At 36.5% G+C, this 62791-nt stretch overlaps 4 protein-coding genes across 5 annotated transcripts; 1 reads left to right on the top strand and 3 right to left on the bottom strand.

Moving 5' to 3' along the window:
- Window positions 1–20882: 20882 nt before the first annotated feature.
- On the top strand, window positions 20883–27114 carry LOC110801599 (uncharacterized). Its single transcript, XM_022006958.2, has 5 exons — window positions 20883–22003; window positions 23151–23187; window positions 24052–24288; window positions 24407–24454; window positions 26377–27114. The coding sequence occupies exons 1-5, from the start codon at window positions 21696–21698 to the stop codon at window positions 26839–26841; spliced, it is 1095 nt and encodes a 364-aa protein (XP_021862650.1). The 5' UTR covers window positions 20883–21695; the 3' UTR covers window positions 26842–27114.
- Window positions 27115–27294: 180 nt separating this feature from the next.
- On the bottom strand, window positions 27295–32362 carry LOC110801606 (chloroplastic group IIA intron splicing facilitator CRS1, chloroplastic). Of its 2 annotated transcripts, XM_022006972.2 has the most exons (8): window positions 31096–32362; window positions 30320–30833; window positions 29539–29669; window positions 28639–28989; window positions 28399–28555; window positions 28000–28289; window positions 27845–27904; window positions 27295–27746 (listed from the first exon to the last, which is right to left on the bottom strand). In XM_022006972.2, the coding sequence occupies exons 1-8, from the start codon at window positions 31978–31980 to the stop codon at window positions 27711–27713; spliced, it is 2424 nt and encodes an 807-aa protein (XP_021862664.2). In that variant the 5' UTR covers window positions 31981–32362; the 3' UTR covers window positions 27295–27710. The 2 variants fall into 2 exon arrangements, with proteins under 2 accessions (XP_021862664.2, XP_056696854.1); XM_056840876.1 differs by lacking the exon at window positions 27845–27904 and having other exon boundaries at window positions 31096–32272.
- Window positions 32363–34021: 1659 nt separating this feature from the next.
- Window positions 34022–40625, bottom strand: LOC110801644 (delta(7)-sterol-C5(6)-desaturase). Its single transcript, XM_022007018.2, has 3 exons — window positions 40192–40625; window positions 35172–35477; window positions 34022–34665 (listed from the first exon to the last, which is right to left on the bottom strand). The coding sequence occupies exons 1-3, from the start codon at window positions 40424–40426 to the stop codon at window positions 34337–34339; spliced, it is 870 nt and encodes a 289-aa protein (XP_021862710.2). The 5' UTR covers window positions 40427–40625; the 3' UTR covers window positions 34022–34336.
- Window positions 40626–61408: 20783 nt separating this feature from the next.
- Window positions 61409–62687, bottom strand: LOC130466147 (uncharacterized). Its single transcript, XM_056834851.1, has 3 exons — window positions 62382–62687; window positions 62095–62285; window positions 61409–62019 (listed from the first exon to the last, which is right to left on the bottom strand). The coding sequence occupies exons 1-3, from the start codon at window positions 62500–62502 to the stop codon at window positions 61426–61428; spliced, it is 906 nt and encodes a 301-aa protein (XP_056690829.1). The 5' UTR covers window positions 62503–62687; the 3' UTR covers window positions 61409–61425.
- Between the last annotated feature and the right edge of the window lie 104 nt (window positions 62688–62791).

Below are 62791 nucleotides of genomic sequence, written 5' to 3'. Positions count from 1 at the left end.
ATTACTTTCCTTCTAAAATCACCCTTAGTGTATCTTTCAGCCTTTCTGAGAAGGGGGAACATGCCTAGATCCCCACCAGGAATGCCAACCCAAGTGAGCACAGCCTTCTTACAGTCATCACTAAAACAGCAATCAAAGAACAGATGAATGCTTGACTCAGTTTCTCTACCACAGATGGAACACAAATCATCAGTTCCTATTCCATATTGATGCAGTCTATCCTTTGTTTTCAGTTTGCCTTGGATAGCTAACCACATGATGAACCTGTGTTTTGGGACAGTTAACCTGTTCCAAATATAATGAGACCATTGGACCTTCATACCCCCCTCAATCATTCTGGTGTACATACCTCTGATGGTATAGGCAGTATCAAAAAGCCATTGCTCACTGAATTTGTCATTGCACCATTTTTTGACATGACAGATATACTTCACCACCCAGCTTGCTGTAGAAGTGGGGGTGAAATCAGACCAGTTCTTTCTCTTCACATAAACTGCATGGATCCATCTTACCCATAAGTTATCCTGTTTTTGAGCCACAGCCCATGCCAATTTTCCAATAGCAGCCCTGTTCCAAAGAAGCAGATTCCTAAAACCCAACCCTCCCTGTGTTTTAGGCCAACAAAGTTTGTCCCAAGCTACAGAACCAGGCATGCAATCATCATAAGAACCATGCCACAAATAAGATCTGCAAACAGCATTTATTTTCCTCAAGACATCTTTGGGGAAAACAAACATTTGAGCCCAATAAACACAGATGCTCATGAGCACTGAGTTTATGAGTTGAATTCTTCCAGCAAAAGAGATGTTTCTAGAGCTCCAAACTTTTATTCTGAGAGTCATCTTTTCAACCAAAGCTTCACAGTCACTACTTTTCAGCTTACCAGTACTGATTGGGACACCTAAATACTTGAAAGGGAGAGACCCAAATCTGAAACCAGAAAGGTGCCCAATAGTGTTCATATCCTCCTGATTTATACCACAGCAATAGATGGAGGACTTGTGAGCATTAACCTTAAGCCTTGTGGTTTCAGAGAACAAGTTGAAACCTTCCAACATAATGTTCACCACTTTGGGGTCCCCCTTACAGAACATTAAGAAGTCATCAGCAAAGCACATATGATTCAAAGCTAGTAGTTTGCATCTAGAGTGAAATCTGAATTGAGGGTGTTGACCAATTGCTTTCATAGTTCTGGAAAAATATTCCATACAGAGAGTGAACAGAAGAGGGGAGAGAGGGTCCCCTTGTCTCAGGCCTCTAGATGGCTGAATTAACTCAGTGGGCACCCCATTGATCAATATTGAGTATTGAGTGGTGGTGAGACAGGTCATAACAAGCTTGGTGAAATGGGAGGGGAAACCCAAATTGACCATAGCTTCCTCTAAGAAGCTCCATTCCACTGTATCATAGGCCTTTTGTAAATCAAGTTTCATCATGCAACAAGGTACTTTCTGGCTATTTCTGTACATCTTCACTATGTCTTGACAAACAAGCACATTGTGAAGGATAGATCTCCCAGCTACAAATGCTCCTTGGTTGTGGGAGATAATATCTGGAAGAACTGAATTGAGTTTCTCACACATAAGCTTAGAGATACACTTGTAAATGACAGAACAGCAGGCTATGGGTCTAAAATCCCCCACTGAAGAGGGCACTTTCACCTTAGGCACCAGAGTGATAGAAGTGATGTTCACTTCTTTTAGAATTTTTCCTGTTTCAAAAAAATCTTTGATTGCACTGTGGATATCCCCTTTGATGGTATCCCAAGTAGTTCTGAAGAAATGACTGTTAAAGCCATCCATCCCAGGAGCTTTAGAACTAGGGATTGCATCTAACACCCTCTTAATGTCCTCCACTGTAACAGAACAAACTAATCTTCCTCTGTGAGTGTCATTCAGTCTAGGTCCCATATCCATGACTGCATCAAGTAATGGTGCTTTATTCTCCATAGTGGTACAGAAAAGATTTTTGTAAAACTGCACAAAAGCCATTTGAACTTCTGTATCAGTTTGAACCCATTTTCCTTCCCCATTATGAATGGCATAAATTCTGTTTTGTTTTCTCCTTTGTCTAATACTTTGGTGGAAAGCTTTTGTGTTTTCATCACCATTCTGAAGCCATTGCACTTTTGTTGTTTGCTGCAGGTAAGAAAAGGTAGTTCTCTCTAGCTCTTCTATACTCATCTGATGCTACTTTATCCCTTGAAGCTAGCCCCTGATCACCAGGAGTAGAATGAAGAAGATTCTGCACTTCAAGCAAGGCTTTGTGTCTTTTGATCTGTTCAGCTTCAACATTGTTGTAACCCTCTTGATTCAAAACTTTTAGGTCCATTTTTATCCACTTCAGTTTCTGCATCACCCTATACATGGGACACCCATACACATACTTTTTCCAGTTCTCCTCAACAATGGTGTTGAACCTAGGGGAAGTGGTCCACATATTGAAAAAACGAAAGGGTCTTTTTTGAGGTGCTCTTTGATAGCAATTGAGAAGCATGGGACTATGATCATAATGACCTTCTGGCATGAAGTTTGCCTCAGCAGTATCAAACAAATCATTCCACTCTGAGTTAGCCAACACCCTATCAATCCTAGAGAAAACTCTATCCTCTCCATCTTGCTTGTTGTTCCAAGTATAGAGTCTCCCTACTGTTTTAACTTCAGTTAGCTTACAATGGAGCATACAGTTCCTCATTGGCTGCACTTCAGAAAGTCTAACTATGGATCCTATCCTATCATCTAGATCCATCATGGAGTTGAAATCCCCCATCACTATCCAAGCATCAGAACATGAGTCTGCAATTATTTTAAGGGAATGCCACAAAGGCTCCCTGGTGGCCCTCTCATGGAGACCATACACAAAAGTGCACCAAAATCCAATATCAGCTCCTCTAGGAGTGACATAACAATGCATAAACTGAGTGTCAATGAGTTTTATATCCACAGTGAAAGAATCAGGGTCCCAAGCAATAACTATTCTACCATTTTTATGGCAACAAAGATTAGTAGAAAAACACCAATTGGGGCACACATTCAAGTACAAATCCCCCATTCTAGGGGCTTTCACCCTAGTTTCAAGAAGGCTGAAAAGTTTGACATTATGAGAGGCAATAAACCTTCTCACTTCATTTTGCTTATCCTTCCTATTCAGCCCTCTAACATTCCAACACAGAATGCTATCCATTGGGAGAAGGGGATGTCACCCCCTGACCCAATGGACTCTCCATATCATCTTCTACCCTAATATCATCATCATCATCTAAAGCCAAGAAAGAGTTACCAGTTTGGATTGGTTTCAGTTGACTGCTTCTGTGTTTATTAAATCTTGTGGCAAGAACAAACCCATCAGCATCTGGTTCCTGCATCTTTGGTTGGACCACTGTAACTGTGTTGGTGGGTTGTACCCTTTTAGGTGCCCATATCTTCTTCCCTTTGTTGACCCTCTTATGGCACTTCTCCATGGTGTGCCCCATTCCCTTACAGATTGAGCAAGAAATAGGCAGCCAGTCATACTCCACTCTTTGATCAATGATCACACCCTTCTCATCCAGAAACGGTATCAGTTCAGGAAACTCCTGATCAATCCTAACCTCCACCAGAACTTTTGCAAACAACAGTTTATCCCTGTGTTGTGTGGCTTGATCCACTTTGATCACTGCGCCCACTAACCCTGCAATCTTCTTCAAACTCTTTTCCCCCCAGTATTTAACCTCTAACCCATGTAATTTGATCCATATTGGGACCAACTTCACAGGATCTTTGGTGAAATTGGAATCAGCTGTCCATGGCTTAACTATGACTGGTTTTGAATCAAAGAACTGAGCAGGTCCACTCAGAACTTTGTGGCAATTTTCCATAGTGGTAAACCGAATCAGGAATACCCCCTTCCCCACCAATGAGACTTTATCAATCCCAAATTTCCCCCAAACTCGATTCACAAATCCTGCCATCACATTTTGGGGTGGGTTTGCCCCTAAAATGTAGCAAATGATCGAGGATTGCCAAAACGCAATCTCATCCTCAATATCCTCCTCTTCAATCTGAATCATCATTGTTTTAATCGGACTTACCGCATTGTTAATCGGAACTTCATCTGCAACTAATTGATCATCAGTTACTCTGTTTTCCGAGTTTCCTAACTCTCGCCCTGATTGAAAATGCGTAGACAGCGTCTTACCCGCACTTAAACCATTGATCCAAGCATTAAACTCCGTTCGAACCTGAGATTGTCTCTGCAAATCCTTCAGTGCAGTTGAAGGGGAGAGAATTTGTTCCGCCAAGAGGGTTTCAATGTCTGGGTTTGTTTTCGGGCTTTCAGAAATCTCATCAACGTCCTCCAATGGAGAACTAGGTTGTTGTGCTCGTGTTACTGGTTTCGTCACTATCACATTATCCTTCTGCTTCGCGCCATTACTGGATTTGCTTGCTTGTTTGCGAGGTCTTCCCATGGTGTCGAAGAGGTCGCCTCTTCGAAACCTCCCAAACGCAGCAAACTAAACAATTAATCTCTCATACTTTTCCATAAAGACATTAACTATTTCTCATTTTCCCATATCAGAATTTTGATAAGAGTGAAAACATTATAAATAAACGTAATTTTTCTCGTTTACATGAAAAACTTAGAAGAATCTCAATGCACATTAATTAGTCGTTAAAACGCGTGTAAAATACCAAACGTAAAAAACAAAAAGAGACGGAGGGAGTAGTTAAGATAAATTATTTAATTTACGTTCAGTAACTTCCAAAAATAACACGAATCAATACCTAGTATTTAAAAAGGATAACCATATATGAATAGTTGACACTTGTCACCCTACCATATATGATTAGTTGACACGTATCACCCTACCATATATGATTAGTTGACACGTGTCACCCTCATATATCTTTCATCCATAATTTTTTTTTTTTTTGAATTTTTCATTTTGTTGTTTGTAATACGAAATATTTTACAGCTTCAACACCTATTTCACTTCATCTTCCTCATTAAACATCAATTCACAATTTAATTCATATATATTCATTCAATCGCTTTCACTTGGTCACTCCATCTCCCTCTATAACACGTACTCAAATTAATTCACCATCTAATTTTTTTTTCCAACTTTCACCTCTATATGAATCATCTATTCCCACTAAAGTGCAAGCCCTTGATAAAATAAGTACTTTAAAAGACGGCTTAACAAGCATTGTATAATTGTCCGTTCAATGAACGGGCTCAAAAGCTAGTTATAGTAATACTTAGTATGAAAAATGATTTTGATGATTTCAGAAAGAGATAAATGATTTTGAAAGTGTGTCAAAATATAGCAAAATTGGTCTCTATTTATAGATCTTGAAATTTTATGACCGTCGGTATTATTTTTATTTTTTATTAATTATTTTCGGCTAAATTAGCCGTTAACAAAAATATAGGCGTTTTAAAAAAAACAAATAATTTCTGATTGGTTAATAAAAGGAGCTGACATGTGGCAAGGCGTGATTGGGCCAACCTTCCCCTATGTTTTTTTTTTTTTTGACAGCTGAAACAACAAAAACAACACTTTAATGGCTTTTTCTCTCTTGTTGCGCAAGAGAATGAGCCTTTGCTACCTGGTTTCTTCCTACATTAATACACACAAAATAATTAAGAGATCTCGCAAGCTTCCTAATATCAGCAACGATGTTGGCGATATTGGTGCTAGCTTTCCTTGGGTCTTGGAGAGCTAATACTACTTCCCTGCAATCAGATTTTATTAGTACATTTCCAGAAATTTGGGAGGCATGGTATAGACCCCACCATACAACATAACATTCAGCCTGCAGGGGGTCTTGAGCAAAGAGCTTCATCGCTCCCTTGATCCTTGGTGACTGGTGTGTGTCTTCCTCCCAGCCAACCACAACAATCCAGTGTTTCTTCGAGGTCTGGTTGTGTTTCTTCCACGCAGCATCAACCACAATAGCAATTAAACTCGTTGATTGACAACTTCCCATCTTGAACACGCATGGCCTTTGGCTCACAGGCGCGTCGTGTACCTCCTGCAGAGACTGAGAGGTTGCCTCTTTGAACACGTACCTTCATGTGTTCCCATCTTTGTACGTGTACCTGTGCAGCTTTGAGAACATTCTCTGGGTTAACACTCACGCCTCGAAACAAGATATCATTTCTATGCAGCCATAGTGACCACAAAATTGAAGTAAAATGAATCAATCTCCCCTCATCTCTTCCATCTTGGCTGAATAAGTAGGAGAGGAAGTTCATGAGCCAATCTTCCATACTAACATTTGTTGTATTCGACGAGATGATACCTAGAGAGGACCCCTTCCAGACCATTTGAGCTACTGGGCATTCTCTAAAGATATGGGATTGGGTTTCAACCCCACACCTACACATCACACACTCCTCACTAACAACAACCCCCCCTTTTTCTAAGATTTTGCTTTGATGGAAGAGCTCTATGCATTATCCTCCATAGAAAGTATTTCCATCTAGAGAATAAGGTAGATTTTCATAAGAGCTTCCAACTCTTCGACACACTTGACGGCCTATGATTATCAATATTAGCCATAAACCAGTAACCTGATTTGAAAGAGTACTTCCCATTTTTTGAACCAGACCAGCAAATGATATCCTCCGTATCCTCCATTGGAATATGAGTAGCAAGTATATCCCTAGCATCACTTGGTTGAAACGATTTCCAGACTAGGCTTGAGTTCCAAGCCCTTTGATTGGTCATTAAATCTGCAACAAGTGCTTGTTGGGGTAGCCATTCACTAGCTTCGGCCTTGGGGTGCACCGTAGCATTCCCTACCTAAATATCTTGCAAGGCTCTGGTAGACTTTCCATTCCCCACCTTCATTTTTAATCCCCCTCTTAAAGTCATGGAGGCCTTAATCATACTCCGAGCTCCCCACGAACACTTCGAAGCAACGGAATTCGAGAATCCTAGCACAATAGGATCCGCCCCATATTTACCTTTGAAGACACGGCTAACAAGCAAATTAGGGTTGTCATGAAGACGCCAACATTGCCTAGCAAGTAGGGCTTTATTTAGGGTGACCACATTCTTAATTCCCATACCTCCATCTTCCTTATGAGCAAAGAGAACCTCTTTTTTCCTCCAATAAATAGGCTTCTTATCCTTAGAACTTGCCCACCAAAATTTCAAAAGGGTCGAAGACAATTTTTTGAGCACAAGGGATGGGCATAATTATACAGAGAGGACATGTGACGCCATTGCAATAAGGACACTGTTGATCAAGATTAACTTTCCCGATGGGCTCAGATTCGAGAACTTCCATGAGCTAATTTTGTTATTTATCTTCTCAACAATGGTAGAGAACTTCGAGGATGCTCTTCCATCAACATCCATAGGACAGCCCAAATAGTCACCCATCTCCACCCTACTTTGCACTCCTAGAGGCTTTCTCATAATACGAACAAACCGAGAGGGGGTATTAGGGCTAAATAAAATAGAAGACTTTCCAAAGTTAATCATTTCACCTGATATCGAACAGAACTCGTCAATGCACCTCCTTATGGATCTACACGCGTCTGGTGTTGCTTTGAAGCAAAACAGTGCATCGTCCGCGAAGAAAAGGTGCGAGATTGGTGGCGCGTTTCTAGCTAGTTTGATGCCTTGAATGACTCCTTCCCTTTCTAGTCTCATCACAGTTTCGTTTTTTTTGGAATTTAGTGGATATATCTGTTGGTCTTCAAATTTTACGGTACTATTGAGTCCTCTTCACGTGCATTCATCTATTTTTAACAGAAAAAAGTAAGTGGTGGGGTCCATAATTTCTGGCGAGCAATTCATAGAAAAAGAATGCCTCGCATGTTAATTTTCTTTTCCTCGTGACGAATTATTTGCTTCCCCATTGATGTGGTCCGTGTTCTTTTTTTTCCTCACCCATTTTTAATCGTGAGCAAATTTTATTCCCACTGCTGGGAGTGCTCTTAAAAAGTGATCATAGTGTTGTAGGGTTTATGAGATCAATTTTTTTGTATGTCCCATTTATTATTTTCACCTTTTATGGATTTCATTGACACTATTGCCGTGTGGCCTTTAGATAACTTGCCAATGGCTGCAAATTTCTGTCGTATATGGAGTATGTGATTCCTAATCACTCTCCCTGTCACACTTGTTGCTATGACTTTGACAAGATAGGTGACAGTTCGGTAAGTAAATTTTTTATCCTTCATAATTGTTATGTCAGATGTTAGATGTAAATATATGAATTCTGTGAATTAGTTTTCCAAAATTTCAATATAAAATGCGCATTTGAACAGTTTGAAACTTTGAACCTTGAAGTAGAACTCGGAGAAACTTTGATGCACAAATGTTGTTTATGGGTTACTCTATATAATGCTAATTAATATGCAAATCCAAATTTTCCTCTCACACCTAATTCGTACAATTGTTATGCTATATTGATATGCATTAGCATCCATATCATACTCAAGTGATATTACTGAATTGAACATCAAAATGACAAAGCTCTTAATACCATCAAAGACCGGGTCTTCTTTCTCAAGCAGGGATAAATCCTTCCTGTTTGTGCTTATTAAAGAGCAATATTTCATTGTTTGTGCCTATTTACGACCAATTTTTATTTTGTTCAAAGATAAATATTAAAATATAGTCTAGATAATGAATAATAATGCATGTTATAAATTGAACATAAACAATCATCTAAATTATAAATCACCAATCATACATATGCTTATGATGAAAATAAACAATAATCATCCACAAAAATATACTTCATTATATAATAATATCATCGACAAAAGTATATAATAATATCATTATATCAAACACAACAGGAAAAAAATTAAATATTAAAATAAACCGAGCATCACACGGGCATCAAATCTAGTATATTATATACGTATAGTGATTGCATGTACCACAAAAGTTCAAATTGACTGAGATTTTTTTTGTAATGTTTTACTAAAAGCTTTAAAAAATGTTAAAAAAATAAAGATGACTGTTATTGTAATAAAGTAGTAGTTGAAGGATTTTTTTATAAAAGTGAATAGTTTTTACTAAAAAATATAGTCTAATTAAATACTTTCTCCGTCTTTTAATACTCGCAACGTTTGACTTTTGCCATTATTCATATAATCTACTTTGACTATTCCTAGTGTTTTTTATATAAGATAAAACATAGTCATGTGGGATCTTGTTAGATTCGTCTCAATGTGTATTTTCAAAATATCAACATTTTATAATTTTTGCATAAAGAGAATTTAAAATATAAATGATCAAAGTTGTGCATTGACATGCGTGAAACTAACAAACGTTACGAGTATTAAAAGACGGAGGAAGTATGTACAAAGAATTAAGAACAATGAAACATATGGAGGTGGAAAAGGCAAAAAAGATTTTATTTATTAAAAGTAAACAATAAGAAGGTTAGTGAATGGATTAGTTAGAAAAATACTCCGTAGAAATTAAAAGGTGGAGCGCTAAAAGCCGCCCCACATTACTCAAAACCGCCCCATTATTTTACTTTAATATCCTTATATAATGAAACTTTTCTCCCAAATTAATTACCCCATCTATTTTGAAGAGAGAAAGTATTTTCATCCAAACCACCACCATACACCCATAAAAAAAATTATTTAAACCAAACAATTTTATTTGTCAATAAGTACATTAATCAATAAATTAAAAAAATACTAATTTAATTTTGATTCCACAAACTTATGCATTTTAAGTTTACGCCATGGTAGAGACTTATGCATTTTAAGCTCACACCATGGCATAGACTTATGCATTTTAAGCTCACACCATTGCATAGACTTATGCATTTTAAGCTCCTGCCATGGTACGAGCTTAAAATTCATAAGTCAGTACCATGGTACAAGCTTAAGATGCATAAGTCTCTTAATCTTTTCTCCGAAACAAATTACATCAAATTCAACAACAAATCAAAACATTAAATAGTATAGACTTATGAGTTTTGAGCTCCGACCATGGTATACACATATGAAGTTTAAGCTCCTTCCACGGTACGAGCTTAAACTACATAAGTCTATACCATGGTCGGAGCTCAAAACTCATAAGTCTGTACCATGGTACAGGCTTAAACTTCATAAGTATGTACCATGGTACAAACTAGAAATGCAAAAGTTTCTGAATATTTTTTTCCGAAAAAAAGTCCTCTTGTGAATTTGATGTTCCACCGGTAGTCTTGGCCATGTAAAAATTATTTCACATTATGTTTAGGGTGGGCGGTAAAAAGGGAAAAGGTAAAGGATAATGGTAAATGCTAAAATGAGGGGGTAAATAAAGGGGGTATATGGGTAAAATATTAGGGCGGTTTTGAGTAATATGGGGCGGTAAATAGTAAGCCCCATTAAAAGGAAAAAAATGAAGTAATAAAACACACGTAGCAGGAGTCGGACTCCGGACACTTTTTGTATATAACCGTTGATAATATTTTTGCTATTGATTTCAAATTTCTGGTTTATATTTTATTTTAAAATAAAATTTCGGGGTGGCATGTGTCCCCCTTGGTCCTTAACTGCGTCCGCCAGTGTCTGGTTCATTAATTTTGGGAAACTTTTATGTTTTTTTAGATTTCAATTTTAATTAATTATTAAAATGACTAAATTATGATTAACGATAATTATGATGTTATTTGTGACTAATTGTCCGGAAAATAGGATAGGTAGCAATTGACAACAATAGTTAGAAAGATAGTTAATAATTGACAACTTTTAACAATCTAGGTAGTAATTGACAAATTTTCCTTAGAGTTACTTTACAGTTCTCCCCATCAAAATAAAAATAAAAAATACTTTACGGTTCTTGCAAAACTGGTCTGAGACTCTGAGAGTGGATATACAACACTTAAATTCATTGTCTTTTGAATTGGAGTTAGAGACTTAGAGTATCAATTGTGAAGTAACTCTTAGTTGCCCCCTTTTAGTCCCTTTTTAGTAGTTACCCATCAAAAAACACAATAGACCATCTCTTATTTACTACTCCCTGTGTATTTATTTAAAGGATAAACTTATCTTTTCCGGTCGTATTTATTTAAGAGATACACTTGTCATTTTTAGTAACTTATCAACCCCTTCATCTAATTAAATAATCTATCTAATATATCTTATGTCCTACCACCCTATTAAACAAATAATTTCAGAACTACACTTCACCCCACCCCGCAAAAATGACATGGTCCGCACTTGTTTTACTTATTAAAATATCTACCCCGACCCCACTTGTTTTATTACTTTATTTCATTCAATTGTTCTTCTTAATACCCGTGTCCGGCCAAGTGCATCTCTTAAATAAATACGGAGGGAGTACCTCTTACCTTTTTACTCCCTCCGTCCCTTAATACTCGCACCGCTTTCCTTTTCGGGCCGTCCCTTAATACTTGCACTGCTTCTATAAATGAAAATATATACCAATATTATATTATTTCTCACACTTACTTACTAACCCCACCTACACCCTATTCCCTACAAAAAATCATTTAAAAATTCACACCCCCACTCACCACTCTCCACCTCTTACCCATTTTCCACTAACTATATTAAAAAAAATACCCCACTATCAACTAACACCCATTAAATTAATAAGTCAATTCAAATTTCTTAAGCTCCGCACCGGTCAAACCGGTGCGAGTATTAAGGGGCGGAGGGAGTACATATTTTTCCATTTTTAAAAGAAAATAAAAATCACAAAACAAACACAAACCTCCACCTCAACGGCTCAACCCCACTCTTATTTCTAAGAGCTACCTCTTATTTAGAGGATATCTCAATCAACCCATAAATAAGAGGGGGATAAAAGTTACCACATTTTAGCTAAGAGCTAACTCTTAAGGAGAGATAAAAGTTAATACCACTAGATTTGCCTATTACGGAGTATTTATTACTACGTACGGAGTATTAGATACACACCAAACGTGTTAGGCCTGTTCTTTTTGACTTAATTTCAGTTTCAGAACCTATTCCGCAGTTCTGTTCAGTTCAAGAGCATTCAGTTCAGTTGCTTCAACTTCTCCTCCATTACAACTTCAACCCCATTACTCTCCATACTCCAACTCAAAATCCCTTATCCGTTAACCTCCAAATCATCACCCTAACAAATTTCTTTACAAAAATAACCGCAAATTTTCCAAAAAAAAATCTGATTAATATTTCGAGTTTTGGAAAAAATCAACAATTTGCTCAAATCCTTCAAATTGGTTGAAAGTAAGGGTGTGCTATTATCTTATTCATTTTCATAATCATTGTGAGTAGTCTAAGGGTGTGTTCTGTTCAACTTATTTGACCTAAAATTATCTGAACTTATTGGAACTTATTGAAACTTTTAATAGTAATAATAGTAATAATAATAATAATAATTATAATAATAATAATAATAATAATAATTGAATTAATAAATAAAAATAATAATAATAGTTATTATTATTATAATAATACTTAATAAAAATAATTAAAATAATAATTAAAATAAATAAAAATAAAAATAATAATATTGATTATTATTAATAACAATAAAAAAAACTATTAAAATAAATAATAATAATAATAATAATAAAATAAAATAAAATAAAAAAAATAATTAATAATAATGATGATAATTAATTAAAAATATATTTATATAAAAATTATTATTAATAATAAATAACGTTTTCAGATTTTTACGGGTACGAGTTGAAACGGGTTCAGATTTTAACTTGTTCGGGTTTTAATGTGTACGGGTTGAAACGGGTTCGGATTTTAACGGGTTTAGGATTTAACGGGTATGGGTTGAAACGTGTTCGGGTTTTAACAGATCCTGGATTAAACGGGAACGGGTTGAAACGGTTTCAGTATTAACGGGTACATGTTTAAACGGGAACGAGTTGAAAAGGGGTTGGGTTTAAACGGATTTGAGAATCGTATTGGTCATCTTCATGTCAGATCGGGTAAATCGGGTTTGAATATAATGGGTCAATTTTCACCGAATTTGGGTTCTTATCGGTTCGGGTTAATATCGTGTCGGGTTATTTATAATCATAATAGTAATATATCACTAATAATAATAATAAGAATAATAATAATATTAAGAAGAAGAAGAATAATAATAATATAAGAATAATTATTTAATTATTAATTATTATTTTTATTATTATTTATTATTATTATTATTTATTATTATTATTATTATTATTATTATTATTTATTATTATTATTATTATTTATTATTATTATTATTATTATTATTATTATTATTATTATTATTATTATTATTATTATTATTATTATTATTATTATTATTATTATTATTATTATTGGAACTTATCTGAACTTATTTGAACTTATTGGAACTTATTGGAACTGAAACTTATTTTTTTAAGGTGAACAGAATGCGTGTTTAATGAGGCTTGGCACGTGCCCCGTAGCTTGATTGTGACCGTCGGTTTTCTTGCTATCCGAATTATCTTCATCATTAATCTTGCCTTGGGACTTTGCATTAGCCGGAGAGTTTATTTCTCCCATTGGGCGACGAGATGCCCTCTTGTATACATTTTATTATCTCCATTGGGAGACAGGATCACATACATTTTATGTGAAAGTAGAGTTGTGATCCAATAAACATTTTTAGTAATTGGACAATCTTTTATAGACAGACTAAAATAACAAATGGGACAAACAAATAGAGACGAATAAAGTACATACTCTTAAAGTCTCAAGTCCCTTCATAACGAGGTTTAGACGTTTAGGGAGCCTCTATTTAAGGCTCCGTTCTGATAGACTTATTTTGACTAGCTTATTCAGACAAAGTAAGTTAAGTTAAGTTCAGATAAGTTCAATTAAAGTTCAATTAAGTTCAGATAAGTTCAGATAATATAAGCTCAGCAAAAATAAATTTTTTCCAGACATTTTCACACACAAATAAGATTATTTCAGACAAAATAAGTTTTTTCAGATAAAATAAGTTCAGATGAGTTTAGTTAGTGGAGCGCAAAAAGCCGCCCCATATTACTCAAAACCGCCCCATTATTTTCCTTTATTTTCCATTAGTACCCTTAGTTGATCTTACTTTCTAATTCTCTCCCACCACCGCCGGCCAACACCTCCGGCCACCATCGCCGGCCACTACCTCCGGCCACCACCATCACATCGTAGGCGACAAAATTGCCAAGTCTTCACAAGAGTTTTTTTTTGTCTGAATTTTTTTTTAGAAACTTATGCATTTTTTGCTTGTACCATGGTACATGCTTATGAATTTTAAGCTTCTACCATGGTATAGACTTATGAGTTTTTAGCTTCGACCATGGTATAGACTTATGCAATTTAAGCTTGTACCATGGAAGGAGCTTAAAATTCATAAGTCCCTACCATGGAAGGAGCTAAAAATTCATAAGTCTCTATTTTTTTTTTTTCCGATTACATAAAATCAAATGCAACAACAAATCAAAATCTTAAATAATATAGACTTATGAATATTTAGCTTGTACCATGGTACAGACTTATGAATTTTTAGCTCCTTCCATGGTACAAGCTTAAACTGCATAAGTCAATACCATGGTCGAAGCTAAAAACTCATAAGTCTGTACCATGGTACAAACTTAAAATTCATAAGTCTGTACCATGGTACAAACTTAAAATTCATAAGTCTGTACCATGGTACAAGCTAAAAATGCATAAGTTTCTAAAAAAAAATCCGGACAAAAAAAAAAAACTCTTGTGAAGACTCGGCATTTTGTCACCTACGACATGATGGTAGTGGCCGGCGATGGTGGTCGGAGGTGGTGGTCAGCGGTGGTGGTTAGATTTGGGGCGGGTATATGGTAAATGTTAAATGAGAGGATAAATAAAGAAGGGTATATGAGTAAATAAATGGGGCGGTTTTGAGTAATATGGGGCGGTAAATAGTAAGTTTAGATAAATTCAAATAATATAAGTTTAGTCAAAATAAGTCCAATAGAACGGAGCCTAAACCCCTAACTTTTAGTCATTGTAATATTAGTGGATTACGCTTGCGTTGAATACTTGAATATAATGGTGGAGTTGTCATGTACTCATGTCATGTGGTGTGAAAAACACACCTTAATTGAATTTCTATAACCGTTCATAAATTTGAATCCGTCCAAGTTTCAAGCATTAAAACATGTATTGTCCTAAACAATGTACTACTTCTAGTAAGTATTTTAAAAAGTTTCCTTCAAAATACAACCCTAAAGTTGTATTATCTTTGTAAATTACAACCTTAAACTTTAAACTTTATTTTAAATTACAATTTGAGTCATTTACCGAAAAAATCATCGGAATATGCTATCATTTATATAATAATCCAAAAAAAATATCCAAAATTTCTCTAATTGAAATTAAATAATTCTAAAAAGCAAAAATAAATTAATTAGAAATTATTCGTTCATTTTATAGGAAATTGTGTAATTGTGTTTTAATAATATTAATGACATCATATTCCGATTGATTTTGCCTGAAAATAACATGGGGTTGTAATTTAAAGTACTGATGTAATTTGAGATAGTAATTTACAAACTTGAAAGGTTGAGGTTGTAATTGACAAAGTGTCCATTTTATTGAGTTGTATTTGGCAAATTTTCTCAAAATAAAAGTTCACATGAAACAAACTGAGGATAATTTATTTTAGGTCACCAAGAAAAGGGAGTTAGAAGATCATGTTGTGCAATTATTACGGTACATAGAGATGTTAAGAAGCGACTCGGTCTGAGAAGTCAACGAAGTATAATATTATCCAGAAAATATGACTCTTGAAAAAAAATTCGATTCGATATTAACCGGAAATCTAATTTCACACGTGAATTTGTTAAGACGTTAAGTATATGAGATACGAAGTACTTAATCATTTGGCATAGTGTGTATTAAGTAAAGCTCATATTACGCAGCCTGGAAGCCCTCTAGGACACAACACCAAAATGAGTACCTTCATTGCATGAAAATTTTCCAAATCTTTTGCCCTTTTTTTTCACTATATATATCTCTATTATATAAGCCAACTCCTGGGGGTATTGTAGTAACTTAACTTTTCGTGTCCCCAGACGAAATTACCAAAACACCCTTGAATCCGTTGATGCTGCTCGCTTTCTCGCTGAGCCCCTATCTCTTGCACTCTTTTCTCTCTCCTCGCATTTCAGAGGCGATTTGCGTCCTCTCTCACGTTTTTCTCTCCTCGCGTCCCCATCGTCGTCGTTTCTAGGGTTACATTTCCTCGCCGAATCGTGTCCCAAATCAGCGTTCAGGTATTTTTTTTGCGTTTTTTTCCTCCCTCTCTGTCTTTAGCTGAATTGGTTTTCAAGGTTTTGTATTTTCCGATAACTTTTTCTTGATAGTATTTGAATTTTGGTGGAATTTTGTGTGATAGGTTATAAGATTGCGACAACTCTACTTACTTTGATTCCTGTTTTTAATTTAATTAATCAATTGCTCAATTTCTCTATCTTACTTTGATTCCTATTTCTGATTTGATTGCCGAAATTATCTCCCGCGGGACGATCTATCCTCCATCTCAGAAGGTTGGCTATTTTCATTATGAATACTCGAATTCCTGATCTGAATTTTTGTGTGTTTGATTTTGTTTTTTTTACAGAAGCTGAAAAGCGGCGTAGATTTTGATTAACCCAACTGCTAGGTATCATTTCAATCTCTTAATTATTTATTTGGTTAATTTTTTTTTGTGAGTTTTTTCATGAATTTGATGATAAATTGTGTTGGTTTATCAGTGAATTGAATGATTCAACTGAAATTGAATTTCTGCACTTGATGTTTTCCTAAGAGAATATTGGGTAATGTTTGAACTTGGTCTTCGTCTCATTCCGCTGCCCTCTTCAATTCGTCTCATTTTGCTGCCCCCTTATATATGCATCCGAATCTTCTTCGACTTATTTCTCTGCCCCCTTCAATTCGCTGGAACTCTGCTGCAGAAACTGTTGTTGATGAATCACATTTTATCATCAAACCCTCAATCTCTATTATATCAGGTAATTAGGGTTTATGAATTGGGGCTTTTTAAAATAAAAATTGATTGAATGTTGAAATTTGAGACTGTCATTATAAATAAATTGACATAAATGTCATTATGTAAATTTCTTTTTTCTAGGCTTAATGTTTGTGGAATTTGTAGAATTTGATGATTTTTTTGCAATGAAAACTGATGAATTCGTGTATTTCTGGATGCAAACCTAGGTTCGTTGTTTGCAGGAACAAAGCCAAGACAAGGGTGAAATATCAGTAAGTTAACAACAAAAATTATGTATTACATTCAGAACTGAATTTTGTAACAGACTAACAGGAAGGAAATACTGTTTTTTTTATTCATATTACCCTGGGCTTTTTTATTTGGTTGAATTAAATTTGTTTTAGTACAATTTTGAAGGAAGATATGATTTGGCTAGATTCTTAAAGATGGTTCAGAAAGCTGAACTCTATGTTCATCTCAGACTTGGACCTTATGTCTGTGCTGAATTTTTGGGCAACTAATTCTCTCCTCTACACTTAACCTTATATGCACTTCGTATATGTCACCATTCAAACATGTCTAGATGTTCTATTACCAAAACACCAGTAATTAGTTGATATGGTGAATATGCACTGTTAGTGGCTTTCTATCTGTATTGATGGCTCCCAGCTATAGATGCTCAAATGAAATGTTGGAGAAACAACGATATCCTGCAGGTGCTTGGTCTCTTTTGGGTTTGAAATTGAATAATTCACAAGGGTATATATCAGTGATCTTAATTGTGAGATTTTCAGCAGTACTTAGCAGAGTTGACTTTACCTGATTTCCTATTCTTTCCTGCATTGGTGCATAATTTCTTTCCCATGAATACTTTTGAATTTATCTTAGCTCTCAGGTCTCTTTTATAAAGACTTCTGCCATAATTTATATTTGTTTGCGTGACTCTTGCAAAAGTTTTTGTCTGCCTGTTTTTTGTCTGCGTGTTCCCTTCTCTACACTTAACCTTATATGCACGAGAATTGTAATGTACAAATGATGTGGTAGCAGCCTGGCTGCAGCTTCAAATTAAAAATCAGACTCAGAAAACCTTGATAAGCACAAAACGAAAGTTGCATCTTCTGAATTTGAACTATAGAGTATCTGCATCTTCTGAATAGAGAGAGAGATTCTTCTTTCTCTTTTTGATTCGCAACAAATGATGTACTATACAAAAGGTTATACAACTATCTTTTTTAGAAAATCATTAAGCATGCGTATCATGAATTTGATCTCCTCTCAAAGCTATCTTTAATGCATTTCTTCTTCTCCACTCGAAAACCATTATCTAATGTTGCATCAAAGAACCTCAAGAACCATGATCGCGATTCTTTCAATAGGATTAGTCTGACCTCTTTTGTGTCATTCATTCCTTGGCCTTTATTAAACCATTCAAACTTATCACCCAAGCTTAGTTCTGGTGGTGGCTTTAAGGATTTCGTGTTGTTTTTCCATTGAGGGAAAGTGGTGGTGGTGCTGTGTTAGGCTTATCGTTGCTTTGTGATGAAGAATTGTTGTGTAATATCATAAGTTTTTCCTTTGAGGAGCTTTGTTGATCAATGACTTGGTGTGAACTTTGCAAGAGAGACATGAGGATTTGTGGGTGAAGCAAAGGAACATAGATCTGCAAACATGCTGAGTGAAACAGAATGTGTGTTAATTAACTATAGGAGCTTAATTTAATACCAAATTAAGTTATGTTTAGAGATTACTATGAACAACTTACTCTATACACTTGACAAGATTTGCAGCTGTAGTTGCTTCTCTTGCAACTAAGGATGCTGAGTCTCTTCTCCTAAGCATTACCTGATAAAAATTATACAACCATAACAGATTTGAGAAAAATACTAATATTATGAATTGAGGGAATATTCACCAAAAATGAGTACCTGTCCTGGCTTCAAAAGACTTGTAGGAAGAGAACTCCAGGGGGTAGTCTGTTGATCATTGGTGTTTCATGTGGATACGCGGGTCCTTCGAATTGGTCACAAAACTTGCAAATGTTGTGGAAAATAAACAATCAATGTTCTCCAAAAGTTGAATGTCTGTTATTTGAGTTTTGGCATAAGATTTAGTTTTGATTCTAATGGCTTAGTACTATGTAAAAGGTGTTTATTTGAAATGCTTTAGTCCCAAGACTGAGATTCTTCTATATGATGTACTGCAGGTACAAACATTCTGATGTGTTCAATTCATTCTTCATTCACAGATTTTTTGATGAACTGCAGGTACAAACTGTCTTCATTCTTCGTTCACAGATTTGGCTGTTGGTGTCAGTGTGTAAAAACAGTTTATTGACCTTACCTAGAACATGTAGTTGGTCTTTTATTTACTTTTTAACGTTGGCTGCAGAATGCTTGAAACTCTTGAGCCTCTACCTGTTTATTTCTCCATCACGGTCCTTTGCTTATAGCAAGACTTACTATCAACATTTTACTTTCCTGAAAAGTTTGGTGAAGCGGACCCATCTCGGCTACACTGTTTGACCAGCTTCATCCAAAGGATCTTATTGCTTAGATATAATAGAGATATTTTCTTATGCTCAAAGTGGGTACACGAGTGAGGCTCTCAATATATTTTAAGCATATGCAATTAGCCGAAAGAGATCACTTTTGTCGGTTACTATTTAGATAGGGATGATGTATAATTTTTCTTTGGATGAACTTTGTGAACAAATTTTGTGGCATACTTCGTATTATTTTTGGTCATTAGTTGCAATAAAAAAATTTAAAGTTCTGATATTATCTCGCACGCATCGCGTGCATATAAGACTAGTAGATAGAGAAATGAAGTCACTATCTTTATTAAGTTAGCATTTTGATAGAAATTAATTAGAGAAAATTTGCTATTCAATTATATACTTATGTAGGTTAGTTAATCCAATTTTGGTTCTTAATTATTTTGACTTTTAAATTAATCTAGAGCGTCTTTTTTTTATCATCATAAAATCGATTTTATTCTAAGTTTTACTTGAACTTTTTTTTTATACATAGGATAAGTGAACAAGAAACAGAAAAACTACTACATAGCAAAACTAAAAAAGACAGAAAATAAGAAATCTTATCAGGCTCCAGTGGATGTAGAGTAGAAACGATCCCGTCCATAACAACAGACTTGGCGCGCATGTGAGCTTGGTGAACCTGCGCTCTCTCCACCTTGTATACGATGCATTTGTGAACAATTTCCCCCGATGAAGGATTTTGGAGATTGTCCAAGCCTGACTAATGTCTGAGTGGCCTCCATGCAGTAGAGTATTAACAAGGTTTGTAGAATCCGTGAGAACAGAGATGGAGGAAACTTTTACTTGAACTTATGTTGGAGTTTTATTTCCAAATATTTTTTTGAACTTAAACTTCTCCTAGGCCATGGTGCCACACACATCCTCATCCGTTTTCTTTCCCTTATCCCTTCTTCCTCAGCCCTACCAATAATCTCATCATCAACAAAACAACAACCATTAATAGGCTAGCATCACCAACAACCCAAACAATAATAGCTTGATTCCATTTTCACACAATAAGATAGGTAATTGATTTTCTCAGTTAAAATAAAAAGGTAACTGTTTTTTATATCATTTTATTATCCTTTTTATTTGGTAAAATTGCCAACAAATATGTTGGTAATAAATAGAAAAGGAGAGAAATAATGATTCTTGTTAGCATTTATCTAAAAAGTTATCATTACTCATAACTATATTAACTAACAACCAAAGCAAACATTTTTATAGCACAATTGACTCTACCAGTCGTCGTATGGATAAGTAAATTGCGTAGTAAAATTAAATTTAACATGTTATACAAGTTTTATGGTGGAAATAGTTTCCCGTTGTGGAATGGGGAGTAGTAAAGACTAGGAGTTGAATTGACCAAAGTTAGAAAATATCCATGAAATGTTGATTGAATAACAAGTGAATAAGTGATACAACAAGCACATTTCACCAATCCTATTACAAAACCTTAATCTTCCTCAACAGTCCACACCCAGTTATATCATATCAATCAAAAACAATCCAAAACTTTTTACCATAATATTTAATTTTTTTTTCTCATACTCTGTAATTCAGCAATTATTCTACTGCTCTGCAACTTTCTATCCTACTTCTGAATTTCATTTAAAATCATACAATCTATCCTACTTCTGAATTTCATTAAAAATCATACAATTTGATTACATCCCCCCATTGTCGCCGTCATCACAATTCACAAATACCCCTTTTCTCTCTCCTCTCTCCAAAATCAAAAGCTGACTTCCCTCTTCCAACGTTCAAAAACCCCACACCCTAAAGATTCCTCTTCCCTTACCCCCTCCTCTTTTCAGGGATTAATTGAGCTCAATCTGTTTTCTGGGTCATCGATTTTGAACTGGAAATTTGTCTGGGTAGTTAAAAAAATTCCTGGGTTCATCGTGTTTTAGCTCAATTTTTTCTGGGTTATCGAATTTGAGCTGAAATTTTTTCCGGGTCATCGATTTCGAGCTGGAAATTTATCTGGATAGTCAGCGATTTCTTCTGGGTCATCGTATTTTAGCTCAAATTTATCCGGGTAGTCAGCAATTTCTTCTTGGTCATCGTATTTTAGCTAAAATTTGTTTGGGCTGTTAGTTTGAGCTAAAATCTTTTCTGGGTTATCGGATTTAAGCAGAAAATTTTTCCGGGTAATCGGAAACTTAGAGATGTTTGGAGGAAGAAGTGTATGAAACAGGGGTATCTGATGAGAGAGAGAAAATGGGGGGAGTGACTTCATCTATCGCTGCTAAATTCGCATTTTTCCCTCCAGCCCCTCCGTCGTACACGGTAATCGCCGACGAGGATTGCGGCGTTGAGAAATTGTCAATACCTGAGGTTCCAAGAAGGGATGGTGTTGATGTTTTGAAGCTCCGAAATCGGAGGGGAAACGACGTCGTTGCGGTGTATGTGAAGCACCCTAAAGCCTCATCTACTTTGCTTTATTCTCATGGCAATGCTGCTGATTTAGGTCAAATGTTTGAGCTTTTTGTTGAGCTCAGCAATCGCCTTCGTGTTAATCTTATGGGGTAATTTCATTAATCTTTGATCTGTTTTAGCTTTCAAGGGTGTTTTTGCTGAAAGTGTGTTTGCATTAAAAGCATGAAATACTATAATTTTAAGGTATACAAGATGGTAAATTGGCAATTTCATTCAAGTAGATAATACACTTAGGATTTTGGTCAATTTGGTTAATTAGAGGTTTGGACTTGGATAAATGGACAAGAGAGAGGATTAAGTCATGAATTTTACAATCTGGATTTTAGAATATTGTGTAGGATATCTATCTTAAATGGAAAGTTTATGTTGTAATTAGGAAAGACAAGCTATAAACAGATGTTAGGAACTAGAGGTGGGAAGGAGGAGGAGAAATGAGATGGAGTGACTTGAAAATTAAAGCTTATTCTTCTTCGCAAGCCTTTAAAAGGAAATAGATCGACCGCATTTAGAAGGTCTGTTGTGCTTAAATAGAGGAAAGAACTTCTATGGTGTGGCTTGAACTTGATACATTATGTGTCAGAAAGTTATGTGAAGATACAATGCAGAAGTTTGGATGTGGAGGCGCTTGATTATCATAATTGGGAAACGTTTTGTTTTCTGTTGGGTATTGTTTCGGTAAATATAAATTCCAATTATTTCCATCTGGATATTGGTAATGGGATTCGAGTTATTGGCCATGGTGTTTACTTGCTCTCTTTATCAGTGGTATCTGTAATAATATATCCTTGGACAGGATGTTCTGCTTTGGTTAAATGGCCCGTATTATGATTGTAAGCATATCTTATAAGTTATCTGATATTAGTGGACATTAATTAAAATCAAGGAATATAGATCCTCTATCCTACTATGTGTCTCAACTAGCTAAAGTCTATCTTTTAAAGTTAAAGGGACTTTATCACTTGAGGTAGTGAGCAAGTAATGGGACACAAGACAAGCTTGTACGGAGCAGTCCAACAGTGGATTTTGACTCTGTGTTTGCTGATGTGTGCTTGTTCTAATTAGACTACTTGGTCTAACTCTAATGTTATTATAGCTGGCCGTATGTGTGTGTCATGCGGTGTTACAAATCAGGCATTGATGTTGTTCATCAAGCTTGTCAATTTTCTAATACCACAACATATTGTGTCCTGAAAGTTAGTGTTTCTGATCACATTATGTTGCTATTTTTTTTTCCAGGTATGACTACTCCGGATATGGACAATCAACGGGGAAGGTAGGGCCTACTATTTTCTGCGTGCTTGCTAGCAATGAAATGTTCTATATCAATTTACTAGCCAGTTGGTTTAAGTGTCTCTGCAATCTAAAATTTTCTTTTGGAGCATTATTTTTTGCAAAGTGTCATGTTCAATGTTTCTAACTTCCATGCCCAAGGTGGTAATGAAAGAGAACTTTAATAATTTGCATGAACTAACGCCCCCTCATCCAGGGCCCAGAAATACCTTTCTCCATGCTAGGTGTTTTCTCATATTGGCTGTATACTGTCATACCTATTCTACAGTCATGTCTATGATTATCCATCAATTATATAGCCCAACCTGCAGTTGACGAATTTGGTAAATTTGGAAGTTCATTTTCTTGATATTACCGTCGTTTGTTTGCACACGCATCATTCTTTGTGGGTCAGATATTTCATGATTTCTAAAGAATTGAAATTGTAATGCTTGCTGTTTGGGTCTGATAACTAAACTTTATTCTGGTCTCAAAGAAGATACAGAGTCTAGAGTATACATAATCAGCTTGACAGCTTCCGTGGGCTGGCGCTTAAATTTTTTGAGGTTTGAGTTTTCATGATTGAAGGGTGCCTTTTAGTTGTTTGTAGCCATATGGTAGATTCAATCAGAAATAGTGATATACATGATGAATAATTTAGTTTCGCGTATCTCATTAATCTAAAGTTTAAAGTTTGTGTTTTCATGTGATTTTGTCCATCTTGTCTTGCAAATGTTTGTAGTCAGCCTCATATAGTTGATAAAGGTTTGGCTTCTTTTGTTTCTGCACTTTCCAAGAACGAATTTATTTATTACTACGTATAGGATCTTTATGCTGTCATAACAATCATTTTTTTTCCTTGGAACAGCCTACTGAATCTAATACATACGCCGACGTTGATGCAGCATATAAATGCCTGAAGGAGCAGTATGGGGTGAAAGATGAGCAATTAATATTGTATGGTCAGTCTGTTGGCAGTGGCCCTACAGTTGATCTAGCTGCACGTACCCCTAACCTGAGAGGGGTGGTTCTTCATAGCCCAATCCTTTCTGGAGTGAGGGTACTCTATCCTGTTAAAAGGACATATTGGTTTGATATTTACAAGGTAACAAAATTTAATAAAAAAGTTCAAGCAACAGGATAAAAGAAGTTAGATACTTCGTATTTTATCACACAAACTGTTTCACTTCTGGGGCTTACTTTTCTTCTTCACTTTGTCTCAGAACGTTGACAAAATTGCCCAGTTGAATTGTCCAGTATTAGTGATACATGTAAGTTCGTGTTTTTCTTTATTTATATTTTGTCTTCAGTGGCTTTGGATTTGCAGTTTCTTACTTTCTATCAATGAGCTTATGATGACCTTTGCAAACATTTGACACCTAAATCCTTGTATGGAATGAAGGGAAAAACATTGTTAACCTGTAAAAAAAAAAGTATTCTTACTAGTTATTCAATACAGAAAATGCTTTGCTATGCCGTACATGTTCCTGCTAACTGCTCTGCCATAAGTTTGTTACTAGTTATATCTATCTATCTGACAGCTTTGTCTACAGTGTAAGTTTACTACTAATGCTTCTATTGCTGGCATATCGTTTGTAAACTTTATATCCATTGTGAATGTTGTTTAACTAAACCGTTTGTCCATAGATAAATTGTTGGACAATACTTCCTTGTCCTAGAGTTGTTGTAGAACGCATTTTGTTGGATATCCCTTAACTAGCCTGTCCCTTTGAATGACCCAGCATAGGAGTCGGTACAAATTATATTGGGCTATGGTTTTTAGTTTATGCTTATTTTTCAGGCCTACTATTTCTGTTTCGAGGTAATATATAAACTCATTATGACTTAACCAAGCCTAATTCTGTAATCAGTTTTCCTCAAGACCAATATCTCCTCTTGTGGACGTAGTAATCCATTGTTAGTGAACCATGTAAAATCTGTGTGTTCTTGTTTGTTGTTCTTCGTTAATCTTTCTTGTTACAATACATTTGTTGGCATTGGAAGCACTTCGCTGATTACGAACCTCCTGTCAACAATGTTATACTTCGTATGTGAAAGAAGGGGTTTCACATGCCTGGAGGCTGACTCTTTACACATTTGTTGGAAAGGCAAGATTGGAAGCACAAAGAAATAGGGAGCACTTAGTTTGTTACAATTCAAAGCTCAAAATTGAAACAATGGCCATTAGTGTCTCTAGAGTATAAGGCAAAAGCTCTATTGATAGTGCCATAGTGATGCCACCTTTTTTATCCTGATCTTTTTTGCCATTAGAGTCTTAGAGCTTGATTAAGGAGAAATGACTGATTAGTGGTTTGAGTTTTTCAGTTAGTTGGTGGATTATCCAAATGGTTTCTTATGGCTTGAGGAAGGGCATTGGCAACTTGCTATACTATAATGTCGTGCCAGATGGGTGGCTTTTCTACATGAAATTACTTGAGAACATTAGTGATTCATTTTTTATAGACTTTTGACTATTTGAGTCTTATAGACATAATCACCTTGAAAAGATTCACTGCAACGCTTTCAATTTTTTGTTTAAAATTTTGCCTCATGATATACTAGACCTACCATTTTTATGGTGGCTTATTACGCTTTCCTGACTAGAACCTGAATTATGAAGCATTAGTTTCACTGTTTACTGCGTCCAGATTTTGTGATTCCAGAATCTAGATGCTAGTTTTTCTTTTCACCTGCATGGAAACCGATAAGGCTTAACCTAATAGGACATATTAGCCCACCCTGGGTGCACAGTGTACCCTCTCACATTTTCCACTCATATATGAGGAGAAATGTGAGAGAGACCACCCATAGGCATATACCATAATAATTGTCATCAACTTTAGTAGTTAGACTCGTGTCTTTGGTAAATTATGATCGGTGTTCTAAACTCTTAGCACACCCGCCTAAATAAAAATAAAAGAATGCAAGTGTATGTTCTGTGCCTTTGCGTCTCTTACGGTAAATTATGGCCGGTGTTCTTTGCCCGGAAAAAATATCATAAAAGTAAGACAATTGAGCCGTTGGTATTCATTTGTGTGTGTTTATGTGTGTGTGGGGCTATAATTCTTTTGATGACAGTTCTTTTTAATGGATTGAGATTATAATGTTGGTGGTCTCTTCCTGGATAGTGTGAACCTAAAAAATTAATAATGTTAGTAGCTGAACATTTGTTGGATGCATGGATTTCTGTCAGGGGACTGCTGATGAAGTTGTCGACTATTCCCACGGGAAACAACTTCACGAGCTCTGTAAGGAAAAGTATGAACCCTTGTGGCTGAGCGGGGGTGGACATTGCAATCTCGAGCTCTACCCTGAATATATCAGACACTTGAAGAAGTTTGTATCATATCTCAACAAATTTAAACCAAGCTCAAACGGTACTAAAGATCCAGCTGTAGAGTCCTCATCAAACGGGTGTTCCAAAGAATCCACAGTTGAATCAGACAGTCAAAGCAAGGCTTCAGAAAATCCATCCAAGTTATCCACTGCGGTATCAAATCCAGACACATTTGAGTTGAAGCCTGAGCTTCCAGATGTTTCTAGAAACAGCTTAGATAGCCGGCTTGAAAAATCCAAGAAGAATAGCAAGCCCGAAAAGTCACGAATGAGCACTGATCAGGTTGACAGATTTAGGAGAAAAAAGGGGTTATTATGGTGATACATCTATACTAAGTGACACCCTAGAAGGTGGTTTTATTTCTGTAACAATATGTATTATCTCCAAAAGTATAGATTATTGAGTGTGTTAATTCTTTGAGTTGTTTTTTAGTCAATACCTCCAAACAGAAAATGCCACAACAGAGCACCCTCTCCCATTGTTCTCTACTAGCTGTACTTGATGCGTGTATAATTCAGAGTTTTTAGCAAGTGATTTCTTCTACTTTAGCTGCATACTTCTTTGTTTCTTCTTAAGACTGAGTTCATGGTGGCAGGTCACCCTCGTACCGTTTTCCAGATTACACCCCAGCAAAGGGAAATTAATACGGTGTACAGGGGAATTACATCAAAACTGTGCTTAGACCCTGTTAATTTTGAAATTCCAGGTGTTTCAATTTGATTGATTATTTACCAAATTAAATAAAACCTCGAATAATTCGGATGTAAAAATAAGTGAAAACCCGAAACAAATTTGATTTAGATAATTAGATTGATGAGATAAGTATTCAAAGAATGTACAAATATTCACAATCATTCACTGTATTTGTATCTTCTAATCATTGACTGTAATAAAAATGTGAACTTTGCAGACTTGTACAACATTGCATCATAGAAGAAGAATCTATCATCTGATATTCATGTGTGGTTTCGTATTCTGAGCACATATCCACAAGGAACATTACATTTCCTCACCTAAATGAATCCAGCAGGCACTTGATCTTTTGCCTGCTAGGATCTATTGACAGTTTAATAATTAATATCAATGGACTGCAGCTGGAATTTGAGTCATTTCCTGAGAGCACAAGCGTTGGAGCTGGAAGTATTCAAACTCCTATACTTGGTATCCTACCTCAACCATCGTGTATAGTTTCAGAAGTTTTTGTTGCGCCTACTCTTTAAATCAACCTGCAGAGGTTTAATGAAGTTCATGGGCATGAGAATTTGAGATGCACAAAAGAAAATCTAAAATGAGATTTGAAACTAAAGTATGAAGCCAATCTAACCAGTTTGAGCTTCAATTCTGCTATTTCCTTATCCCTTTGATAAGCAAAAAATTTAAGGGACTGGTGGGAAACAACATAAAACAAATAAAAATAAGTATTTACCAAGTATTAAACCAAAATCAAACGAAAATGCAAGTTTTAAGAGTTTTACTCACTCCAAGTCTTTGAACTTCAAGAGATCGTTTCAGTGCTTTCCTTTTATTAAGTAGATCTCCACCAAAATCAATGGGACGCTTGTAGTTTTTCCCGCGGTAGATAATAATGGCGTGGCCTTTCTTTAGCTTCTCGATGCATACTAGTATTCCACCACTCTCTCTTTCCAGTGATCTAGCAGTATAAAGGACCTGTAGAAATGATCTCTGCATTGAAATAACTTTCACAAGTTCTCTGTGCTTCCAGTGCTGGTGTACACCTTCTATTACTCCATCAAAGACCCCTCGTCTCCCTGAGAACAACAAGATAATCAAACCAATTACTTAGTAGTTGACATGCCATTGACAAAACTAAACAAACAACTTTTGCAAAAATATTTCAAATATCATGTCATTTCTTACCCAAAACTAGAATGTTGTCCATCTTCAAACCTATCTTCCTGAAACACTCTCTCTCCTCTTCAGTTATCAATTCTTGATCAGGCTCTTGTTCAGAAGACATCCAGGCGGAATCTAATTTCCCTAGATCTTTTTCTGCCTTCACAATTTTGAGTTTGAGCTGCAAATTCAGCACAAATTTTTTCAGCTAAATTAACCCAAAGGAGTATAAAGTTAAAGCAGAATAAAAAGTATGACTCTTACAATGGCAAGTTTGTGTTCTTGCTTTCTTAATTCCTTCTCTAATCTTTCTTTTTCAGCTTCTATCTTAACTGCAGCCTCGTTGTTTATGTGGTGTACATTCCTGCAAATCGTTTGGATGTGTTGGAATTCTGAAAATGTTCCAACGATACTTCTATCTGCTGATGTTTCATCATTAAAATCAAGAACCCCTGATGCTTTAAGCCGTGCGTCTTCTTCATGAAGTTGCCACTGATGGAGCTCTATTTCCCTCTCAATTACAGCATTTGCAACATTGCCTGGTAAGAAATCCTTGCCTCTGTAGAGAACGATGAAGAACTTGTTACGCAGTAATAGAACTCCTCCTGTAAGATGCTGCAGATAATACATGTTACTGTATGAAATCTTCTCACACATATCAGAAGTATGACTCAGAACTTTATCCTTCATGGAGAAGGACCAATTCTTCTTTAAAATCTATTGGCATTGTGTTCATCGCAATAGTAAAAACCTTAGTATGATTTTCAAAAAAGTTCAAAACTATACTATAAGATAATTCTTACTTATAGATTTTAGTTCAAAGTAAGATAACATCAAGTTCCTCCCTTCAAAATTTGGGGTTTGTAGGACAGAAGTCGTAGAAGCTAATTAGACTGGTTACGAAGTCAAAAAACATTAAAACTATATAATAACACACTCACACGAGCATCTGAAAAGCTGTTTAATTGCACAAGGGAATGTATATTCTTGCGTATTATGTCACAAAAGATAAAGCCTCTACATTTTTTCATGATATCCTATTTTTCGTAATAGAACAAGCAAGAATCTAACAACAGAAGACCCAATTCAGCAGCTGATGCATCTGAAATCTGAACCGACATACAATTATACAAACTATCATACTTTTATGGGAAAATGACTTGCCTTGAGCTCAGAGGACATGAATTCGTTATTGGTATTAGGGACACCCCACTTCACAGCAATTTTGGCAAATACGCTTTTCTCCCACAATTTCAAGATGGCAACAGCAAGACCTTGAAGTTTGGAGTTCCTTCCTATCGACGCAGAAAGACAATGAAAACAGGTCAATATTTAATGGTAAGCACACCAAACACAAAAAACAGTAACATGCAGGGTCGGTCACAACTACAGCACCCAGTTCGGACCCTGATGCAAGCAGTTGTAAAGGTATAACTAGAAAACCATGCAACAAAAATGAGATATACTCAAAGTTCAATAACATCAAAATTACAGTAATCAATGCCTCATAAGTTTTATACTGGTAAATATTTGTTCACCATATAAACAAAACATATGTGCACACTTTGTTCTATAAGAAACAAAGATTCATGTGGGGAGAAATTCAGAAATAATACAAGAAAATATAAATTCAAAGACCTAAAAGGAGCCACTACTTCGTGTATCTAACATTCTTCCAACACAATTCATCATCATAATACTTGGGTTCTCAACATATTTTAGTTCCTAGTCCTTTGCAAAATAAGAGCATTGGTGTTCAATCATAAGATCGCGAGCTTCTATTCATTGGTAAAATCTGCCAAATTTGCAATAGGCCATAAACAACATTAATTGGTCTAACAAGCATATATCTTAAACTGTAAATGCATCAAAAAGATGTCAATGCTTTACTAAAAAACACCACTATATATAAGATGCTTTAGCCTCAGAGCCACCCAGAAAATACCAAGGACAAAGTGTACTGGTAAAGGGCGAGCAAGTTTCCTCAGGTATGTGAGCTCATCATCCATCAACTGGGGCCGAACACGAGGTGGGCAAAGCCTAAACGGTGGCTTGAATCCAGGAACTACCTCTGGTAGCAGGTCTCCATCCACCGGCAAAGGCTTTGGATACCACCAGTCAACAAAACGAGGTCCCAAGCCATCCAATAATCTATCGCCTTCCCTCTCATACAGTGATCTATCAGTCAGTTTAATCCCCAAATTCCTGTCCATCAATAACCCATCTGACGAAGAATCCTTTTCTATGTCCTTAGTTTCAAGCTTATAGCTTTGTTCAGAATAAGTCAAGTTAACATCCAACTTCTCTTCATCAACAGTGAAACCAGGCATTTGTCCATCATCTGCAGGTTGAACAGAAACCCTACCCTTTCGAGACCACCTCCTTGAAAGATAATCGCACCCTCTATACGCAACCAGATTATCTTTCTTACTCCACACAACTAAACCTCCCGTTTTCATCTGAATACAAAAAGTAATTACAACATCAAACTCAGCATATATCACATAAACCACATAATTTGGCACCACTCATTATGCCTCTGGAAAGACTCAGCATAGCATGATCATATCAGTTAAACATGATACTAAAGAGATATAAATCTAGCAACCCTTCCTTTCTCTATTAGTCTATATACTTCCTTAACCAATTACATACTCGGAAAATATGATACTGCATATTTAAAATCTAAAAGAAATTAAATTTAGTAAATTAGCAACAAACCTCAACAATTTCCCGCGCTCTATCCATATTTCTACACAAAGGCAAATCAAAATTAAGCATAACAAGCTCACTGTTAGCCCAAATTGAATGAACCTCATCCACAACATCTTGAGAAAAGCCAATTTTCTTCACCTTAACCCACTTCCTCATCTTTGAGGCTTCTCTCCTCAATCTCTTCAACAATTCCTCATCCAACCTCAATTCAGCCTCCGTAACCACTTTCTCTCTCTTTAACCTCCCAAAAACCAGCTTCTCTTCCTTCTCCCATGGCAGTTTTCGCGCCAATTTTGACTCCCCGCCATCACCCAACAAAAACCCACCTCCAACATCATCCCAATTTTTCTGGGTATCAACCCAGTTTTTCTTGGTATCAACCAAATTAGTTTCAGTTTGAAGCCTTTCAATTTTGTGAACTATTTTCTTTATTACTTTCTTACCCTTCCTTCCACTAATTTTCTCCGTAAGTGACCTATCAGCTTTAGAAGCTTCCGCAATGGAGATTTTCTTCTTCCTCTGATTAGGTTTTGAGAGGTCAAGAACTTCATCAGGCGGAAGTAAAAGGGGAGATTTCATCCATGGAGCAGTCGGCATTTTAACCTGATTACTACTATTTGAAATCGTACTTCCATTGTTGTTGTTATTAGTATTATTATCCTCGCTAATTTCATCATCCGCATTGATATTATCATCGCTGTTTTTGGTGTTGAAGGATCGAATTTGGAGGAAGAAAGAAGAAGCATTGGAGGAGAGAGAATTTAGGGGTTTTGGGTTTTTGAGGATAAGGGGTTTAGTAGGGAAAGAAAAGGGCGAAGAAGGGAAAGAATCAAGAAATGGGGTTGAAATTAATTGGATGTTTGAAGGTGAAAGAAAGAATGTTGCCTTCATTGAATTTGATGCTACTGAGAAAAATATTGGTGGCAGAAATTAAAATGGGGGGAGGATGAAGGACTACAGTAGATTTTTGCAAGCTATGGCTACTGGCTATAGTCACCCACATTTAGATTTTGATTGCTCTTCATCCGAGTCGGGGCTAAGAAGAGCCTGATTAGATGGATCCAATTCAATCCGATCCGATTCAATCCGATCCGATCCGATTCGATTCGATCCGATCTACTGGCTATAGTCACCCACATTTAGTGTATGTTTAAAATTTGAGCTAAGAAAAAAAAGTCTGTCTTAGGAGAGGAAATAAGGAAATCCCTCCAGATCCCAAAATGAGTTTGTTGAGATCGACAATCACTAGTACTACTCGTGCATTCTTTTTGTGTTTGTAACATAATGTGCTCGTCACATTACTCCGGATAATACCACTACAAAATTATGCATAATACTATCTCCGTTTCATAAAGATCTTTACAATTATGGTTTGCACAAATATTAAGACAAAAGTAGAAAAGTTGTTTGAATATAATAAAATATGAATAAAATAAGAAAATTGTGTAAAAAAATGGGCGGGAGTAAGAAAAAATGAATAAGTAAGAAAAAGTGGGTGGGAGAAGAAAAAAATGAACAAAATGAGTGGAAAATTGTAAATATTGTGGGGGCACGAAGGGTAAAATAGTAAATTTTCACGTCCAAAAATAAAATAGAGGAAAAAGAAAATTATAAAACGTAAAAACGAAAAGTGTAAAGATCATTTTGAAGCGGAGGCAGATTTTTGTATTTTATGTCCACCCTTTATTTAGTAAATCACAATTATCATATCATTCTTCGGGAAGTACATATGCATGTTCAATTGTGCCTAACTAATTAAACATGGTCTTGGTCTAGGAAGTTAACAATGGAACTAGGCAATTCAATACCTATATGGCTTATCAGCTTATGCAACGCAATCAAGCGCTTAAAATTGAATGATTTTAGTTGAAATTTGCAAAACACAACATACAATTTCGAATTAGAGTTGTATAATTACCATAAAACCTTTTTTTAACGTTAATTACCATGAAACTTACCCGAATACCTAATCAAATGGGCAGACTCCCATTTTATTACATATGTAAAAGAAATCTGGCATTATTGCATTAGCATTACCAAAGGTAGATTTTGTTAGCTAAAAGTAAAACACGATTGGGAGACCTTTCTGCATGGGCGCTGCATCAATGATTCAATAAGTTATAAGCATGCAAAGAGTTGATGATGATCGCAACTCATAATGCCGGCAATTTGACTAAGTACATACTCGTATTACACGACCACGAAATTACATGGTGGCAATCATCATCTCTAAAATCAAGTATATGCGTGGTACAATAGTTCTCATCATTATTACTTGAACTCAAAGTTTTAGCATGTTTAGTTTGTCTTAGATCCAATAGTAAGTAATTATTATTAATGCAGCTATTGATGTCACCTTTTCGACTAGAGTCGGGCATATATGTGTCAAGCCATGTAGGTCCATGTGTTTCAATGTTTCATGCCTTACATGTCGTGTTTGAAACAGGTCAAGGAAAAGTCGTGGCGTGACAGGCTTGTATCTCTATTCAGTAAATCGAGGTTCATACACGGTTTGGCCCCATGTGTCATATTGCGTCCTACTATTCAGCGGCCCCATGCAAGTTTTAAAGTTCATTTGTTAATCGTTAAAAGTAAGTGTACCTACACGCGGATCAGCCGGTCATCCTCGTGGCAGGCTCATGCAAATTTATTTGATGATGTCCATAAACGTTCCATGACTCATCAGTGTGTCTCTCATGTCGGGTTGGGCCAATTCCGTATTGGGCTTATAAAACCCATGTGCCAGCCTGATCCATTCCCACTCTACTTCCAATAGTTCAACGACATCTAATACGATACTACAATGTTAATCAGTTGTCCATGGTATAGCCGATTATATCATACATAAAAAGAAATAAAAATCATTTGTGTTGTTCATCAACATTCTAAAACAATTACAAAAATAGGACATATATACTATGAACACATACAATCCAATAATTAAGTATAAACTTTCAAATATACAACAAATTTTTTGCAGATACAAAATAATTAGTGAGGTTTTACACATAAGTTTGTCAATACAAGAAAAAGGAAGATAACAAGAAATTATAATCTAAACCTAATTAAAATTGCAAATTAATTTTTAATCCCAAATCAAGGATAATTTCCTAATCTTGAATAATTTAATGACAATTATCAGTTTAAATATCACCAGCTAACCCAACCATTGCCATTCCCCTAAACATATAAATACAATCTTAATATGGAGAAGGTACTATACTAATTACTAACATGATTTCACACATTAAGAAAGCTTATTTGGGTCATCGCCATCATCATCATTATCGTCGTCGTCATCGTCAAGTGCAGGGTCTCGAAGGGTTCCGAAAATCCAGTCCATCAACAACGTATAATGGCCATAATTATGTCGATAAGTAGTGTGGTGGATAGTATGGTAACCAGCACCCATAACTGGCCATACATTCCCATGGATACAATCATGAATATTTGCTGTCCATAAAAGTTCCATAAACATGAGGAATATATGTGTAGTAAAGTGGATAGGCACAAGAAATAGTGCACATGAATGCGGAACGGCCTGCAAAATGCCGTCTATGGGATGAAATGCAAGACCTACAACAACCCAAAAATTAAATCGAGTAAGTATATATTACGAAAAATAATATTGAACCAGCACATATCTCAGGTTAGCCAAACAGTTACACAGGTCTAACGCTTGATCGAGTAAGGCTCCGTTTGGTAGGGCGTAAAACGTTTTCATTGAAAACGATTTTCCCCTTTTTTTTTTTATCATTTTACGTTGTTTGGTTGGGTAAGGGATAGAAAACAATTTTCCATTACTCTCTCAAAGATGAAAAACCCTTTTCCATTTGAAAGAGAGGGAAACCACTTTTCCTTCTTTCCTTCTTACCTTCCTCTCCATTCTTCCCCTCAATCTTCACCATCTTCTCCTATTTTACTTTAAATTACCAAATAAAGGAAAACTAGTATGGAATTGTGTTTTCTCTTGAAAACTGTTTTCCATGGAAAATCGTTTTACAATGAAAACGTTTTACGCCTTACCAAACGGAGCCTAAATGAAAAGTTGAACATTTTGGTAGAAATATAACTTAACTTACCAGCAAAAGGAGAAAGAGTATTTTGCTTGTTGTAACTATGATGAAATGAATGGAGGTGCTTGTATAGAGGCTTTATGTCATGTAATTCCCTATGCACCCAGTAAATCCCAAACTCAACGATCAAAAGATAAATTAGCAAGTTCCCCAAATAGGCTACAAAACCAACTTCACTTATCCGAGGGATACACTTTGTCCATCCACTTTCTACTGCGTATTCCGAAATTGTCGGAAGTAGGGTGTACCACGGCATGCCCTTCATTGCTATACATATTTGCAAATACATTGCTCTTCTTGACGGAATGCAATCTAAAATCAATGTCAAATTAACACATAAATCATGCATAGGGAATTAGGTCAATAATCAAATTTTAAAGCTTATCTTCGTCATAAAAGTTGAACACAATGATACATTATATGGACAACAAGCCTGCAGTTTTACCATTAATTAGGCATTTGTCTTCCTAAGATCATCAGTTACAAACGTCGTCTTTGTACTATGATTTTGTTTTCTTCGCCTTATTTATCCTCGTGTGGTTTAAATTTTCTAATCTAATTTTATATGGTTAGAATGTTTTCTTTTGATTTAAAACAATAAACAAAGTGTTAGAAAGGGAGCACTGGAAGGTAGTCAGACAACCCAAAACTGCAAAAGACCAACACCATCCAATTTTGTTATTTTCAAGAAGGTTCCAACATTAGAGCCTTTTACGCAGATATATCTACTGGTTAGACCAGCCTCTTGGGACTTGGTACTTGAAGCTCACATCATAAATTCACACATGCTTATCTTTGACTTTGACTTTCTTAGGTCAACTCGTCAAATACCAATGATCCGCAAAGGCTACTCATGTCTCTCATTGGTCAAGTGCGTAGGTCCTATGACTCACTTCCCCTCTTTTATCTCCTATATTTTGGCCCATTTGATAATCTTAGGTGTTGTACCGTATGGAGGAGGCATAGAGGGTCCACATACCCCATAGATATGTGTATGCTACCGATAACTCTGATGAGTAAGTAATACTCTATCCGTTTTAAAATCATAGTCATGTTTGACTAATACATACGAAGTATATTTTAAGAAAATTGGAATATAGTGTGTGGAAATTGAAATATACGGAGTAGTACATTAATGATTAATTTATACTCCCTCTATTTCTGGTTGTTTGTTACGTATTTATTTTAAGGTGTTTCACAATGTTTGTTACGTGGGAGTATCTTTCCATTTATAAACTTATTATACTATCATTTTTTGTGTCATCTTTTAAATTTAATTGGTCCAATTTTTTCAACTCATTAAATTTCTTTACAATTTTCCAAATATATTAAGTTATCAATCTTTGTGCTTTTCAATTATTAGTTCATTTTATAAATAAAACAATTTTATTGGTTGTTGTAATGATTAGTGGATTGAGGTTTTACTTGGGTGTATTTTTTTAATTAAAAAAAAATCTTTATTATACGTTAATAAACGTGCAAAAGTTCAAAGATAACAAACAAAAAGAAACGGAGGGAGTACATGTAAAAAGGATTAAGTACATTGGGAAGGGGTATAGTACATGAGGAAGGGTTCAATGTACTTTTTTGTTTGTGATCCCAAATAAGGATAATATAGGAAGGATTTTATATTAAAATAAGAAAACATGACTATCATTATGAGACGCCCGATTTGAAATATAAGACTGTAATTTTGGGACGGATGGAGTACAACCTTTCCAAAACAGTATATTTGACCTACAATCTTAGTAGCATATCAACTTTGTCTTTTAAAGGTGCGGGGTTGTGTTGAAGGAGAGAAGCTGTCATGGAAGGGGAGAAGGAGACAAAAAGAAAAAGTGGGTTATCAACAGGTCAAATACCGTTTTGGGAAGATACTTTTCAAAGCTTAGATTATTCCTGAATTAATAAAAAAAATCATGCTATTTTATAAGACGGACAAAGGTTGGTTATTTTTTACAAATTTTTCAATGTTATATATTTTCTCTGTTCTTTAAATATTGTACCATGTTGAATTTACGCTTCTCAACACACAATTTTAATTTGACTCTTGAACTCTCGAATATGCATAGTAAAAGTTTAAAAAAAATTGATATTTAAAAAGTATATATATATATATATATATATATATATATATATATATATCTCGATATGAATCTAACAAAATTCTACAGAGTACATAATTACATATTTTCTTACGTATATTAAACAAAAGATGGTCAAAGGCACACCATGAATAGTAAAAAAAAAAGTCAACATGGTGCGATATTTGTGGAATGGGGAAAGTAATACTCCTAGTGAAGCAAGTGGATAGCTAACAATAACAAAAAGTCTTGCACGCACGCGGTGTACAATAAAAAAAATTGTACATCGAGATAATCCATTTTTGATAACTTTGACTCAGTAACATATTTTGGTTTAACTTTTTATATTATAAAAAATTCATGGATAAATATTCAAAAGATTACATGGTTACTTTATACGAAGTACATTATTAGTGATTTTTGTAGGAGAATCTTTATTACAGATTTTTTTATCATTAAAGAAGATAATTTTACATTGTATTATGATAACTTTTAAGCATTTTAACTTAACTTTATTTATGCCTTATACTATTTATTGCACACCAGCCTTAAATAAGAACTTGTGTAACTATAAAATTAAAAATAAAAATAGAATAAAGCAAGTGAAGTTACCAAAAATTGAATTGTTTATTCTTTAAAAAAAATTGAATTTTTATGATTTTAATGGATCCATGGGAAATAATAAATAATTGAGTAATGATTGTTGAAGTTACTAAAAATAGACATGTAACTCTTAATAAAATACAGCCCGAAGTAGTAATTATAACTCTTAATAAAATACGGCTGAAAATTATAATTGTAATTTCTAAATAATATGGGGAGGGTAAAACAAGTTTAAATCACTTCAGATAAATCAGACAAATAACTTTTTTTCATAGGATTTCACACACAACAGAACCGTTAGATCCTACACATCAAAATGCAATGTTCTTAAAAGTTTAAACCCCCTGAATTTATTAGTCTTACGAGTACATAAAAGAACAATGGTCTTCCAGTCATCCCCCCATTGACTTCTTCAAGGCCTTCGAGATTCCAACAAACAAATGAGAATACTCCGGAGAACGAAGTATTATAGTACGAAGTATTATATTATACTAATAATTAAGTTGCATAATCCACATAGGTTAATGATGCAATTAGCAAAACAAATATACCCTCGAAACATTCTGGAACATCATTATTGTAGTTCCAGTTTCAAACCCTTGTACCTGATAGAGTATAAAACTAATCTTGGGGCTTCAGTCATAAGTTTAAGCTTTTGGTTGAGTTGGTCCCTTGACATGGTATCAGTGCCAACGTGACGCAAAGGTCACGGGTTCGAATCTCATCCACCCCTCATTTCAAAGTGGAATGTTTCGCGCTATGTATGAGCATGCCTATGCTGCATCCACACTTCAAGCCTAAATGGCTTTCATGTGAGAGGGAGTGATAGAGTACAAAACTAATCTTGGGGCTTCAGTCATAAACTTAAACTTTTAGTTGAGTTGGTCCCTTGACAGTCCCAAAATAGCACCCTCTAGATCTCTAATCAGGGTTATCGGGAGGAGTTGATCAACTCGTTTATTTAGGCGGTAATAGTAAAAAATTTCATTCCGATTCATTATCGTTTTTTAGGGAAATGTTACGAGTTGATTATTATGTTAACAAAAAAACAACACCACCAACCAAAGTGGTCAATTAGTGTACGTAACATGACTAGAATTTACGGAGTATCTATTACGCGTTACGTCCTATTTATTACAAAGTGTTTCCGAAACGTAGTAAAACATGAAAACCACCTCTAAAATGATTAAAGTACCTTTGTGCCGGCCATAGACAACCACCTGACATAATTAACCAAGATAATTTATTACGGAGTAATCAATTAGCTTTACAAGTCCACATGAAAAAACCCTCACATCAAACGAGAGAAGCACCTTCTATCGTTCTATTCTATGATTCCAATTCCATCATTTCCATCCTTCAACCCTACCTGCCTCTCACTTTAACTAAATAAATACTCTAAATTTAAAAAACAGTCAAGTCTGGCAGTTTTTGTAAAAGACCGTCACTTTACTACTTTAAGCTAAATGTGTTATGACAATTAACTAAATGTAAAACAGTCTGATAAAAGACCAGGTGCAAACAAAAAGGCAAATACTACGCCGTACTAGTCTAAAATTTAGTAAATAATCCATGAAATCATTAAAACTTTAAAGTCACACCGCCCATACCATATATCGGAGTACAAATTCTTAGGCGAATCCAAGTGTACCGGATGGTGTTTTTTTTATGTCCATTGATGGACCCGTTTACGGTATTGGAATCATCCTTCCTTCCGTACAAATTAAATTCAATCGTCAAATTGTCCATTCTAATTATAGAATGATAGTGACGATTCTTACAACCCCACTTGACCAATAAATCTCCTGAAAAACTCATCCGTAAGAAAAAGCACAATAGCTTAGGGAGTGTTTGGGTTGGAGTAAAACATTTTTCTGTAAATTGATTTGACATTTGTAATCGTATTAGGTTAGTTTGTTATCGTAAGGGTATAATTAAAATAATTTTCCAATAACTCTCAATATGCCAGAAAACATTTTACATTTAAAAAGAAGAAAGCATTTTTCCACTTTTCCTTCTTACCTTCTTCTATTTCCCATCAATCCACCACTCCCCTATATTCCCATTTTCATTTGCTATGTGAATTTTCTCATAAAGTACCAAACAAAAGAAAACTAGTTGGAATTATATTTTTCCTTACAAATATTTTTTTAGGTAAATTCAATTTTTATTAGAAAATGTTTTCCATCAAACCAAACAGGGTCTATCATAGATAGAACCACAAATGACAAATGACAAATGACAAATGAGAGTAGTCGAATTTGATATCAGCTAAAGACAGTGATAATCACATTAGTAAAAATAGATAAATACAGTAAAAAGGGTGAAAAGAGAAGTACCTTTAGGAACATATAGGTTGCGCTTCCAATAATAAATAACAAAGCACCAAAGAAAGCTAGAACCCAAGTACAAAGAGACAGCACCAATGTAGTTTCTGAGCCATGTTTGGAAAAAATGGGGAAGATTATCCCACATCACCGTCGGCAAAATACATCCCAATACAATGCGGTTATAAAAACTAGTCTCTTCAACAAACAACGCTTTATGTTCTTCACTCGTGATATTTCCGAACATTTTTCTTTTATACTGTTGTACGGTGAAGATCCTCGATAGATCTTTGGTGAGATCGAAATATATCAACAAAATCACGAGTCAAAAAGAAAGAAAAATAAAAAGGTACTCCGTACTTTATTTTTGGGTGTTTTTTGTTGTTGTTATGAATTGGGTGAAGCAGAAGGTGAAAGAGCTTTTGAAGTTAGAGAGAGAAAAGGTTATGTCGTTTTTGGGAGTGGAGAGAGTTAAGGTGTTTATATAAATAGGGGTAACCGTAGGGGTTGGACACAAGCCGAACCGAGCCGAACTCTAATAGGCGTGGCTTGGTTTGGTTATTTTTTCCCGAGTTTGAATTCAAGGTCGAGAAGTTCGAGCTTTAAAATCCTTATCGAGCCAGGCTTGATAAAAATTCTTTGAGTTCGAGCCTAGTTTCGAGCTTATTCGAGCCTTGATTCGATAAATTGATAAACCATATTCTACCAATAGGTACTATAATATTACTAATAATTTTATTAATCTAACATTATATTAGTATTTTACTTGGATAAGTTATGTAAAATATTATCCCTTATTTGTCATTTAATTGATAGTTTGGATAATGGTATTAAAGAATATATAAAAATCTCATATATATGCATTCGAGCAGAACACCATTGAGTTTGAGTTTGTGTTTGTGTTTGGTCCGTTTATTTATTGAACCATAAATATAAGCTCAAGCTTGGTTCATGTACAAACGAATCAAGCTCGAGCCGAGCTCTTATCAAACCGATTCCGAACTGTTCACGAACAGTTCTGTTCGTGTCCACCCCTAGGGTAAGTTAATTAATCCAGTTTTCTTTTAAGGAAATTTTAGATTATGTTCAAAGTAATTTATTTATTTATTTATTTTGAAAGGAGAAATTCTAAATCTCAGGTTGCGGCTTCGAGCCTTTCACAAGAAGTGAAATCGACAGTTATGGACTTATGGGTACGTGGATTGCAAGTATGTAATAAAAAAAAAATCTTATAATCGAGTAAAAATCAATCTTTGCCCTACCATTTGTATTAATCTAAATTAAAATCTACTTCCCTTCGTTTTTATTAGTCTTTCACATTGCATCGTGTACATTTGTCATTTCACATATTTGATCATCAATATAATTTTTTTAACTTCGATTAATAAATAAAAAATGTATTTAGACGAATTAAAAAAGACACGTGACTATGTTAATTTTTTTTCTTTTATGTTGCAATAAAATAGTAGATTTTCTCAAATTCTAAAGGTTTAAAACATGAAAAACATTAAGAACCGAGGAAGTACTTTGTAAGTATGAGGAATTTTTAATTATTGGAATGTGTAATTAATGTTAATGGATTAATTAAAGAAATTTAGGATACCAATTTCTTATTTTTTTAATATTTCTATAAGACTAATCACCTTGGATATGTATTAACAGTAAAGAATCACCTTGGTTTTTTTTGTTAGTGTAGAATCACCTTGGATATGTTAAGACCTAACTATATGTATCAAAACAAATCCCAACAACTAGAGAAAAAGAACAAAGTAATTGGGTCTATATACATTTAATTTAAAGTTAACTTTATCATAAATTTAGATTCTCCGTGTGCACTACTTCATATTTAAGAGACGGAAAATGAGACCATATACATGAACCACACTTTTTACTCGTAAAGTCATAATGACGGACATACACATAGTATTTCAGGTTAATCGCATCACTTGAATCTCATTTATCATTTACGGAAATCATATTAATAATATTTGTACAGTTGGTATTAGTAATACGGAGTACTCCGTAGATGTTTAATAATTGAAGAGGATCTAAGTTGCTTATTGTAGAGGCAGACGTGCAGTCCCTTTGTCCTAATGTCCTTCACCGCATGAGTGGTAGCCTGACCCGTTCTTTCCCCTTATTTTATTTATTTATTTATTTATTTATTCTTTTAGGTGAATTGATCATTCAAGATCATTACCTAACCTTTAAGTACAACTTTGAGCGAACACCCGCACGTGCAATGACTTTTTAGAAGAATTATACAGAGTACGGATTAATTCTGTAATACTCTCTCCGTCTCTTTTTGTTCTTTACGTTTTCTTTTTTGAGTATTTTAAAATGTTCTTTACATTTTCTTTTATATTATCACATAAATTACTTAATATTTCATTAAAATTTGTGTCCAATTATTATTTTAACCAATTAAATTCATTGGGTCCATTTAATCTCTCCCACTTTTCCATTGGGACATTAAATTTTTCTCATTTCTCAATATCAGAATTTTGATAAAAGTGAAAACATTATAAATAAACATAATTTATCTTGTTTAAATAAAAAAGTGAGGAATCTCGATGCAAATTAATTAATCGTTAAAACGCGTGAAAAATACCAAACATAAAAAATAAAAGGAGACGGAGGGAGTACCATTCGTAATAGTACCAGTCCTTGTTACTGTATTACGGAGTACTACTACGGCGAGATAGGCAGAACGTGGCATTCCGGTTCTGGTTTATGCAGCCCGTTGAATTTGACTAATTAGAGTCAAGGGGCGAAGAATGCATTATTGATTACTGTAATTAGTGAATGAAATATGGAAGTTTGGCATGTTTCAACTTGGCTGGTCCGGCCTATGGCTATACCAGCTATACTATTGAGTATTGGCCCCTCAACTCATCCTATTTTCAGGTAATTATTTAATGTCACACTTTTTCAAGGATACCTCTTTAACCAACTCTATAATTACATACTCTTTCCATTCCATTATACTTGTATGTCTTGGCTTAGTGGTTAAGAGAGGGCTTGTGTACAACAGGTCTCAGTTTCAAATCCATCCGCCCTCATTTGTAATTTATATTGCCCATGTGGCTCATTCCCACCAAAAAAACTCGCATAATATTCTTTATTGAGAAAATGAACAAGCTCGAAGGGCAAGTGTTTAAGGATCATTTATTAAACGAGTTTTGATCCAACACCATCGTGTTCGACTCGTTAATGTTCATATATGAACATCTTGTTTATAGCTCGTATATGTTATTTGTATAATATGAAAAGTATATATTTCCCCAAAAATCATATAACTAATTATAAGATATATTATTTAGTATAATTGTTAAATCCAATATTTTTCTGAAGTCACTTAAGAAGTATTTAAGTTTCTCTTTTATTTTCATAAAAGCAGAATAAATTGCAAAACTCATTATTTAACATCGTACGATTTAGAGCTCGAACTCGAAATACAAACGAGCAAACTCAAGTCGAGTCCGAACAAGTATTTTGCTAAACGAGCTCGGTTCAATTAAAAAATAGAAGCTCATTAAAGCTCGATCATGCTCGAACACTAATATTCCTTAACAAGTCAATTTAGCTCGACAAAATTAATACTCGGCTCAACTCAGCTCGTCTCATTTACAGCTGTAATTATGAAATCATATTTAAAACAGGGACCATTTTCAAATTTTATTTTCAATCACTAGTGTAAAAAAATATCATTTTCCTAATAGTAGTTGAGAAGAAGATAGTTACCAAAATAAGTAGTACATCCTTCAGCCAATGTCAAAATAAAAATAATACTTACTACGAACCAAACAAGCCAGCAAAATAAGTATGTAGTCCTAGGCCCTAAGCAATCTAAACTTGCAAATCTAATTCACAAAACGAAAAGAAAACCATCATAATCACATTTGTTGTAATTCTTAACAATCCAATGTTAACTCTTGACGTGTTGGAGTATATATTTATCTCTATTAGATAAGGGAACTCCTGAAATCAATTTAGTAATTGCACTTTTAATGTCCCCTTATAGAATAAACTAAAGTACCCTATTAACCATAAATTATATTATTATTATTTATTAATTTATTAAATGCAATAAACAGGAAAAAGATAAATCACGTCCTTGGAGAAACAAAAGGCAAAGAGTCAAGAATAAAAGGGTAATTACCAAAAAAAAAATAACTTAATGATAGCAAAAATCAAAATTTGTACAATAGTAAAAAAACAACAACACGTATCCTATATCAGTGCATCTCCTGTGAGACCAGTCACACCATCAACTTGATGGTGTGACGAACGTGAAACCAATATCGCATCTCCCCTAAAACTATAAAAAAAAGTAACAGATCTAAACTATAGAAGTAACATACCTAAACTAAAAAAGTACCTCCTCTAAAATTATAAAAAAAAGGGTGCTAAATGCAGCATGGTTTTACTTGACGTAACCCTTTTTTCTTTCATTTGTTTCATTCTGAAGAAAAAAAACCTAACCCCCACTTTTATTGTTTTCTCTCAACCTTTTCCCCTATTATTTTTGTTCACGTAAACTTGAGTTTTTTTAGTGTAACGTGTACGTGATAAAATTAGAATAAGTATTTAGATTGACATGGACTTTTTTTTTGAATTGGAAGACCTTGGAATTGAGATAATATCCGTTTTTTTCTATTTTTTTCGAGTCACTTCATGTAACTTATATGAAATATACACTTCCATTTTGTACAGATTGAACAAAACAGAATTAGTTATTTCGTATAGATTGAACATAGTGGAACTAACTATTTCGTACAGATTGAACAAAATAGAGTTACTATTTCATACAGATTGAACAAAATATAGTTAACTATTTCATACAGAAACCAAAGAATTAAAAAGGGTATTTCTGGTTTTTTACAGGGGTGCGCCAAAGTAATTGAAGGTTGCGTATAGCAACCGTGAAAAAATAACATGTCTAAACTATAGAAGTAACATACCTAAACTAAAAATGTACCTCCTCTAAAACTATTCCGTATAAAAAAAAAGTAATATGTCTAAACTATAGAAGTAACATACCTAAACTAAAAAAGTACCTGATCTAAAATTATAAAAAAAAAGTAACATGTCTAAACTATAGAAGTAACATACCTAAACTAAAAAAAATACCTCCTCTAAAATTATTTTAAAAAAAAGGTAACATGTCTAAACTATAGAAGTAACATACCTAAACTAAGAAGGTATCTCCCCTAAAACTACTCCGTATAAAAAAAGTAACATGTATAAACTATAGAAGTAACATACCTAAACTAAAAAAGTACTTCCTCTAAAATTATAAAAAAAAAATAAAAAAATGTAACATATCTAAACTATAGAAGTAACATGCCTAAATTAAGAAGGTATCTCCCCTAAAACTACTCCGTATAAAAAAAAAGTAACATGTATAAACTATAGAAGTAACATACCTAAACTAAAAATAGAACCTCCTCTAAAATTATAAAAAAAAGTAACATGTCTAAACTATAGAAGTAACATACCTAAATTTGCAAGTGTGAACTGGTCTCACCATCAGTTGATGGTGAGGACAGTCTCATATAAGAATTTGGGTTTCTATATTCATCTTAGGAGTAGATTATTACGGAGTAAACTATGACTAAAGGGTAAGATATGGGCCAAATAAATATTAAACGGTGTAAAAATAATCTCCAACTCGAAGTAATGTAAATGCCGCTTTAGGCATAAATGGTTACTCACTTACTCCATGTCATTTTTCAAAGAGTTCAAAAAACGAAATTTTACTATCTAATTAATGTTGTAACTATTCCAATGTATGAATCTCATAATATAATGTATACGGATTTTTTAACTCAAATTGTGATATGACATACATAAATTAATATCGAATTTGGTTTTATAGGTTATTGGTTCGACTTGTTGTAGAATTCTCCTTCTAGGATGAATTATGTTTGAGAGAATTGAAAAGATTGAGAGAGAGAAAAAAAAAGGAATAGAGTTGTATTATTGAATTAATTGACTGAAATACAATGAACATGGTGCATATATATACAGCTTGGGTAAACACATTCAGTGATGTGTTTAAGCCAATCACAATGCTTGATTTTTACACCTCAAATCATTACAGCAACTTACAATCATAAATAGAGTGCCAAAGCCTTATAACAACCTCTTGATCTCTAACTGAATTCAGTTAGAGATGCTTCTAGAAGCTGATTTGGAATATATTGCATTACTGGGTTTTGTTATTGTGCTGATGTATGCTTGCATTGGTGATGTATGGCTGCATTGTTGTACTTCATTCGTTCAGTGATTGGTCAGCATGATGACATTGCTGTAAACCAACACCTCCCCCCCCCTCAAACTAGGCATAGGAAACACATTGACCATGCCAAGTTTGCTGGATAATGACCTGTGTTGCGCACCAGGAAGTATTTTGGTAAAAATATCAGCAAGTTGATTCTGAGTGGGAAGATAGCTTAACTGAAGTAACCCATCTAAGACCTTATCTCTAGTGAAATGACAATGAACTTCAATGTGTTTTGTCCTTTCATGAAAGATGGGATTGGTAGCAATGTGTATGGTTGATTGGTTGTCACAATGTAGTTCAACAGGCTTCAAATTAGTGACACCAAGTTCTTCAAGCAATCTGATTATCCAAGTAACCTCTCCAGCAGCTTGAGACATAGCTCTATACTCAGCTTCAGAAGAGCTTTTAGAAATTGTAGATTGTTTCTTAGACTTCCAACTGATAGGAGAATTGCCTAGTAGAAGAACATACCCTGTGACAGATCTTCTTGTAGTAGGGCAAGCAGCCCAATCTGAGTCAGAAAAGGCTTGGAGAGTAAGCTTATCAGTTGATCTTAATAAAATTCCTTGACCTGCAGTGTTGCTAATGTATCAAAGAGTGTGAGTAAGTGCCTCAATATGTTGGAGTTTAGGAGAATGCATAAACTGACTAGGGATTGAACAGCAAAAGAAATGTCAGGCCTTGTATGTGTTAGAAAATTCAGCTTTCCCATGGTATCTTCTATTCACATATCAAACTTTGATCCTAGGGCAACCCCATGTGAATTAAGCAACACTACTATGCGACCTCGCACAACATATTTCACCCTGCTTAGCTATTGGAAGAAAATTAGTAGTTCAAAAAGTTTTATCTCTACTATAACAGTATAACTAAATACTTTTCTGATTATAATTAGTTTATGTTCTCAATACAATTAAAAGAGAAATTATTTACATTTATGCAGCCTAATGGACGCTGATGATAACTCCACTAATTAAAAACTTTAATATATAATATTCTTATAATGATAGTTATTGTCTACAAATCGACTGGGGTGGAGTATTGCATGTGGTTAGAGAAGTGTATTGCAAACAAATATGTGGTGATTATTTACAATAACACAAATTTAAGTTTTTATATAATCTCGCGCGCAAAGCGTGTATATAAGACTAATATACTACACTAAAACGTACAGTGTCCATTAAATCATACTTTCCTCCTAAAATTTCCTAAACCTTTTTCAAAAAATAAATAAATTATACTCTTAGCATACATGCAATAGTTTTAAAAAGTTAATCAATCATCAATACTATAAACTAAAAGACACATCAGTAATGACACGTATCATCTCCAGGTGTGTCCTTACATTTTAGTTAAAGAATCTTTTAAAAAAATCTAATTTCTTGATTTATTATTATTATTTTTTTCCAAAATTACGATTTCATGTATATTATGGCAAGAATTAACATGATATATTAATACTAATTTGAAAAATATATGTCAGGAATGGGAAAATCAAAAATTTTATGTTATTATTATTTTTATAATATATGTTGTAAGTTGCTACTCCGTAATAGCAATATAGTATTTTGATTTTCATAAACCTTTTTCAAATAAAAATATATACTCTTAGCCTACATGCAATAGTTAAAAAAAATAATGTGTAATTATATGTCCATATCCAAACAAACAATTATTATTATTATTATTATTATTATTATTATTATTATTATTATTATTATTATTATTATTATTATTATTATTATTATTATTATTATTATTATTATTATTATTATTATTATTATTATTATTATTATTATTATTATTATTATTATTTATTTTCTTCCATTTTATGTAGCGGGTACGAGTATGGTTACAGTTAGGGATATCATTCAATTTTAAAATAAAACTATTATCTGATAAAGGTATCATAAGTTTTTTTGCCCAATTTAAGTATTTTTCGTCGAAACCCTAAACACCAAAGATTGCAGTAATCAGTTTATAATTCAGGTAAATATTAATTTTATCTAATTTTCCAACAACCCATGATAAAATTTGATATGATTTTGTTTTAAATAAATTAGTCAGAATAGAGAAAAAAATTTATTTAGTCTCATCTGTGCGTTGCACGAGACCTACCTTGTACTAAATATTAAAAGACACACCAAGAATGACACATGTCATCTCCTGGTGTGTCCTTAGATATTTTTTTTGCTAAATATAATTTTAATTAAAGAATCTTTTAAAATATCTAATTTCTTGATTTTTCCTTATTATTTTTTTCAAAATTACGATTTCATGTGTATTATGAAATAAGAAAGAAAATGGTGGACTAGCTGATATTATATCAATTAATGAAAGAGCCCAATGCAAAAAAAAAAAAAAAAAAGAAAAGAAAAAAAAAGCATGTTGGGTCTTTGAAACGGTTCAAATCATTTTGAGAATAAAAAGTTTGACCTACTTTACCGAGAAAGTCTACGGTCCGAATCCGTATAGCCCTAGTAAATTTATATACTATCTAACGAATAAATATTAATTTATTAAACTAAATAGTTTAATAAATTTGTATATTTCATTCGGTTGTTGTTTAAAAACAATCAGTTGGCTCTTTTCAAAATAAATATATATTAATATTGTCAAAAAGACTTTTCAAATTCTTCTGATCCCTCTGTCCAAATTAGTTGCTATACTTATCTTTCCACAAAATTTTAAGGTGATAAGTATTGTTTGGTTATCAATTGTTATTTTATTGAAAAAGTAGATGTGATAGGAGTTAGTGAGGTATTTTTTTTAATTGAATGAGAAAGGGTGTGAGGACAAAAAGTTAGTGAGCTATTTTTTTTAATTGAATGAGAGAGGGTACGTGTATGGTTACAATTACGATATCATTCAATTTTAAAAGAAACAGTTACCTGATAAAGGTATGACAAGTTTTTTTTGCCCAACTTAAGTATTTTTGTCGAATCCCTAAACACCTGAGATTGACTAATCACTTTATAATTCGAATAAAATAATAATTTTCTCTAATTTTCAAACACCCTTAATAAAATTTTATATTATTTTGTTTTATTAAGAAATTATTTAAAATAAACTAGTCAGAATAGAGATTTTTTTTTTTATTTAGTCTCATTCGTAGATTGCACGGAACCTAACCTAGTATATAATAAAGATAAGTCCTACAAAAATAAATAAATACGGAGTAATCAATTTGATGTTAGATACGAAATATTTGAAAATATTTATAATCAATTTGTTTTTGCCATTGTTTGCTTTTCATGTTTTTTTTTTCTTCTCTTTCTTTGGTTTATTCTCAATTCATTCTTGGAGTGTTCCCAATTTTTTTTTGGGTTTTTCCTAGATTTTTCTAGGTTCTTGATTCTCATCCATTGATGAGAATTTTATATTTAGGGTTTCAATAATTGAGAAGTTGGTTTGGAGTCATACGATTTTAAGATTTATCTTCAACTCGTTCAACTCGTTGACAAGAACATTCATGCGCAGATGCAAAGGGTTCTATTTGAAAAGATGCGAATTGAAAACATCGAAAATCTCTACTCGCGTCAAGCTAAAAGCGGTGGAGTACGAGCTATGCTTTAAGATGCGGAGTAATAATTGTTGTGGTTCAACAATTATGTATTTTATTTTCTAAATTTGTGATATACAATCTATTTTATCATTGTAAATATTGTATGATTGATTGTTAACGATTATTTAACGACATTGTTCTTTCCCGTCAAAAAGTAATCAAATACACCTATATATTTTTAATAAATATATAAAACACTGGCACCATTCCTTGCGCGTCCATTTAATAACAATGTACTACGAATATATACTAGTTTGAAAAATAAAAATAAACAAGTGTTAATAAAATGTTTAATTTGATGTCTATAGTTAGACGAAACAATAATGGAGTAATAGTCACAAGTAATAAACAAATTACGGGAAGGAAACGATAACATCAATTTTGAATACATTATTTGTTTTTGAAAGTCATTATAAGTGGTTGAATGTAATTGAACCAATATAGGCAATACGTAGTAGATGACAATTTTTTATTTTTTTTAATTTTTTAATAGGTAAGAAGAAGGGACCCTAACTGAACCAGCACCTAGCACAGGTGAACCAGCTCAGCTCCGCAAGTCATCGCTTGAGCCACTCCCAAGCATTTCGCAGTTCATGGGGCTCGAACTTGTGACCATCAAGTCACAAGGTGAGTTCCCCACCACCAACTCCACCAACTTATGTTGGTTGTAGTAGATGACAAATTGAAAAGGCAATATTAAAGATAAAATGTGTATTTGTTTATTTTATTCCAGAACTCTAATTCCCCTTTGCTTCAAACTCACTCCATACGTCTTCTACACATTTGAAATTTTATTATGATTTGAAAGGTTATCAACTCTTAACCTAGTTTGATTAAACTCCATAAATGTCAATATCGGAATCAGACTGGATATATACGATTCAATTGTTCTTTCCTATTGATAGAATGTGTTTATCTCATATTCCCTCACGTGGCCTATCTTCATTTGAGTTTTCAGCATAAATCAATCAATGTTGGCAAATTATTTTTCTACTATTAGTCCTTTCGTTTCCTTTCCTTTCCTTTAAGACTGTTCCAATTAATGAAGTATGCTTTAATCGTGGTCTGTGGCCGTGGCCCGGTAGCCGGTAGGCACCAATAAGACTGCTACAGCTCGATCAGTTTTAGAACCTTGTTATCTCATGGAACTTCCACGTACCTTTTTGGTCCCACCAAAACCATTTCGTAGTTTTTTTGTGGATTGGTTGATTTCAAGCTCTACAACTATAGTTTTTGTTGGTTATTATTACATTAAATACAATAATTTAGAAGAGGAATGCTAACTTGCTAAGAAAGGTGGCAAGAAAGTCAGCCTGTCTAAGTATAGTGGCAACACCAATTCTGAAAAGAAGAAAGTGAGTCAACCCACTTCTGAATCTAAATGCTTCTACTGTAAAAAGAAGGGGCATTGGAAGAGAGATTGCTTGAAGCTAAAGGAAGATCGTGACGAATGGAACTGTCTGTTCCATCTTCAGATATTTTCGTTATAGATTGTAAACTTGCCTTTTCAATTTCTTGGGTATTAGATACAGGTTGTGGCTCACACTTATGTTCCAATTCACAAGGGCTAAGAAGAAGTAGAAAGCTGAGTAAGGGAGAAGTCGGCCTACGAGTTGCTGCATTAGCTGTAGGCACTTATTATTTGTCGTTGCCTTTTGGGCTAGTTTTGGAACAGGAAGAATGTTTCCATGTTCCAAGTATTACTAAAAACATCATTTATTTTCTTACTTAGATGCTGAGGGATTTAACTTTGAAATAAAAGACAATAGTTGCTCGTTTTATTTTAAAGAGATGTTTTATGGATCTGCTAAATTAGTTATGGACTTTATGTGCTAGATCACGACAAACAAGTTTATAATATAAATACTAAAAAGGCCAAAATAAATGATTCAGATCTCACATATCTGTGGCATTGTCGATTAGGCCATATTAACATGAAAAGCATGGAAATGCTTCAGAAAGAAAAAATTCCAGAGCCATTTTTTAGAGGATTTTGGCAAATGTGAATCATGCTTACTTGGCAAAATGACAAAGCAACCTTTTTCTAAGAATGGAGAAAGAGAAAGTAATATATTGGGATTAATCCATACAGATGTATGTGGACCAATGAGTTCAAATGCTAGAGGTGGTTTCAGCTACTTTATCACTTTCACTGATGACTTCAGTAGATATGGTTATGTCTACCTAATGAAGCATAAGTTTGAGTCCTTTGACAAATTCAAGGAATTTCATAATGAAATAGAGAATCAACTAGGCAAGAAGATTAAAGCTAAGTATTGCAGTATGATAGAGATTAGAGGCAGTGAATATCCGAGCTATGAATTTTAACACCATGATGGAATGTTGTGTCAGAACGGAGGAATAGTACCTTGATAGACATGGTTAGATCAATGAAGGGTCAGGTCAAACTTCCAATATAATTTTGGGGACATGCACTAAACACAACTGCACTCACACTAAATAGAGCTCCGTCTAAAGCTGTCGAAAAGATTCCATATGAGTTATGGTTTGGAAAGCCTCCAAATGTGTCTTTTCTTAAGATTTGGGGTTGTGATGTATACGTCAAACGATTAATTTCATAAACTTCAACCAAAATCTTACAAATGTATCCTTGTGGGCTACTCAAAGGAAACAAAGGAGTATTACTTCTACAATACATCTGAGAACAAAGTGTTTGTTGCTCAAGATGGTATCTTTTTGACCAAAATCTTACAAATGTATCCTTGTGGGCTACTCAAAGGAAACAAAGGAGTATTACTTCTACAATACATCTGAGAACAAAGTGTTTGTTGCTCAAGATGGTATCTTTTTGGAAAGACAATACATACATTTTCAAAATGACAAATGGGAGAAAAGTAGACCTCGAAGAATTTCGAGTCAAACAACAAACTCTAGAGAATGATCATGATGACATTCAGGTTAAACTCAGAGATCTTTAGAAGTATCTGGTGAGAATCAAGAACCAACAAGAAATGTAACCCCGTGTAGATCGCAAAGGTATAGGTCTCAACGAGAGAGATATGAAGGTATTTTGATGAATGAGAGCCATGAAATTCTATTGCTGGAAATAGATGAGCCTGCGACTTACAAACAAGCTATGACGAGCCCTAGATCCAAGCAATTGTTAGAAGCCATGCAATTTGAATTAGACTCCATGTCTGAAAACCAAGTTTGGGATTTGGTCGATTTGCCATATGGCTACCAAGCCATAGGAAGCAAATGAATTTTCAAGTTGAAAAAGGACAAGGATGAGAAACTGAAGTTTTCAAAGCTAGATTGGTTGCAAAAGGATACAAGCAAGTCCACGGTGTGGATTACGATGAAACATTTTCACCAGTTGCAATGCTTAAGTCTATTCGGATAATGTTAGCAGTCGCTGCTTATTACAATTACAAAATATGACAAATTAATGTCAAAACCTATTTCTTAAACGGCCTTTTAATAGAAACTGTGTTTATGACACAACCTGAGGGTTTTGAGGATCCAAAGAATGCTAAAAAGGTATGAAAGCTTAAGAAATTTGTTGTGGGCAAAATTACCGTGCCTTTGTGTACCAATGAGGACGTGACACATGGCACGTATTGCGCCCCCTAAGCAGAAATCATACGAAGTCTACTCCGAGGCATGAGTATTAATCTAGGTATCTACAATGTATGTATTTAAGTGTGTATAAATGTATGTATAAAACCTATACCTGGAAAGGGGCTTAATTAGTATGTATCCCAAGTGAATGACTAAGCACAATAGGCCCAAACAGCCCACTATTGCCAAAAGAGGCCAGAGAATTGTAAGGAGAAAGGACACGTGTCCTCCTCCCATTCCCCAGCCAATCATGTAAGGGGAATATTAGGTCATTCCCCCAAAAACCTAGTACTATAAATATTCCCACTTCCCTAGAAAAAAGGGTCACAATCAATACATTCTAGAGCAATTGCTGCTCTGCCTTCTCTCTACTTTCTCTCTCTATAAAAATACAATCTTGTTTAATCTGTAAAAGTTACCAAGAAACCTCCCAGGTATCTCACCGGAAAAACCCCACAACATTTGGCGCCGTCTGTGGGGAGGTACGGTAACATGGAAGATCAACGACAGGACAACGATGCTGGGCGGCCTACACGCGTAGAGCGGCCACCCCTCGAAAGAGAAATGCCGGCTGAACATCATACGCCGGCCACAAGAATCACTGAAGATGCCGCACGTACATTTGCGGCCGGGCACACCCCTCGTCACACTGCCGAGGTAGAGGTGCTCAGCGAGGAGGACGACCAGGCCAATCGCACCCCTCCTGGAGGACACCTGGATCCTCGGGTGGATACGGTAATAGAGGAGAACCCTGATATGCCTGTCTCTGTGGGTGCTCTTCGGGCTATTTTGGCTGAGTTCCAAGCTGATGTAGGGAAGACAGTTAATGCTGAGGTACAGAAGAGTATGCTGATTTACACCACTGCTGTGGCTGCAAATCATGAGAGGCCGGCAAGCAATAGGCCAACACTTTCTTTGCGCCCCCCAAATGTCTGGACCAGGCTGACAGGCGAGGACCTAAGGAGACAGCCGCCAACAAGTCAGCCAAATCAGACCATGTCTTACCTACCACGCCGAATGCCACGGCGGCTGATCGGAGAAACGTCCCGAGGACGTGAGCAGCCACGCGCAGAGCAGTTGCCCGACTCTGAGTCGGAACTTTCTGACACTGGGTCAACCCCCGTCATGCCGGATAGACCTCTCCCTCATCCAACTTATACGCATCTGAGCCAGGCACGTCCAGGGGCCACCCGTCCAACCCGCCAATCTCGCGGACGCGAGTCCTCCCTGCGGCTACCTTACTCCAGGCGTCAAGACCCTGTATATCACATTCAGGAGGGGGTGTCCAACATGGCCCTAGGGCACACCACCCCTTTTGCAGACTCTATCATGAGAGCCCCGAGGGAACCCAAAGTCAAGCCGCCTAACATTGATGCTTACGATGGTACCACAGATCCGGACATGCACCTCTTGGTTTACCGGCATCACATGTATGTCCAAGGAACAACTGACTCAACTTGGTGTAAGTATTTCCCGGGCACACTCAAAGGAGTAGCCTCTAAGTGGTTCGAGAGACTTCCAGCCGGAACTATTCGCTCTTTTTCGGAGCTCGAGCTATTGTTCTCTACTCGGTTCATGGCTCACAAGGAAGAGAAGAAGACGAGCATGCATCTGAGTAGGATTCAGCAAGGGAAGGACGAGTCCCTGAGGAGTTATGTGAAGAGATTCAATCTAGAGGCAGGGCAAATTCCGGATTTGCCAGATGGTGTTGCATTCGATAACTTCATTCGAGGGCTTAAAAAGGGCTCTTTCAAGTTTGATCTGGTAAAGAAAAGCGTCCGAACAATGGCAGAAGTGCTGGATGAGGCGGAGGCCTTCATTCATGCAACAGAGATTTGCAGCGTCCCGAAAGACCCCAGAGGAAGTGATAACGCCGAGCTAGCGGCAAAAAAGGAGAAATTTGAAAAGAAGAACCGGCCTAACGGGACGTGGGCTATTGCAAAAGAATCAGACAGGGCCCCCGGAGCGGCAGGTCAGAAACGGCCCAGAACTTATGATCGGGAGCGTTTCGAGTATAACACAGACATGTACACAATCCTGATGGACGTCGGGTCCAAATATGACATTGATCGTCCATTTCCCATGAAGTCACCACCAGAAAGTAGGGACCCCAAACTGTACTGTCACTTTCACAGTGACATTGGGCATGACACCAATGAATGTAAGAGCTTGAAAAGGGCATTGGATGGCCTAGCCACCAAGGGGTTCTTAAAAAGTTATATCAGCAGGAACACGGGAGGTTCTGGCAAACCCTTCTACAAGAAAAACAAATCCCCTCCCTCGGAGGAAGATGGAAATCGTACCGACCCAGAGTGCGTGGCAGTCATCTCAGGAGGATTGGCCGCCGGCGGGCCGACCATGAGGGGCCAGAAGGATTATGCCAAGCGATTGGGACAAGTGATGCTGTCCGGCAAGGCCACAGTTGACCCGTTTCCAAAAGTTGAAATCGGCGAGGCCGACCGTGGGAAAATCTCCACCCCGCATGACGATCCTTTGGTAATTGAGTTAAAAGTTGCTAACCTAAGGGTTAGGCGTATTTTGGTTGATACAGGAAGTTCGTCGGACATAATTAGTCTAGAGTGCTTGAATCGGCTGCAACATGATCCCTCAAAAATTGAGAAAATCCACTATCCCATTATAGGCTTCGGAGGTAGTGTCATCCACCCAGTCGGCATAATTACCCTTCCTCTGAGGATGGGAAATAAAAAGGAATCTCGGCAAATGGATGTCCGTTTTCTCATAGTGAAAGATCTGACGGCATATAACATCATCTTGGGGCGTCCCACGTTGAACAGGGCAAAGGCTGTCATTGTGACTCATCTGATGCTTCTTAAGATCATTTGTGACGATGGGAGCGTCAGCACTATACATGGTGACCAGCAACAAGCTAGAGATTGCTACCTAACCACCTTGAGTCCAGAAGCATGGGGGACGGGTGAAGAGAAAGGAACGTCGAGCAACAAACGAAAATGTGGCGACACGCAACCCAAGGTCGTCAAAGAAACATTAACTATCTCAGCAGGGCACATGGAAGAGAGACGCCCAGAGCCTGTTGGGGCCCATTTCAATGTGGTTTTAAACACAGACAAACCTGACAGAGTAGTGCCCATCGGGATTTCTCCTGACGACCCGCTGGAGGCAGAATTGGTCCACCTTTTGAGAGAATTTGAAGATATCTTTGCTTTCACGGTGGACGAAATGCCGGGTATTGACCCTGCTGTGGCCGTCCATAAGCTGAATGTGGACCCAAACTTTAAACCGGTTCGTCAGAAGAAAAGGAACCATGGGGAAGATAGAAATCAGGCGGCAGCCGCGGAAATACAGAAGTTGATGGAGGCTGGGTTCGTCAGGCCTAGTCAGTACCCCGACTGGGTTGCTAATGTGGTCCTCGTCAAAAAACCTAATGGTACCTGGAGAATGTGTGTTGATTACACCAACCTCAATAGGGCATGTCCAAAGGACAGTTTCCCATTGCCCAAGATTGACCGGCTCGTCGACTCTACAGCGGGGCATGCCATGATGAGCTTTATGGATGCCTACTCAGGGTTTCACCAGATTCCGTTGTGGCCTGACGACCAGGAGAAAACGTCATTTGTTACTGAACAAGGCCTTTACTGCTACAAGGTGATGCCGTTTGGGTTAAAAAATGCACCGGCCACTTTTCAGCGTCTTATTAACACTGTGTTCATTAAGCAGCTCGGCAGGAATATTGAAGCTTACATTGACGATATGATCGTAAAAAGTAAGCTGAGGGCGGCGCATATAACTGATCTCAGAGAGACATTTGAGACTATTCGAGCTTACAACATGAGGTTGAATCCTAAGAAGTGTGTGTTCGGGGTGACGGCAGGCAAATTCTTAGGTTTCTTGATTGATGAAAGAGGAATTGAAGCCAACCCAGACAAAATCCAGGCAGTAATTGATATGAGCTCACCAAAGACAGTGAAGGAGGTCCAGCGGCTCACAGGTTGCTTGGCCGCCCTGGGCAGATTCCTTTCCAGGGCTGGAGACAAGTGCCACTACTTTTTTAGGTCTGTCAGAAAGAAGGCCAAGTTTGAATGGTCGGACGAGGCCGAGGCGGCTTTGGTCAGATTAAAGGAGCACTTACACACCTTGCCTCGTCTTGTTAGTCCCTTGCTAGGAGAGACTTTGTACATGTATCTCGCCGTGTCCGAGCACTCGTTGAGTGCCGTTCTACTGACAGAGAGGGAGGGAATACAGATGCCGGTATACTTTGTCAGTCATGTTCTTCAAAATGCTGAAGTTAGATATCCTACAGTGGAAAAGTTTGGCTTAGCTCTGTTCATGGCCAGCAAAAAGCTCCGTCCTTATTTCTTAGCTAACAAAATAGTGATCTACACCGATCAGCCGCTCAAACTGCCCTTCACAAAGCTGGAGGCGTCAGGACGAATGCTGAATTGGGCAATAGAGCTGAACGCCTTTGATATCACCTATGAGCCGAGGAAAGCTGTCAAGGGGCAGGCATGTGCCGACTTCATTGTTGAAATGACGAGGCCAGACTTTGCCAAGAATACAAGCACAGTGTGGACAGTGTATGTAGACGGCTCATCCACACAGAATGGATGTGGAGCAGGGATAATCTGTCACTCCCCAGAAGGAGATACTTTTGAATATGCTATGCGATTTAACTTCCAGGCGTCAAATAATGAAGCCGAATATGAAGCCCTGCTTTGTGGCATTAAAATGTGTAAGGCGGCAGGCGCCGAGGAGATTGTAGCACTATCTGACTCCCAACTGATTGTGAGCCAAGTTAATGGGACCTACGAAGCTAGGGATCCGACTATGGTCAAATACATGCAGGCCGTCCATCAGGAAGTAGAACCCCTGAAAAGTTTTGAAGTAAGGCAAGTCCCTCGCTCGGAAAATAACCAAGCTGATGCCCTGTCAAAGTTGGCAAGTTCCGCGTCTTGTGATACCCCTCGGCACGTGTTCTGGGAGGTAAAAGAGCACAAAAGTGTTGAGCAAATGGAAGTGGAAACTCTTGACAGAACGTCCACATGGATGGATGACATAGTAAACTTCAAAATGAATGGAGTCTTGCCCGAAGACTCAAGGGAAGCGGCAAAACTTCAAAAGAAATGTTCTTGGTTTGAAATGTGGAACGGCACCCTCTACAAAAAGGCCTACTCCCGTCCTTTGTTAAGATGTGTAACACCTGAGAAGGGGCAGGAAATTTTAGAAGACCTTCATCAGGGGTTGTGCAGCTCGCATATTGGTGGAAGGGCTTTGGCTGAAAAGGCACTTCGAACCGGCTATTACTGGCCGACCCTTAAGGAGGACGCAATCTCACTGGTCAAGAAGTGTGACAAATGTCAGCGCTTTTCTCACCTAATACATCAACCGGCACGAGTTCTGACGCCCATTATAAGCCCAATTCCATTTGCTAAATGGGGGATGGATCTCCTAGGCCCATTCACGACCGCACCAGGAGGAAGGCGTTATGTCATCGTTGCCGTAGATTACTTCACCAAATGGGTGGAGGCAGAAGCGCTCAAAAACATAAAAACTGCTGATGTGAGAGCATTCATTTGGAAGAACATCATGACTCGCTTTGGGATTCCACAGGCTATCGTCTTCGATAATGGGCCCCAGTTTGAGACGCCTAAGCTGAAAGAGTGGCTGGCAGATCACGGTATACACACCTGTTTTGCATCAGTCGGACGACCCCAAGCCAATGGTCAGGTTGAGGCGTTCAACAAAATTATCTCTGAAGGAATTAAAAAGAAGCTTGACGAAGCCAAAGGTCTATGGGCTGATGAGCTGCCAAATGTCTTATGGTCCATCCGCACCACGGCTAAGAATTCAACCGGTGAAACACCCTTCTTGCTAGCCTATGGCGCCGAGGCTGTCCTACCCATAGAAATGTGTGAGCCAACGTTGAGAGTCATGCTGTATGACGAAAATGCTAACTGGGAGACAATGAAAGCAGCCTTGGACTTTCTGCCCGAGGTTAGAGGAAATGCAGCGCTCAGACAACAGCTGTACAAGATAAGGATGGCAAGAGAATACAACAAGAGAGTCTCTAATAGAGTGCTCAAAGTGGGAGATTTTGTCCTCAGAAAAATGGAGTCCACAGGACGAGCAAATGAACAAGGTAAGCTGACGCCCACTTGGGAGGGACCTTACGAGATCTATGATGAAGTTAGAGATGGAACCTACCGCATTCAAGACATGCAAGGCCGCCCTATTTCACGCACTTGGAATGCCGACAACCTCAAGAAATATTTCTTCTAGATATGTGCTAAGCCTTGTCTTACTTACCACGATCCATTGCCCAAGGGGCGGCCTCTAATGGTCATAGTAGGGTAGTAATTACTTTTGTAACCGGCTAAATTCGCCTTGCAAAGTTATAAATAATACTACTCTATTTGTCTCGTAATATTTATTGTTCACACAATGAATATAAACATATACACTCCAATGCATAACCAAAGCCTAATTGTATGACGGCCTGAGAAGTGGCCCAGATTAGCAAAAACTCAGCAAGACTAATTGTTTGAAGCCTAAGAAGTGGCCCAGATTAGCACCAAGTTGTAGGCTGATCACCTATCCAACTCCCCTCCTAATATAAGCAAGCCGCTGGCCGACCAGTACAGCATAATACGTGCCAGCGGCATGAACAACTTTGAAACATAGGTTGTTCGCTCAAAAGCCCATCGGCATGAACAACTTTGACACATAGGTTGTTCGCTCAAAAGCCCATCGGCATGAACAACTTTGAGACATAGGTTGTTCGCTCAAAAGCCCAGCGGCAGGAACAAACTTTGAAACATAGGTTGTTCGCTCAAAAGCCCAGCGGCATGAACAAACTTTGAAACATAGGGTGTTTGCTAAAAAGCGCGGCGGCACGCATGTTTGGCCGGCCAGTCCATTTGACGAGCATGTCTAGCGGCAATCATACCTATTGATTGACTTGCGTCAATCAATATCATTATAGACACGCTCGCCAAAGAAAGTGACGACCAAAGTAGGGCCTAGCGCATGCTCAGTTGCCAGCGGCACCAACCACTTGGAAACAAAGGTTGTCCGCTCAAAAGTTCAGCGGCACGATTAACTTCGAAACAAAGGTTGCTTGCTGAAAAGCGCGGCGGCACGAATGTTTGGCCGGCCAGTCCATTTGACGAGCATGTCTAGCGGCAATCATACCTATTGATTGACTTGCGTCAATCAATATCGTTATAGACACGCTCGCCAAAGAAAGTGACGACCAAAGTAGGGCCTAGCGCATGCCCAGTTGCCAGCGGCACCAACCACTTGGAAACAAAGGTTGTCCGCTCAAAAGTTCAGCGGCACGAACGTTTGGCTGTACAGTCCATTTGACGAGCATGTCTAGCGGCAATCATACCTGTTGATTGACTTGCGCCAATCAATATCGTTATAGACACGCTCGCCAAAGAAAGTGACGACCAAAGTAGGGCCTAGCGCCTACTCAGTTGCCTGCGGCATTAACGTGCTTAGTGTACACTCGGATGCACCTTGGCAACCATACCTATTGATTAAGCCTATTAAGCCTATTGATTAAGGAATAATCAAATTATGAAGAGCAAGTAAATGCGAGAAAGGAGAAACATCAAAAAAAACCTATTTACTTATAAAACAACGCCCGTAGAAAGGCGTGTGAAAGTAGCTCAGAATTCCTGACCAGGAAAAAGAAAGAGAATTGTTGTGTGCTCAGCAGGCACAATGATACAGACGCCATCAGCGCCAAAACGTTACAACATAATTGTTTTTGCCCTTAGGCACGGGAACGCTTGAATAAAATTTTAAAAAAAATAGGAAAGGAAGCAAATCAGGGGGCGGCCGCATCGTCCTCGTCATCAGATGATACAAACTCTGGGGGCGGCTGACCAAGACGTTCAGCAGCCAACACAGCGGCACTGTGCTCCATTCGCCGCTGGAACCACCCAAGATCATACTCTGACATGTGGCTCTCCCAGGCGTGCTTAACAGCGTCCTTGGTCGCTTGTTCCCCCTGATCATAGGATTCCAGAAGACGCTCACGCAAGGTGCGAACTTGCGATCTGGCCGTCTCTAGCTCCCCACGAAGATGCTCGGCTTCCTCAGCCGCCTCTTTGACCTGAGGGTACTCCCGCAACTGGTCCTGAAGCGCCCGTATTTCCGCCGCCGCTGTCTTGGCCTCCTCGACCATTGCCACCATGTCCTTGTCCTGCGCCAAGATCTTCTTAAGCAGCTCGGCCTTGTCAGATCTCAACGCAGCCACCTCCTTCGCTTGAAGGTCTATGGTCGTCTGCATCTGCAGGCGGACCTCTTCAATGGACTTGAACGCATAGTCACCATGGTGGGTGGACTCAGCCACCTGAGCTTTGAGCTCCTCAGCAGTGCGGGTCTTCCAGCTCTTGCAGAATTCCATGCGGCAGAACAACTGCAGAAGAAGCTACATATTAGTAAATGACTCTAAAAGGGAAGACAAGTACAAGCAAGTTGGAAATAGACTTACGTCGAGAAGAGTGGCCTGGATCGCACCAAACTGGGCGTCAGTCTTGCGGCCAGGAAGAGAAGCAACATACTCTGCGGGGACGGCCTTAAAAACCTTGCGACATATAGCCGCCCTATCCTTTGACGAATAGTGGGGAGTAGCAGGTACGTTCTCATCCTCGGCAGCAGCTGCATCCTTCCCTTTGTCTTTGGCTATAGGAAAAACAACGGCCTTAGGATGACGCGGAGAGTAAGAAGAACTGCCAGAGGAGGCTCGATACGTCTGAACGACGTTCGAATAATACTTACCGCCCGAAGACCTAGCTCGGCGGGCCACCTCCGCCGGTATCTGAGAGCGGACGTCGGCCGGGATTCCCGAAAGAGGGTCCTCCACCAAGTCCACCACCAGAGACGGCTTGTCCACGCCCATCTCTTCGTCATCAGGGCATCCCCCCTCAGCAACCTTCGACTCGTCTTTCTTCACGAGACGGCGAGGTAGGGGTTTTGGCTTCTTGAAGGTACTCGGAGTCTCCGAGCCAGCCGGCACAGCTCTCTTCTTCAGCTGGGACAGAGTCGTCCCCTTCTTCTTCCCTGACGCCCTAGCCGCGTCTTTAGCTTGCTAAAAAAGAAAAAGGAGAGTCAAATATTAGGCCTCGTCATCTATCGCAAGTCACTCACAAGATAGTGGCTCGTCATTAAAAAGGACGCCCGTCTAAAAA

The sequence above is a fragment of the Spinacia oleracea genome, chromosome 1 (assembly GCF_020520425.1).
Source record: "Spinacia oleracea cultivar Varoflay chromosome 1, BTI_SOV_V1, whole genome shotgun sequence".
Lineage (NCBI taxonomy): Eukaryota > Viridiplantae > Streptophyta > Magnoliopsida > Caryophyllales > Amaranthaceae > Spinacia > Spinacia oleracea.
This window is presented reverse-complemented; position numbering and strand designations above follow the sequence as displayed.

What these genes read in the sequence shown, in the direction of transcription:
- LOC110801644 (XM_022007018.2), bottom strand. Translation starts at nt 40,426, where the DNA reads ATGTTCGGAAATATCACGAGTGAAGAACATAAAGCGTTGTTTGTTGAA. An exon ending in CAACCTATATGTTCCTAAAG is followed by an intron (nt 35,478 to 40,191) that starts GTACTTCTCTTT and finishes CATTGATTTTAG; the next exon opens with ATTGCATTCCGTCAAGAAGA. An exon ending in TACTCTTTCTCCTTTTGCTG is followed by an intron (nt 34,666 to 35,171) that starts GTAAGTTAAGTT and finishes GGGTTGTTGTAG; the next exon opens with GTCTTGCATTTCATCCCATA.
- LOC130466147 (XM_056834851.1), bottom strand. Translation starts at nt 62,502, where the DNA reads ATGGGCGTGGACAAGCCGTCTCTGGTGGTGGACTTGGTGGAGGACCCT. An exon ending in CCGAGCTAGGTCTTCGGGCG is followed by an intron (nt 62,286 to 62,381) that starts GTAAGTATTATT and finishes TTTTTCCTATAG; the next exon opens with CCAAAGACAAAGGGAAGGAT. An exon ending in TCCAGGCCACTCTTCTCGAC is followed by an intron (nt 62,020 to 62,094) that starts GTAAGTCTATTT and finishes CTTCTTCTGCAG; the next exon opens with TTGTTCTGCCGCATGGAATT.
- LOC110801599 (XM_022006958.2), top strand. Translation starts at nt 21,696, where the DNA reads ATGGGGGGAGTGACTTCATCTATCGCTGCTAAATTCGCATTTTTCCCT. An exon ending in CTTCGTGTTAATCTTATGGG is followed by an intron (nt 22,004 to 23,150) that starts GTAATTTCATTA and finishes TTTTTTTTCCAG; the next exon opens with GTATGACTACTCCGGATATG. An exon ending in ATTGGTTTGATATTTACAAG is followed by an intron (nt 24,289 to 24,406) that starts GTAACAAAATTT and finishes ACTTTGTCTCAG; the next exon opens with AACGTTGACAAAATTGCCCA.
- LOC110801606 (XM_022006972.2), bottom strand. Translation starts at nt 31,980, where the DNA reads ATGAAGGCAACATTCTTTCTTTCACCTTCAAACATCCAATTAATTTCA. An exon ending in GAGCGCGGGAAATTGTTGAG is followed by an intron (nt 30,834 to 31,095) that starts GTTTGTTGCTAA and finishes TTTTGTATTCAG; the next exon opens with ATGAAAACGGGAGGTTTAGT. An exon ending in GGACAACATTCTAGTTTTGG is followed by an intron (nt 28,290 to 28,398) that starts GTAAGAAATGAC and finishes TGTTGTTCTCAG; the next exon opens with GGAGACGAGGGGTCTTTGAT.